Source organism: Microtus oregoni, unplaced genomic scaffold, assembly GCF_018167655.1.
Source record: "Microtus oregoni isolate MIOR12 unplaced genomic scaffold, Mior012 000005F_ref0000423, whole genome shotgun sequence".
NCBI classification, from domain to species: Eukaryota; Metazoa; Chordata; class Mammalia; order Rodentia; family Cricetidae; genus Microtus; species Microtus oregoni.
In genome coordinates, this window is record NW_024543064.1 from 36,042,270 (window position 1) to 36,114,358 (window position 72,089).

The 72,089-nt window shown below is 42.8% G+C and overlaps 1 protein-coding gene and 1 long non-coding RNA gene across 4 annotated transcripts; both read right to left on the minus strand.

The window, feature by feature from the left end:
* Positions 1-12,598: 12,598 nt before the first annotated feature.
* LOC121448088 (cytochrome P450 4A10-like) lies at positions 12,599-26,651 on the minus strand. 3 transcript variants are annotated; one of them, XM_041651757.1, is made up of 13 exons: positions 26,401-26,651; positions 22,313-22,457; positions 21,580-21,624; positions 21,028-21,155; positions 20,021-20,145; positions 19,509-19,663; positions 18,988-19,094; positions 18,713-18,903; positions 18,484-18,617; positions 16,154-16,218; positions 15,934-16,010; positions 13,280-13,453; positions 12,599-12,812 (listed from the first exon to the last, which is right to left on the minus strand). In XM_041651757.1, exons 1-12 carry the CDS (start codon positions 26,587-26,589, stop codon positions 13,285-13,287), a joined length of 1,530 nt encoding a protein of 509 aa, XP_041507691.1. In that variant the 5' UTR covers positions 26,590-26,651; the 3' UTR covers positions 12,599-12,812; positions 13,280-13,284. The 3 variants fall into 3 exon arrangements, with proteins under 3 accessions (XP_041507691.1, XP_041507690.1, XP_041507689.1); XM_041651756.1 differs by having other exon boundaries at positions 12,599-12,861; XM_041651755.1 differs by having other exon boundaries at positions 12,599-12,850; positions 26,401-26,650.
* Positions 26,652-56,441: 29,790 nt separating this feature from the next.
* LOC121448314 lies at positions 56,442-66,946 on the minus strand. Its single transcript, XR_005974361.1, has 3 exons — positions 66,908-66,946; positions 66,246-66,310; positions 56,442-56,983 (listed from the first exon to the last, which is right to left on the minus strand). It is a non-coding gene; the product is annotated as an uncharacterized LOC121448314 (long non-coding RNA).
* Between the last annotated feature and the right edge of the window lie 5,143 nt (positions 66,947-72,089).

Sequence of the window (72,089 nt, forward strand, 5' to 3'; positions counted from 1 at the left end):
ACATTTACATTCTGAAGAGGCCAATACGGATGCCAAGATTCTGGGGTAATGATACTTACATCAGCACCTGTGTCCAGCAGGCCAGTAATAAAAATGCCATTTACACACACTCTCAGTTTAGGTCTTTGATCATTTATAGAAGTTTGCCAAAACACACGTAACTTATCTTTCTGATCATTATTGCTTGTAACAGTAGGCATGGGGCTTCCTAATTGTCCTGATGAGGCACGTTCTCTGCAGAAACTGGATATGACTGAACCATGTTTGCCATGGGGGCCTGTGAGGCCCCCCTCTCACGTTTCCCGGCTGTATCAGATTGCCTTGTCTATCTCTTGTAGACCTGCATTCATTCGTCCAATGTCTGCCCTTTCCACATCTTCTACATACACCTGAAGGCTGAGTCCTCCTATTTCTGTTATTTCTAGAAGATGCATTATTATTATTAATTCTGAAAGATGCATTATTATTATTATTTCTGAAAATCCGTTGTCTACAATTCCTTTTCATATGACCCATTTTGCCACAATTAAAACATTTGGTATTCTGGTGTCTCCTTTTACCATTGGAAATTGCTTCTTCTACCTATGCTTCAGTGCCATAATCAAATGTATCAACACTGAGTGTATGCAAGACCCATTCTTCCAAAGGCGCTGATCTGAGCTTTAAAGGCCCCAAAATCCTTTTGCATTCCACATTTGCATTTTCATAAGCCAAAGACTCAATCATTATACGTCTTGCTTCTGGGTCAGATATCCCTATTTGTACAGCCTTAGTTAATCTTTGTAAAAAGTCACTAAAGGGTTCTCTCTGACCCTGTTTAACTCTGACAAATGATTCCATTCTCTGTCCTGGGTCTTGTACCCTGTCCCAAGCCCTTAAAGCTGCTGTAGTACACATGGAGAGTGTGTTTTCATCCCAATTAGCTTGTTCCTGAGGATCAGAAAAGGGCCCTTCACCTAGAATTTGATCTAGGGAAATGTCAATTCCCTTCGCTTTTTCCTGCTGTTCTAAGAGTCTAGCCTCTTGCCTGAATAAGCATTTCCATTTCAATTGCGGTCCACTCTCGAGTACAGCAGAGCTCAGCTGGAGCCAGTCTGAGGGGGTTGCTCTGCTTGCCGTGGCCCAAGATCTTAGCATCTCTTTAACAAAAGAGGCTTGCATCCCAAAAGTCATGACAGCCTGTTTTATTTCCTTGAGATCATTCATACGCACAGGCTCCCATGTATCCTCCTTGATGACCCTAGGGTTTTTGGAACCTTCTCTGTTGTTATTACTGGAAAGGCAGGTAGAGCTGTAGGTAGAGCTTTGTGGAAATTGTCCCGGAGAGACTTACCCACAGATGTAGTTAAAATTTGCCTTTCTACCCTTTGCTCTTCTTCATCAGAATTTAGAAATTCCTCAATCTTTTCAATTCTATTCACCATTGCCTTCTGCAATGTCTGAATCTCCTGTCCAGAATTATGTTCCAAAGCCTTCATTGAGGATTCTAAATTATGAAGTTTGTCCGTTAGAGATAACATCTCATCTTTGTATGGCATAAACCGTGCCTTCTTGTATTGACAATCTTTCCATCAATCTGTCATAAGCTTTAGACAAAATCCGATTGTCACATTCAGCAGTTTTGATTCTCTCAGTTAATGTTTCATTTCCTACAGAAAGGGACTGAATCTTATGGTCCAGATCAGCTGTTCCCTCTTCCATAGTAATGACTTTCTCCTTAACATCAGCCTGGAGAACTTCAAACTGATTCTTGAGAAGATTGTTATCAGCCTGGAGAACTTCAAACTGATTCTCGAGAAGATTGTTATCAGTCTGGAGAAGTTCAAACTGATTCTTGAGAAGATTGTTATCAGTCTGGAGAACTTCAAACTGATTCTTGAGAAGATTGTTATCAGCCTGGAGAACTTCAAACTGATTCTTGAGAAGATTGTTATCATTCTCAATTGTTTTTAAGCGTTCAATCTCTGCCTTAAGAATCCTGGATTCATCTCGTAAAGACTTTATCATATTTCTATTATCAAACCATTTGGTGCCAATGAAAACTACGAATCCCAGAAGGATCCATAGATGTGGGGTGATAGACACCTGTTGTAAAATCTCCAACATGGTACAATTAAAAAAACTGTTAAATTCTTGAACAGTAATGTGTTCAGACATTTTATTTATAAAAGAAAAATTTTTTACTTGCAATGATCGGTTCCTGCCAGTGGTGGTTTCTGTGTTTTTGGAGCCTGTCCTAGAACTAGCTCTTGTAGACCAGGCTGGCCTCGAACTCACAGAGATCCGCCTGTCTCTGCCTCCCAAGTGCTGGGATTAAAGGCATGCGCCACCACCGCCTGGCCAAGTCACTTTATATCAGACCAAATCTGACACTGTGGCAGCTTTTGTTGCAAAACCGCAGGTACTTGAGCTTCTGCTAATTCAGGCAGTGGGGTTCCACTGCAAAACTTAGCCAAGGCAGGCAGAATGGGCCTGTGTCGCCGAGTATGTCTCGGACTCGGCACTGGGGCTGGAGTCACGAACTGAAAAACAGCACCCTCGGGTGCTGTGTTAGCTAGCCGGCTACCCGCTTGAGTCGGGGGCAAAGTAGCCTGACGTTGGATGCCAAAATGTAGCGGCGTAAACGAATGCAGACAGATTGTAAAAATATATATAGTTTTAATGTAGAAATAGACTTACAGAACCACCGTTCCCGCTGAGACCAGGAAAGCAGAAGAGAGAGCTCGGAGCATGCTCGCCAAATTTATAGGCAGACATTAGCCCGAGGCGAACACGCCCCTTAAGGGGCAGGACTTATCCCTACATCCAGGTCCTGGATATTATAAACAATGCTGATATGAACATAGTTGAACATTTATCTTTTTAGTATGATTGAGCATCTTATTTTTTTCATACTTTCTCAAGTGATGGACTTTTTGTTTGTTTTTAATAAAGTCTGTATTTTTCCACATCTTTTCAAGTTTCTTTAGAATCATCATTTTATGTTTTTTTAGGAATTCCATTGATTTCTTTCATAACATTTACAGGAAAAATAATTCGTTTTTATGTTAACTGTTTCTTCATTCTTATTGCAGTATATATAGTTGATCACTTGCTTCTGTTGACTTTGTAGGATAGTTTTTTATTCTTTTTTCTTTTTTGTCAAGGGACTTTCTTTTGGAGATGTACCCAAGGTGTCATTAGGGTAGTACCACGGGCTTCAGTTCAAGCATTGTAGTCTCCAAGAAGCTTCTTCACCTACAATATCAACATTGATGACACCAGTGTATGAGCATGTTTCAGTGGCCTAGCTCAAGAGTATTTGTGTTTTTTTTTTTCCTGACAGGTCCTCTTAGGAAGTTAGTTATCCATAGCTGTGAGGACAATGCCTGCTTTTGTGACTCAGCGTGGGTAGGTCACATTTTAGTTTCTGTTGTTTACACCAGGTAGGGTTGATTTGATGAACCCAAACACAAGGCATGACTGACACAGACCTAGAAGAGAGGATGCTAGTCCATTTCTGAGAGCCTCAAGGGACGAGGCTGCTGAAAGATCACAAAGGCACATCATGGGGTACATAGTAGTGAAAAAGGCCATGTATCAGTGTCTGGCAGCTGTGTGAACCAGGACCCTCTGGAAGTTTTTCAACGCAGGGTTTCTCTATGTAGTCCTTGACGTTCTGGAGCTCTCTTTGTAGATCAGGCTGGTCTCATGTAGATCCACTTGCCTGTGCCTCCCGAGTGCTGGCAGTCAAGGTTTACATTACCTTGTCCAATCTCTGCACATGGACCAGAGGAGCCTTTGCTGTTTTTCTGAGCCTCACCTCAGGAAAGTGAAGCTTTGCCGTTTTCCTACAGGTTTGAGACTAGGCTCCTTGACATGGCCTTGCCCGTGTCAACAACACATTCACTCAAGGTTTCATCTATTCAGTGCTTTTTCCACTTCCCACAATCATCTGAGGACCATGCAGGGACTAAGGTACAATAGCAGGCTCAGCTAGGAGACCAGTTAATGTTCATTGGTTGCACACTGTTTCTTCATGGGGACTTTACTCACTGAATTGATCAGGGCTGGCTGCCCAGGTACTCCTAGAGCTTCTGGTGAGAGGAAAGGGCCTTTAAGCTATTTCCTATGGCCTTGGTAGAGCAGGCTACTTTGTGGAAATGTAGGAAGTTGATTGGTGCTGATTGGCTACATTGTGGGATTCTTGGGGAAATGGTGGAGCTCAAGATGGTGTCCTGCAGGAGAAGTCTAAGTGGTGGCTGTGCCCGAGTTAATGCTGTAGTGTGAGATTACCTGAGAGCAGTGCAAACTGGGCTCTGGCTTCTCTAACAGCAAGTGTTTTAGATGCTTGTGTGTTGGACAGGAACTGCTCAATGCATTCACTTTGGCGTGAGCTTAGGTTTGATCTCACGTGAGGAACTACAACAGTAGATATTGTGTCCTCCTTTACTAGGAGATCGTGCCACTCTTTACAAGGACATCTTGGTGTTGGGGGCTCTGTGCAATGTTTGTTACTACCTTTGTGCACTATTCTAGTGGAATAGAGCTTGATTTACTTGTTTTTGGCCCTTGTTATAGAGGGAAACACAGCAGATACATCCAGCCAGCTGTTCTGCTGGTGATTTTCCCCTGAGCACTTACTGTGTGCCAGGCAGGGTGGTAGGGAGTGTGCACATAAGAAGAAAAAGAGACACCAACTTTGGCTTAAAACTACTCAGTATTGTTCACAGATTTTCAGTAAGTATAGTTAGTGTTGTCTGAGGTTTTCTATCCCAACACGTCACACAGCTGTTTAGCCTTAAAGATATCACACAGACATCCACATTAGTTGTAATATGATTGGCCTATTATCTCAGACTTCTTATTAACTCTTATAACTTATATTAGCTCATTATTCTTGTCTATGTTAGCCGTGTGGTTTGGTACCTCTTTTGGTGAGGCAGTCACATCTTGCTTCCTCTGAACCTAGATGACAACTGAAGACTGTGCTTCCCTGTTCCCAGAATTCTCATTGCCCCACCTCTACTTCCTTCCTGGTTACTGGCCAATCAGCATTTATTTAAAGTATAAGCGACAGGGTACAGACCACTGTCCACAGCACTCCCTGTTTTTTAAAAGAAAACAATTACTCTGAATATAATATCTTTTGTTTAGCTTTTCTTCTGACTATTTTCCATAACAACTTGTAACTAACATTCTAATCAAAGAAAAATATCCATAGTCCATTATTTTGGGAATGTGGGTGTAGTTTTTTAGGCTACTTCCTGTTGGTTGGAGGCCTAAAGAAAATTTAGAATTATTATCAAGTCATGACTGGAGTATCCTGTAAGGCTTGATCATCTCAGGTAGCAGTCTTGAATCTGTTCTGGATGTATAATTCAGATATCCGGGCTATATGTTCCCACTGGAGATTTCTCAGGTGGTCTTCCTTGATCAAACCTGATTTTTCTTAACTCAGAATGAATCCACAGTCTCTCATTTCCTGTGGAAACAAAAGCAAAACCTCTTCTCCAAAGTAACATACATTTTGACTTCAATTTTGAAGTCAAGGTATTTTCAAAATACCTATCCTGGATTAATTCATCAGCATTTATAAACAAATATCCTTTTGTAGCTGTTGCACTTTCCTCAACATTCAAACAATTCAAAGAGTACAATATAGCATGTGGTATTCAGATTTCTGTATATTTTTCATCTTTATGTGGCTTTATTTTAACCTTTATTTCTTTTATTTTTTAATTTTTGCATTTTTGAAACAGGGTTTCTCTGTGTATCTTTGTCCTGGCTGTTCTTTTTTGTTTTGTTTTGTTTTGTTTTCAAGACAGGGTTTCTCTGTAGCTTTGGAGCCTGTCCTGGAACTAGCTCTTGTAGACCAGGCTGGCCTCGAACTCACAAAGATCCGCCTGCCTCTGCCTTCCAAGTGCTGGGATTAAAGGCGTGTGCCACCACCACCCGGCTGACCAGGCTATTCTTGAACTCATAGAGATCTGCCTGCCTCTGCTTCCCAATTGCTGGGATTAAAGGTATGTGCTAGCACACCTTGAACTGACAGAGGTCTGTCTGCCTCTGTCTCTCAAGTGTTGGGATTAAACCTGTGTGCCACCACACCCAACTATTCTCTTTATTCATTTTAAGGACTCTATCCTTTTTTCTTTTTTCTCAAGCCTACATATATTTTTAAACACACTGTAAACCATTTAGAGGTTTTCTTCACCTGAAACTCTCTTTACTATATATGCCTCTTTTTCTGACCACATGAGTCTTTGATTTGCTAAGTGATATGGCTAGGATTAAAACCATGGCTTTGATGGCTGGATCCAGACCATTCCTTAGCTTTCTGAGATTCCTCATGGTGGAGGTACCAGCTGGAGCCATGTTTATTGCCACAACTCTATGGCATTTCAAGGTCTGTGCCACTAAAAATAAGCATGCTGTAGGCTATTTATAAACACCACTTAAGTGATTTGTGGCAGAGTCTCTCAAAAGGGCTAAAGCTGAGTCAGGAAGCCTCTGTGAAATGAGAGCGCTTGCCCATAGCAAACAGAGCCCACCCAAGAAATTGCTGTTATCCATAAGCCATGCTTAACTCTATTATTTTATGTCTAGAATAACTTCCTCTTTCAGGCTTTATGTAGATGCAGTTGTCCACATGTTGGGGACCATTCTGTTGTCTGAGGTGTTCTATCCCAACAAGACCCACAGCTGTTTAGCCCCAAAGAAATCACACAGAGGTCTACATTAGTTATAAACTGATTGGCCTATTAGCTCAGAAGTTAGTTTACCCATGCCCTTATTTTAGTGATGAGAAACTGATAACAGAGAGGTAAAATGATATTGTAAAGAGTAAATCAATCATTGAGAGACCATAGTGGTACTGGTCAAATCCCTATTGGACTACAAGACTCCCTCCCCAGAAGATGCTGTCATGCTCCCAAGTGTTTTCTCCTTTGCCTTTCCTAACAACAAGGGATTTCTCAACCCATAGGGCTACAGGTCCTTTCTTTCTCTCCTAAATCCCATGCTATGTCAAAAACTAGAGCAAAGGGGAATACAACAATTTACAGTCCCATCTCACTGAATAATTTCATGACTACTCTTTGTATCCACATTGTGCTCTTCCCCTCTGACCTTGGACTCTTGGATGGTGACCTTTTCTCTCTTTTGCTCAAGAACCTATATTTCACCCCTAAAATGAGGGAATAGATGAAAGAGTTTTGGAGTTCAAACCAAACCAGACTCTCAGTTACAGTTGTCTTTTTTCTTTAAAATTATTAATGAGCCTTTGAAAATTTTATATAATGTAATTTGATTATGTTCATTCCTTCTCCCAATTCCTCCCAGATCTGTACTCCACTTTCCTAGTACTCCTCTCTGTGTCTTCTTCCAACACACCAAACCTGTCAAGTTCAATTTGTGCTGTCCATATACTTCTGGTGTGTGGCCATTCACCGCAGCATGGTTGATCTACCAGGATTTGATCCTGTTCTCTACATCTTTGCCAGAATTTGTTGTCAATTGTTTTCTTGATCTTAGCCATTCTGTCTGGCATTAGATGAGTCTCAAAGTTAGCATTTCTCTAATTGCTCAGAATGTGGAACACTCTTAAAAGACATTTTTCTGAAGTTTTAGTTCTACTTTTGAGAACTCACTTTTGAGATCCATAGCATATTCCTAAATTATTTTTTAGAGTATAATTACATCATTTCTCCCCTTTCTTTCCTTTTCTTTGTCCTTTCCATAAATCCCTGTTCTCTCTTTCCTCTTTTCCTTCATTTGTGATAACACACCCATACATACTGCATTTATATTTGTATGCATGTATGTTTGTATCCATGAAACCTCAACAATATAGTTACCCAAACAAGACCTGCATAATCACAGCACCAATCAATATGTCAACATGAATGTGGAAAATGCCACAAGAATTCATCACTAGCTGAAGTGCTTGAGGCTTTGTGTGCAGAACCCTGGGCTCAAGAACCAGCCTCACAGAGTATGAGTAAACCTTCCTCTGTGCCCACACCTCCACTTTCTCTTCTGTAAAGTTGGGACAATTGTGTAAAGAGAGTACAAAGTTCATTTTTTTCTCCTGGATCTCAGGGTGGTTATCTCGATTCAACTTCCTATGGATTAAAGTAGCAAGAACGATTATTTTGTCTTCCAAAAGAATATAACATGGGATTCCTTTGAAGCAGCTATTTTGACAGTTGGACTTTCTTTTTGATCATTAGTGCAGTAGAACCCAGGCATGGCTAATCACAGTTGCTGTATTGTTCTTGGTGAAGGGGTTCTTTTAACTTGAAATTTATCTTCTGTTAAAACCATATCAAACCATTCTACTATGGCACTACTTAACAAGTACTTTATAACTATGAGCATAAAAATGAAAACAGAGTGGGAAAGATGTTTTTCATAGTTGTTGTCAGAATTAAAAAGAGAGAACGATCGTCAGGGTTTTCACGCACCCTGTGCCGACTCTGACTGCACCCTGGACAACTCCAGGAGATGATTCACGCAGACTATGATGCAGCACATGTGCACTCTGTGCTGAGGCTTCATAAAAATGGTCAGACCTGAGCCTGACATGCAGTAGGCATCAAATGAAGGTTATCTCATTATTATTCATAGCATAATAACTTCCTGAGAGCTAGTTGATTGACAGTCAAAGGCTACAATAAACAGCTGCTGTCTATATGACTTCGCGGTTGCCTGCGTTCACTGTTCTTGTTTCCACTCCACAGATGTCTGAGTTAGACACTGTTCTCAGTACCTGGCTCCTGGAGTGTTGATCATTATGTTTAAAATACTGTGAATGTGATCAAGAGCCCAGTGTCACTGTCAGTGCACAGACAGAGGCTAGTGTCCCAGATAGGGGACATCAGGGAATTCAGGCCTAATGTGGAGTGAGCATGGATACCTCATAACCCCTTGTCATCAGCCTCTTTTCTGCTCACAGGCAGCCTGATCTCTATGCACACCTATGCCCTCCACAGGAACAGTGCTCTGGCCTGACCCAGAGGTACTGCATCTCTGGGCTTGGAGAGCAGACAGAGTGTGGGCTGAGGGGTTTCCTCTGCCAGGATTTGATATTTAAGAAAATCCTATCTTGTAGGTCTTAGACCCATTGCACTTTCCTCTAAGGATGTGACAGGTCTCCACCACTTTGCCTATATGCCTTTTTCTGCAGGGGCCCAGGTAGGGAGAGGGACGACATTCTCAGGCCCTCAAGACTGAGAGTGCAAAATTAAAGTCCATCACTGGGGAGACACCGTTATGGAGTGCTGTATGACAATGGGGACTTTTGACATTTTCTTATTCCTGAGAAATGGGTGGGGTAGTGTTCCATTATGTGAGAAAGTGCAAGCCAAAACTCCCCATGGGACAATACCCAGTGGGGCCCTCACCATGATTCTGAGATTTGCTCTTTAATCCCAGGTTAACAAATCAATCATTTATTATACTGAATTCAAAAATAGTTACTATGCCTTTTGAGGGTCTCTAAGAACACTGGGTAGCCAACAGCTTGATGCCTCTTTTTGCTCCTTGCTGCAGGGACTGCATTGGGCAGCAGTTTGCCCTGAACGAGATGAAGGTGGTCACAGCCCTGTGTTTGCTGTGCTTTGAATTCTCTCTGGATCTCTCAGAGCTGTTCATCAATATTCCCCAGCTGGTCCTCTGCTCTAAAAATGGCATCCACCTCCACCCGAAGTCATTGGTTTCTGGGAAACAGGTCTTTGGGGATCACGGCTTGGACAGCACAGGCTGTGGCTTTTCCTGGGAGGTTGCTCTCCTAGATTGAATGTGGAGTCGTCATGGATCCCAGATTTTGGGGGCTTAAAGATGTGAAAGCATTGGGACTGACAGTCTCATGGAAGGCAGTCCCTTGTAAACACATGTGTCTAATGACTCAATGCCTTGACTCTGGAGCTCATGTCTTTATGTCACAAAAAATTGTAGAACATCTGGCTGTCTCAAGAAACTTAATTTCTTTCTCATAACTCTATGACTTTCTAAAGCAAACAAACAAAAATTCAGAACCATACATTCCAGGCCTTGGGAAACCTTAGTGAAGACAATGGCAGTGTTGCCTTGAGATCTGTGGAGGAGGGATGTGAAGGAGGGATGGCTGTATAGAATGTGGCCCTTCTTTGACATGCAAGTCTTTATCTGCTTCTATGTGTGTTTGGAACATAAATAAAAATTGATTAAATCTGTACAAATAAAGACTAATTGTAAAAGCAAACTCCCTCCACCAAAGTGACAGAACATGTGCAGTGTCTCTACTGGTGTGACGACTTCCTTGGGACGTCTCTGTGGCACCTTTGTCCTTCCTAACAGTGGTGTCTCATAGTCACACAGTGCTCTGGCCTTCACAGTATTGCTAGGGAAGGTGCTGCAGTAGCATTAAGGTGAGATCCTGGGCGAAAGGGAACTCTTTTCCATAAGACATGACTGTGCAAAGAAGGACTTTTGGGGTGGAGGTCAGGGTGGGGCCCATGTGATAACTGAGTGTCTTTCCCTGGCAGTCCCTGCAGCAGCAGCTTGTTGGCTGTGGGTACCAATATCTCCAGGATTCAAGGTCTAAGGTCGGTAGGAGGTTCCAATCCAGGAGTTAACCCCAGTGGGGCAGAGGTCAGGGTGGGGCCCACATGATGACTGATTAGTATTTCCCTGGGAGTTCAAGGTCTAAGTTCAGTAAGAGGTTCCAATCAAGGAATTAGCCCCATAGGGAAGGGACAGCACTAGAAACTAGGATCACAGGCAGGAGCTAGGAGTTCTGTTCCTAGGACTTGGTGAAGTTTCTAGGGCAACTGTACTCAACAGGGATGCAGGTGGGTTTTTTGGATGACCCATTCACAGTATTAGCCTAAGACCCTCAGAAAATACAGACTTTTTACATTACTATTCATAACAGTAGCAATATTACAGGTATAAAGTTGCAAATTACAGCTATGAAGTAGCAGTGAAAATAATTTTATGATGGGGTCACCACAACATGAGGAACTGTATTAAAGGGTTGCAACATTAGGAAGGTTGAGAACCACTGCTCTAGGATGTCCTGGATTATGTGGCATATACTTTCTCCCTACCAAAGATTCTTTCCCTCTTGGGATAAGTTTACATATCGGCAGATTTTCCTCAGGACATTTGTTAACTACTGTTAAGCCCCATCAAGACCTAGATATCCCTGTAAACTCGAAGCTGCATGCAAAGTTCCCATATCACTGTGCCTGTTTGTTATGAGCCCTAAACTAACTTGCCTTTTGTCCTAGCACCAGATAGACCTCTCTGAACAAATGTAGTAAGGATTCAGAAGTTGTCACTCAGTGATGATTCTACAGTCATAATCACCATGTGCCTCTGGGTGGCACCTGAATCTAAATTATATTATTTCCGATCGTAGGTGTTTTGGCCATTGTGATGTAAGGACAGGTTGGAGGCATCCCTTCTCTGATAAGAGAAAGCTCTGACTGCATTTTAATATTAAGGTAAGGTTCCTTAGGGACATTAATCTAGGAGGAACTTTATGAGGCTTCCTGACTCTGATGTCTTTGTTCAAAACTCCATCATTAATGTCAGCTCTTCTTTAGTGTAGGAATCAATTGGAATAAAGCCGAGACCTATGAATCTGATATGTGCACGTGTGTGTCTGTGTGCGCGTGCGTGTGTGTGTTTGTGTGTGTGTGTGCATTGGGACCTCCTGGGTGACAGAGCTTGGACACTGGAACTGATGTCCATTATAGGTGACCAGAGATTCATCCTTCTGACTTTTACAAACCCACCTGAGGCTCCCCTGTTCTTGGGCATACAATGCCCATGTGTGGGTTGAATGTGTTGTGGGTGTGCATAGATGCTTACATGAGCAGGACTTTGTGTGCATCATGAGGGGAACTGCTCATGACAGTGACCTGAGTAAAAGTCTTGCCTGTTTCTCCCAGGCAGTAGAATCACTTTCTGGCCACACATTTCATCCCATTTGGAATCCTGTGGTTAGAGTGCGTGTCATTGGCTGGGTACCCAGCATTCTGTTCTGTGCTCTCAGTTTCCTTTGTTCTTTCAGAATGGCCAGCATGAGACTTTCTGGATTACTTGAAAGTTCTGTGCAGGACACCTTTGGGTATGTTCCTGCCCAGATCTCTCCTTGGTCAGGTACTGAGTATCCTGTATGAACTCTTCTACCCTTCCTCAGAACCACTCTGCACTAGCCCAGCAAACTGGAAGGTTAGGAACTAGGAAGGAAGTCCTGGTTATAGACAGTGGCTTCAGGAGAAGTCTTTGTAAGAAGAAGGACATGGCCTACCAGGGAAATCTGTCCATGGCATCATGGATTCTGATCCGGGAGCAGTTTGAACATGGGTTCATGACAAACACTGTGTGTGACACTGGGAACATTATTGTTCAGAAAAGAAAAGATGGAGAAACTTGTGTGAAGGACAGTCAGGTAGAGAGAGACTATTCAGGACAGATGTAGACAAAGCGACCAGATGACAGTCATGTAAAGACTATGCCAGGCTTCACAATGATGTTCAAACCTTAAGTTTGGAACCCATGAATGTTTTCTCATGATCCAAAAGGGCTTTACTTGTTGGACTGAGAAAAACATATAAAGCTGGAATATTTGTCTTGGATTTTATTAGTGGGCTTGATTATATCACAAGAGTCTTTATAAAAGGGAAGAAAATTAAAGGAGAGGGATTCAGAGGATGCTGTCTTTCAAGCAGGGTGAGAGTCCAGTGCTGAGGAATGATGGTTTATACTGGAAAGAAGAGAAAGACAAGTCTCCGTAGAACTCTCCAGAAGAAGGTTCTTCATACTAACAACTTGGTTTTCTGTAAGGGACACCCATTCCAGTTTCTGAGATCCAGAGCTGTAAGATAACTTTCAATTATTTTATACCACCAATGTTGTGACAGTTGATTAATTGTGCAATGAGGAAGTTATGTAGGGAAAAAATAAGATGACAGGAAGATAAGAGGCTAAGAGAGGAGGCTGGAGGAGAGAGAAGATATGGAGCAGATGTGGGTAGTATTAGACCGAAAGACAAATAGGGAATCTAGAGGAAGGAGAGAGAGATAAACAGACAGACAGACAGCGAGACAGACAGCAAGACAGACAGCGAGACAGACAGACAGACAGAGACAGAGAGAGACAGAGACAGAGACAGAGAGGAATCAGGAAGCATGGGAGCAAACCGGAGAGAAAGCTGAGCAGATAGAAAGCCAGATGGTGACGGGAACAGATGACATGAAGATGGGATGTCAGGCAGCATGCTCATAGAGTCTGTCCTTGTCCCTACCAGGTTTAGTGGATCTTCTTGAGATGCAGGTAGATCCCATTCTTAGGTTTTAACACAATTTGCAGTAAGGGGATGGGCACCCTGGTGGGATCTGGCAGCAGCTCAAAGCGGAGCAGGGTCAGGGCCACAACCACCTTCAGCTCATTCATAGCAAATTGTTTCCCAATGCAGTTCCTGGGTCAGAAAGAAACAATGAAATTCAATGACCTCTGACCTGAGCAGGGAGAGGTCCCTGAAATAGCCCAGAACAGCATTCAGGGGCTATCTTTACAGATCCCGTCTAACCTCTGTCATGTCAGGTCATGCCTACATCTTCCCCAGGCTGTGGCTCTCCTGACTTTTGGTTCAGCCTCTATATATTTCAGGGTTACTTTGAAGTCTGTTCTTTTAGAGTTATGAAGTCTGTTAGGCCAGTATTCTAAGCTCAAACTTCTGAGTTCTTTATGAAGTTAATCACTGCTTAGTTTATTCCAGCCAGGTGGATCTCGGGCATGATTTCCAAGGAGTGCAGTCAGATTTCAGTAGCAAAGTTTCTAAGGAGGACTGTGTTGGAGATCTTCAATCTGCTGTCCCATCTGGCTCCTACTTAGGGTACCTCTGCCTCCTTCATCAGCATCTGTAACCATCTAACTGTACTTCAGAAATGTCCCTTGTTCCTGCTTCAGTTTTCTTTCCTGGACTTCCCTGGTCTCCCTGACTCCACCTCCGCAATGATCCTCTGTACCTCTATCAGGCAGGACTATATTCAGATGCCTAGCTGCAGCCACACCCTTGACTGGCTGGTGCCCTCATCTATTTTCTGCCATCACACTTCCTACTTCGGATCAAGTTGCTGATGTGTTGACAATGTCTCCTCCCCCTCAAGCTGCATAGCACCAAAGCTCAGGTCAATGAGCAGCTCCTCTCATTTCTTTGTGACTCTCCGTGTACTTCTGGGGCATCCATGGCCCCATCAGTGTTATGTTTAATGACATGCCACAGTCAGGGCATGGGATGATGTTAGAAACACCACATTTCTCAAACTGCTCAATGAATAAATGAAAAAATTGAGGAAGAACTTATTTTGACTACAGATATATTTGTCTTTGTGGAATAACGTTTTGAGTTGGAGGAAGGGGTAGGAGAATATCATTCATTCTCATGTTTTTATCTAATATAGAACCTGGCACATAAGAATGCTTTAGTAATTTATTTTACATTTAAAATAATCATTTTTATTTGACTTCAAAATGTCATTCACTTGAATTTAAGGAATAAAAATGGAATTAAATACAATGGAAATTACAAAGAATATGACCAAAGTAACGTGTAGTGACCTGTACTTTTTGAGGCCCGGGGGATCATGAACTCCAGGCAAGCCTGAGCCTGTCTCAGAAAACGCCAGCAGCAACATGCTTCATTACAACTTAAGCTGAGTTACCCAAGACTCTCTGTCTTCTAGCGTCAGTGATATGATTTGCTGTGAGTTGCAGGGGGAACATTCAACCTCAAGTACATCAATGCTAGACAGCCTATGTTGGAAGAACAACTGGCTTGTAGCCTGCTCTGTGAAATCTGATTTGCCGCCTGAAGAATTCATGAATTCTGAGCCTATGAAGTACAGGCTCAGAAAAACTTGCTTCTGCTTTGTCTTTTAAAGCTAACATGGGATGTAGAAAAAGACAAGATCTCCTGAGTAAATTGGGAGTATGAGGACCTTGGGGGAGGGTTGAAAGGGGGAGGGAAGAGGCAGGGAGAGAAGCAGAGAAAAATGCAGAGCTTAATAAAAATAGATAAAAAAAAATAAGAAATTTTATAAAAGCTAACAGTGAGTCAGGTCCCATGGGAGACTTGAAGTTTTACTAGAAGCCATCGGAAAGCCTTCAACTGGTTCAGTAACTATTTCAAGAGTGTTTTATATTTCACTCACCAGTAATCTTAATAATCTTATGTGCTTTATATAAAACAGAGGGTTTTATCAGAAACATTTTATTTCCCTCCACTTTAATGCTTTTTGTCTGCAGACAGATCACACAGTCACAAAGTGTGACTTTAAGGTATATATATTATCTGTCAAAGTTTGAACAATTTGGGCAATTACAAGAGGAATGTGCACATTGGCACTGATTCTCTGATTGAGTAGAAGAGACTGCACAGGTGGAAGCCATGGACGTGGAATAAACTTTTCCATAAAAGACTTTTTGTAACACTTCAAGTCTCTGACTGGACAGTTGTTCAGGGCTGACATCCAAGCAAAGTTATCACTTTCCACAGTGATTCTCAGGAAGGATGCTTGGCCTGACTGAGGTATGGAAAAAAGCATGACACATAAGAACCCTGAAACTTGAAAATCTGGATGCTGAAGTTAAAATCATAGGATAAAAACATCAAATTACAGTCTTGCTCCTAACATATGATAACATTTGCAAGTCTGTGTCATCAACTGACAGAAAAATTTGGCTGGCTAATGGGAAGTGCAATGGGTCAAGGTCTTCACAGTGTCTCCTGCAATGCTACCCTCCTTATGCATACTGACACCTTTTCAAGAATCTTTTTCCCCATATCCACCAATAGAATACACCTGGAGATGTCATTATGCATGAGGTCAAAAACGTTAAGATATGCTGCAAATACCTTGCAGAGTGAATTCTATCAATATACACAGGATGCCTCACCTTGCTCCTCCTGAGAAGGGCAGGAATGAATGGCTGTGTCGGGGAGAATCTGGTGCAAACCTGGAAGGGTCAAACACCTGCAGAGAGAAGGCACGTTTGTCAGGGCAAGTAGAAGTGAAACTTCTGCCTTCATCCCACCAGGGGAGAAGATGTTAGAGGTGGGAACAGCAGGTTTTGGTCAAGAGGGATCTCCCCCCGACCCACCTGTAGAATCTCCTACCTCTGGGTTTGGCCACAACTTTGGGTTGTGGTGCAGTGCATAAATGGAGAGGATGACTGGGATACCTGTGGGGCAGAAAGGAATAGGGGAGATGGTGGGTTATACCCAGAATGTCAACCTTGGTTCCCGAGGCAGTAGGGGACACGCCTGCACAAAAGGTCTTGCTAATAAGCATCATCACTATGGGTAGATGTGGGTGACCTGGAAATGAACTTGAGGTACAAATGAGGAGTATACAAATGGAGTTAAAAAAGAGAAGGAAGAAAGATATGAACCTGTGTTTTGGGAGAGAATCAGTTTAGAATTTATATTTGATGAAGGATTTCTGCAAAGATACCCAATATGGTTCCCCCTTTGTTTTAGTGTGGCTTTTCAGGTGAGTTAATGAAAGATTTCTGCAAAGATGCCCAAGAATTCAGTCCCCAATATGGTTCCCCCGTTGTTTTAGTGTGGCTTTTCAGGTGAGTTTATAATGTTTCAGAGAGGGGTTATAGCTCATCAGCAAAGTGGCACGTGGTCTAAATAAGATTGTGAGAGAATGAGGTGTGAGACAAAGGGTGATCTCCTGACATTGCAAAGGGTTGGTCTAGTATATGGTCATCAGTTCATCTCTGCCATCAACCTGAGTGCTTCTCAGGAACTGAACCATATATGACATATGGCATCTTCTTCTTTTGCTTTGACCCGGGAGAAAAACATATCCCTAGCCTCTGTCTGATTCTTTATTTTTTTGGTATATCCCGGCAAATAACATTTGAGAGATAAAGTCAAAATACCATATTCAAAGGTTTCTTTGAGAAGAATTTTCCAAGGATTGAGTAATTATGTGTATTTGTTTATTTGTCTGTTCTGTGCATGTATAAACGCAGAACAATCAGTGAAAAAAGACTGAAGGAAAACTCTATTCAATATTTGATTTAAGAATTACAGTTGCTAGTTGGGCACCAGGTCATTTTCTCTGTGCTTGATGACATAAGTAAGTTGTGTGTTCAGCAATATGGTCTTACCATTAGATGATAGAGAGCCACCAATTGCCTTAGAAGGGTCTGTAGCTACATTGTATATTGATTTATACATAAATATTTATATAAACATATAAATAGCCATTCTTTATAGATAAAATTTCTGCAAATTGTATCATTTACAGAGGATGATAAAAGATGTGCATTTGGGATGGGGAGTCAGATAAACTGGAAAAGTGTGTGTTGTCCAAGCATGGGGACCTATATTTGATTTGCAGAAACCATATGAAAAGCTGTGTGTAGTGGCGCATATTTGTCCTTGAATGCTGGTGAGGTGGGGACCGGCACCCACTGGACATCCAGCCTAGCCTAATAGGTGAGTTATAGATCAGGGAGAGATGTAGTAATAAGAGCAGCGGGGCTGCGTTCCCAGCACCCTGGCCACCTGCCCGGCTAGCTTATGCCCCGAAATAATTACACGGACACTGTATTCTTTTAATCACTGCTTGACCCATTTCTATCTAGCCTCTTCTAGGCTAATTCTCACATATTAATTTAGCCCATTTCTAATCATCTGTGTAGCGCCCCTAGGTGCGCTTACCAGGAAGATTCTAGCCTATGTCCATCCTGGGTCGGAGCTTCATTGCTTGCATTTGCCTGGGAGCTGGGAGCATGGCGTCCCTCTGAGGCATCTGCTCCTGAGAGGAGAGCTGTGGAGTCTGAGCTCACTTCCTCTTCCTCCCAGCGTTCTGTTCTGTTTACTCCTCCCACCTATCTTCTAACCAATGAGGGCCAAGCAGTTTCTTTTTACTTAACCAATGACCTTCCTCCATCAGAGAAACCTTCTGACCTCAAAAATATCAAGGTGAATGGTCTGTGAAGAATGAAATAAATGACCTTTGGTTTCCACTTGTACGTGCAAACTCGCACGTGTGTTCCCAGCTGCAACATGAAAGCACACACATGTGACAGTGAGGACATATGAGGGATAAAATTGACTATGAAATTACATAGTGTTGTTGTCATCTGGAATGAGTCTAGAGTATAAGAATCAAAGAATATCAGTGTTCCCAAACTGGAATGGATGCATCATGATAAGGACGTGGATTCAAAAGGAGTGATATCTGATAAATAATCAATGCTTACAATTATTCATGCAAAGCAGCAGAATTGGAGATCACTTAACTTTATAGGAGATCATTTATGCTTATGTCCCACATTAGAAAATATACTTTATGAGTAAGAGGAACTTATCTAATCAAAGGAAATGGACACCAAGCAGGATTCAGGACTGTTGAAACACACAGACTTCTGATCCTCTCTTACCTCTGGAATGAGTTTAGGTGAACAGACATTGGAAACTCATACCTTTGGGTAGAGAGCGCCCATCAGGGAAGGTGACAGGTGTGTTGAGCTCTCGACTCACACCTGGTACAGGTGGGTAGAGCCTCATGGCCTCCTTGATGCACATGGTGGTATAGGGCATCTGGTCCAGGTGATCCCTGAAACAAGGTCCATCCTGATGTTCAGATAGACTGGAGACCAGTGGCTCCTCCCTACCCAAAGAACAGGATTCTTCCATTTTTTGAATTCTTACCAAGTGATGGAGGATCCATCCCCCAGGAGGCTCTGAACTTCTTCCCTGCATCTCTGTTGGTGTTCAGGGTGTGTGGCCAGAGCATAGAAGATCCAGGAGAGTCCGCTGGCTGTGGTGTCATGGCCCTCGAACATGAATGTGTCCACCTCAGCACGGATGTCCTTGTCAGACAAGCTATCCCCATTCTCCTTCTGAGGGAGGCAACAGGTGTCATCAGAGCTGTGCTTGTTCCTTGCTGTGTGCTCCCAGGCAGACTCTCTGTGATACACACTCACTCTGGCAAACAAGAGGATGTCCAGAAAATCCAAACGTCTCTTCTTCTTGACCTTCTCCAGCTCTCCCTCATCCTGCAGCTGATTCTTTCTCATCTTGATCACTCCATCTGTTCCAGAACATGGGTTATCACATAGACCCTAGAGCTACAGTAAGCCCATGTAGCACCATGTGTCTCCTTGCCTAAAGCTATGTGCTATGCATGGATCAGCAAGTAAAGAGTGGGCAGGTTTAGAAGACCAGTACCATCTGATGCAGACAAGATCTCGTCTCAGGACTATGGGCTAATAAAACTCTTCTTGAGATGCTGAGTTGGATCTCACCTTTACCAGTATGATTACACATGCACAGTCCCTGGAATTTTGACATCCCAACTAAAACATTTCCAGTTTAAGAATATCTCCATGTGTGTGACCCAGGCACTATAGGGGCACAGAAGGACCTAGATCTGCCTCAGAAGTCTTCAACAGCCCCTTTGCGCTAGTCCTGGGAAACGAGGGGAGACAAGAGCTACAGACTGAACCTGTATGATCGTGGGCAAGTTGACAGGCACGGTCGGCCAAGCGGCCATTGGAGGACAGACTGTAGATGGTGTCATTCTGATGAAAGATGTTTCTCACACGAGAATAAAATAGTTTGTTCAGGTCTGCAATGGCCTGGATGTAGGTCTTGTAATTTCTGAGGAAATGGATACAGAATAAATTAGACTGTGAAGAGGTCTGACCTGCAGATAGATGGACTCTGAGAAGAGATATCCTGTATGGTTGAGATAGATGGCATTGGTGCACACATTAATTCTGCTTTATAACCCTTGTAATCAAGACTACAGAAGGTGGCATGAATATGTAGGCATCCACCTCAGTGATCTGTGGTTGGGTCAGGGTTGGAGTGTGTCAGGAATTGATCTGAAATGGGCACAGACTCTTGATTTTTTTGTGGAAGCAAGTATACATGCTGCCTCACCTCCTGCATGACAGATAAGGTCATCTCAGTAGGTGAGACCAAAGGCCATGTAGTTCAATGGTTGTAACTCACCCATCTACCTGGACACTACCCTTGTGGTTGAAGGCACACTTCATGATGGTGTCAAGGGTCATCAAGGAGATGTGTTGAAAGATCTCTATAGAGGAGTCCTGTGCAGCCAGCTGTTCCCATTTGTCCTGCAGTGGGAGGGAAACATTGACCTAATATCCACAGAAGACTTGTGCTCATATACTGTATAATTTCCATATATTTTCAGATATGTGTTCTCTATGTCTTTAAATTTAGATAACATAAAGATGTTTTATCTGACAAATGATGCTGTTTTCGGGGTAAAGATGATATGTCCATTTATGGAGAGCTGACCCATCCTGAGACAATGACAGGACTTCCGTGTATTGAGCATAAAAAAGCCTAGGAAGCCACTATTAGCCCTTTTAAAGGGGCTGCGTGTGACTTCAGTTACTATGTATTCATCAAAATCTTGTGGAGAACAACTGAGTCAGAATCCAGATTCTGGTTGAAAGTTTGTGGTATGGCATGTTTGGCTATGTAAGTGTGAGTCTGATGTCCATTTCCCTGAGCTATCACTCAAGTTCATGCAGAGGTACTGAGACACAGAGAAACACTGGCTCGGTATCGTTCTAGGAAGTTCCTCTGAACTACACGTTCTTCACGTTCTTGAGGATGTGAAAAGGTAACTGGAGTCTCTATCTAGCATGATGCTCTTTGCCTTGGGCAAAGTATGGCCATATTCTGGTACCTGGACTATGTCTGTTCTACCTATGTTGCAAGAACCTGTATTTATACTAGAACATGCATGTGGAGCTTGTTGGTGTACACTCTGAGTAGGTGAAGAGAGACTCAGAGAGAGAGAAAGAGATTGAGAGAGAGAAAGATGAGAGAGGGGAGTGTGAGGAATAATAGGAGGAGGAAGAGGAAAAGGAGAAGGAGGAGGAGTAGAAGAAGCAACTGTTTTAGTACTAGCAGAAGCAGGTGCTGATGTAGAATGCACAGCAGGGCTGAGGGGAGTAGAGGAAAAGAAAATCAAATGAACTCACAAGCATCAACAGGACAGAGTCAGCCATGGTTTTCACGTAGGGCTTCAGAATGTCATAGTGGAAGGCTGGGGTCAGCATGCGCCGGTGCTGGAACCACGGCTGTCCATTCAGCAAGAGCAAACCATAGCCTGGGCCAGAGATGGGTGTGTGTGTGAGAGAGATGGAATCAGAGAGCCCATTAGATAAACTGTGTGTGTATTGGGGGTAGAGGGCTGTGTGGAGTGGAACTGATGATGAGAGCTAAGAATGGTAGAGTCCAGAAACTGAAATTTATAGCTTGAGGGACTGGTATACAGACTGTGTGATTACATCTGTGAGATAAAATTCGCAAAAGAATTTTGGGATGGGGGAGGTAGCAGTATGAATGATTAGTTAGGACTGTTTGGAACAGTGAAGGGTCAGAAGTCTAGTTTCTACTTCACTTGGGCCAGGGAGAGGAGGGCTAGATCAAGGCACTGGTAGCCTGTCCATTTTGTTCTCTGTGAAACAGAGTCACAGATCTTGGATGCTCTAACTGGGGCCAGACCACATTCTCCATGCAGACACACATACCAATCCAAGGAGCCAGCAATCTGTATGCTCCATGTGCCTTTGGATCTGAAACAGAAACAAGAAATGGGATAAGTCAGGCAGCTCTGAGGCAGCTGTGGTGGAAGGCACGGATCTGCGATCTTTTAAGAGCTGTCTGTTGGCAGACTGTCCTGTGTCACTGTCCATTTCCTCTTTCTCCTTCTAGCTTTGTCCTGACAGTCAGGCTTAGGAAGGCAGGATTCATCTAGAACTAACTGAACTCCTCCGGAGCACGGATGGTGTATTGGTGAGGAGCAGGCCATGTGCCCATACTCAAAGAAAAGAACAGGTGTGACTACGGGGTGTGTGTGTGTGTGTGTGTGTGTGTGTGTGTGTGTGTGTGTGACAGTAGATCATGAGTTAGTTATCCAGTAACTCTAGGCAGGTAATAATTGAGATTTCAAACTCAAACCATAATGCTTTTGAGGTGTATTTTTCAGTTCTGGAACAATTTATATGACTTATCATCTTTGATTAAATAGCAAATTATTTGATTATAATTTGGTTAAATAGCAAAGAAAGATAAAGACTTTTGGCTAAAGGCTGGAAATTTAAGTTCTGAGTCCTGTTGACCACATTCTGGGTTGTTGTCTGGGAGGATGGAAGGTAGAGTATGTAGGGCAGTGGCATGATGCCACAGTTTTGTGGAATTCGACAGCCATGGACTAGTTACAAAGAGAATGGCACAAATTTCGTCAGAATGATATATGCTCACCTGACCGGCCCAGAATCACCTTCATGTAGTCAGGGTCATAGACAGTAAGATAAGCCTGGCTCCCCCAGAGCCAGCGAGGAAAGGCACTTGGGAAGTTCTCCACAGTCTTCATAATCACCTGTAGCTCCTGATCACCCTCGAACTGCTGTTGAGGGAAAAATAAAGAGGTGGGTCTCTGGTGTAGGATTTCCTTCAGTTTGTGTGTTGCTTTCATTGGATAATGACTATAAAAACTGCCTTGACCTAGTTGATAGCATAGAACTTAGGTAGTCGGAGTAGATAGAACTGAATGCTGGGAAGGGCAGAGTGGCAGATGCCATGGATCTCCTGCCTAAGATGGACGCTGGTTAGAATCTTGCCAGTAACCCAGTCATATGGCGATACACAGATTAATAGAAATGGATTAAATTAAGATGTAAGAATTAGCCAATAAGAAGTTAGAGCTAATGGGCCAGGCAGTGTTTAAATGAATACAGTTTCTGTGTTATTATTTTGGGTTTAAGATAGCCAGAAGGTATAGCCATTCTGACAGGTTAAGATGATATCTCAAAGTTGTTTTGATTTGCAGTTCCCTGATTGCTAAGGAAGTTGAGCACGACCTTAAGTGTCTTTTGGCCATTTGAACTTCTTCTGTTGAGAATCTCTGTTCAGTTCAGTGCCCCATTTTTTAATTGGGTTGATTAGCATTTTAAAGTCTAGTTTCTTGAGTTCTCTATATATTTTGGAGATCAGACCTTTGTCTGTTGTGGGGTTGGTGAAGATCTTCTCCCAGTCATTAGGTTGCCTTTGTGTCTCTTGGGAATATACCCAAGAGATGCCCTATCATATGACAAAAGCATTTGTTCAACTATGTTCATAGCAGTATTATTTGTAATAGCCAGAACCTGGAAACAACCTAGATGCCCTTCAATGGAAGAATGGATGAAGAAAGTATGGAATATATACACATTAGAGTACTACGCTGCGGTAAAAAACAATGACTTCTCGAATTTTGCATGCAAATGGATGGAAATAGAAAACACTATCCTGAGTGAGGTATCCCAGACCCAAAAAGATGAACATGGGATGTACTCACTCATAATTGGTTTCTAGCCATAAATAAGGGCCACGGAGTCTACAATAGGTGAATCTAAAGAAGCTAAGTAAGAAGGTGAACCCAAGGAAAAACATATAGTTATCCTCTTGGCTAAGGGAAGTAGACAAAATTGCCGGGGAGAAAATTGGGATCTTGGGGGTGGGGTGGGATGGGGATAAGGGGAGATGGGGAGAGAAAAGTTAGAAGGGAAGGAGGGGGGGCCTTGGGGAAACAGGAGGATTGGGATAAAGGAAGGTTGGACAGGGGAGCACGGAACCACAATTCTTAGTTAAGGGAGCCACTTTAGGGTTGGCAAGAGACCTGACCCTAGAGGGGCTCCCAGGTGTTCCCCAGTTAGTTCCTTGGGCAGCTGAGGATAGGGAACCTGAAATGACCCTATCCTAGAGCAATACTGACGAATATCTTGCATATCACCATAGATGTAGTAATAGGGACGGCGGGGCTGCATCCCCAGCACCCGGCCGCCCCTACAGCTAGCTTTACCCAAAATAATTACACAGACACTGTATTCTTTTAAGCACTGCTTGGCCCTTTAGCTCTAGCACTTACAGGCTAATTCTCACATCCCGATCTGAAGTAATAAGGGCGGCGGTGGGACACCCCGGCCGCCTGCCCAGCTAGCTTATGCCCCGAAATAATTACACGGACACTGTATTCCTCCAAACACTGCCTGGCCCATTCTCTTCTAGGCTAATTCTCACATATTAATTTAGCCCACCTCTAATCATCTGTATGTAGCACCCCAAGGTGCGCTTACCGGGGAGATTCCAGCCTAGTCCATCCTGGGTCGGAGCTTCATCCCGGGAGGGGAGCAGACGCCTCAGAGACGCCATGCCCCGCTCCCGGGATGAAGCTCCGACCCAGGATGGACTAGGCTAGAATCTTCCCGGTAAGACCGGTTCTCACAGATTATTAGAGATGGGTTGATCGGGATGTGAGAATTAGCCTGTAAGTGCTAGAGCTAAAGGGCCAAGCAGTGCTTAAAAGAATACAGTGTCTGTGTAATTATTTTGGGTAAAGCTAGCTGTAGGGGCGGCCGGGTGCTGGGGATGCAGCCCCGCCGTCCCTATTACTACACATAGAACCTTCATCTGGCGATGGATGGAGATAGAGACAGAGACCCACACTGGAGCACTGGACTGAGCTCCCAAGGTCCCAATGAGGAGCAGAAGGAGGGAGAACATGAGCAAAGAAGTCGGGACCACGAGGGGTGCACCCACCCACTGAGACAGTGGAGCTGATCTAATGGGAGCTCACCAAGGCCAGCTGGACTGTGACTGAAAAAGCATGGGATAAAACTGGACTCTCTGAACATGGCGAACAATGAGGGCTGATGAGACGCCAAGGACAATGGCACGGGGTTTTGATCCTGCTTAATGTGCTGGCTTTGTGGGAGCATAGCCAGTTTGGATGTTCACCTTCCTAGATATGGACGGAGGGGGGAGGACCTAGGACTTACCACAGGGCAGAAAACCCTGAGGGCTCTTTGGACTGGAGAGGGAGGGGGAAAGGAGTGGGGGGAGGGGGAGAAGGGTGGGAGGAGGGGGAGGGAAATGGGAGGCTGGGAGGAGGTGGAAACTTGTTTTTTTTTCCTTCTCCTTTTCTCAATAAAAAAAATTACAAAAAAAATATTCATGATTAAAAATAAATTGACTTTAGATCCAGAAAAAAAAAAAGATAGCCAGGAGGCCAGGATGACAAGCAGCCCTGTCCTCCTGTTATAGGTAGGACTCTAGTTAGGTTTTTGGCTGGAGACAAGAACAGAACAAGCACAGGAACATAGTTCTACAGATGCAGCCAGGATTTGAAACAGTTTGATGGACTATCTGTGCTATCACTCAGAGGATACACTACATTGGGGATCGGTCCTGAGCTGGTTGACAGTGCTGTTGGGTGGATCCTCAGCTCTGGATGCAAGTACCACATCCCAGCGTTCTTCTAAGGCTTCTATTGCACAATCCTTTGTTGAATGCTTCTTCATGTATCCTCCTACTTGGCTCTGGGACATATTTCCTGTGTTGCAGTGCAAGGAGTTGATACCTTCCATTCATAATACACAGGGTGCTGCACCATCTCCTTCCTGAGAGATCTTAGACACATGTGCCCGGGTCTTCACCTGAGCACTGTGGTGTGTTTGTCCAAATAGATAACAGCACAGGGTGTGTGGAAGGAGAATAGAGAACTAAACAGACCCCGAGGAAATTCTGACATCAGTGCCCTCATGTGAGGAAATTACACAGCCTTACTCCTTTCTGTTCCATGATTCAGGATTTTTGTCATAATCCATCCATCCTGAAAATTCCCTTGTGGTGGTGGGGAATCATCTGGATCAGCTACCCACTCATCCCAGCAGTGTGAACTCTTCCCTGCCTGACAGCTCCTGAGATGGTGCCATTGCCACACCAAGAACCCCACAGGACCAGGCTTCCATCTCACTGACTTCTGTGTTCCCAGCAAGCCCTGAGCTGGGAGAGAATAACCGTGAACGACTATGCAAGGAACCTCCTAGAATGTGTTTGAGAACAGCAGAGGGTGTTGAAGAAGAAGAGACTAGGTAGGCTCAAACACAGCCTTCATGTGCAGGGCTCTCAGTACAGAGATGGCTAGAGACAGACAGGTTGAACCACACTAATTCTGGAATGTATCTCAACCTGAGCTCTGTATGAAGTACTTGGACTTCTTATACAGAAGGTTTTGTCCTGTCAATTTGATGGCTAGTGTGTGAGATCTCCATCCTCCCTGTACCTCCATCCTCCCTGTACCTCCATCCTCCCTGTACCTCCATCCTCCCTGTACCTCCATCCTCCCTGTACCTCCATCCTCCCTGTACCTCCATCCTCCCTGTACCTCCATCCTCCCTGTACCTCCATCCTCCCTGTACCTCCACCCTCTCTGCATCACCATACTCACTGCACCGCCATCCTCCCTGCACCTACATCCTCTCTGTACCTCCATCCTCCCTGGTCTTCCTCCCACCCTTCCCTTTTCATACCTTGTGTCCAAAGAACCAGTGAAAGGGTAGAGATGGGAACTGCTGGAAAGCCTTGAGTAGCCATTGCCTGCGCAGGTAGAAGTGGACCGCTTTGAGCAGCAGCAGAAGCAAGCCGAGCACGGAGGCCACTTGCAGGAAGGCAGAGATGCTGCCTGCAAATCTGGTGGGGCTCTGAGCAGAGATACTCATGGTGTAGTCAGTCCTGTGTCACAGAGTGCCCTCACTCTTATGAATCCTTCTACTTCCTCTATAAATCCTTTAAGTACTGCCTGTTTATCAGTGGGAGGGAGAAAGGTTAAGGCAGACAGAGGTTGCTCTCACAGTGCAGTTGGTCAGTTAAGGTGAATGATTTACCTTGAGAGGCAGAGAAATGATTTGTCAGTTGCTGGTGGCTAAGGGCCAGACCTGTGCCCACTTTCTTCTCTTTGTGTTAGTCAAATCATTTATTTGTTCTCTATTTTATTTTTTTCACTGCATCTTTCTGTATACATTAATAAGGTACAGTCTGATATTTCAACATATGGATACTGTACATATTAGGTAGGCACAGTAATTATCATTTTCTTCAATATTTATCCATTTATTTTTTAATTTTTTCATCTAAATCTTTATTTAAAAAATAAAAATTAGTTGCCCAAAGAGGACCCCAAGAAAGACATACATGGATCTATATTGGAAGGAGAAAAAGACAAGATCTCCTGAGTAAATTGCGAGGATGGGGATCAAGGGAGTGATAGAAGGGGAGAAGTGAGGAAGGGGCAAACAGAGAAAATGTATAGAGCAATAAAAACAATAAATAAATAGAAAACAAAGTTCTCGTATAAAAATATCTGCTGAAATAGTATATGACTTGAGGTCTCCATAAAGTTCCTCTTTCCCCAGGTTTCATGTCTTAATTCTGTGTCTTTACTTATTGCTCTTGAGAGTTCCTTGAGTTCCCACAGCAAACCCAGCACCTACATAGCTTCTTCTGAAACTAATTTAGGTGGATTGTGAGTGGTTGGCTAGTTCAGACTGCAGAGCATCTAGGCACTGCTGCCCTTCTTCCTCTAGGCCTCATGGGCAGTCCATGCCTTGTGATGCCAAAGGCTCTGGTGAATGTCTTCCATCATTTCTGGGCCATTCATCTGCTGTGTGAAAGTGATTGAGCATCCTAAATCGATGGATCTTCCAGCTCCAGGTTCTTTTGACTGGATAAATTTGTGCATTACCTCAGGGGATTTTTCCGTGAACATGTCAACACACAAATGCATGCATGCACACATGCATGAGCACACACATAGTTTTTTTTTTTGCTATGTTAGCCATTATATCTTCCATGGTCACCATTTTTCCATAAATAGCCTTGACAAAAGTACCCTCTTCCAGAGTGGAGGTGCAAGAATTTAGAAATATAGTAAAGAATACAAAGACGCGAACAAAAATAATAAAACGCAGAAACATATAGGATAGTATCAGGAGGAAATTTCAGTGAGTACTGAAAATTCACCTGTGTTTTATTTTCCAACAGCTTAATATACCCAACCTCTTGGCTAAGGGAAGTAGACAAAATTACCAGGGAGAAAATTGGAATCTTGGGGGTGGGGTGGGATGTGGGTAAGGGGAGATGGGGAGAGAAAAGTTAGAAGGGAAGGAGGGGGGGCCTTGGGGAAACAGAAGGATTGGGATAAAGGAAGGTTGGACAGGGGAGCATGGAACCACAATTCTTAGTTAAGGGAGCCACCTTAGGGTTGGCAAGAGACTTGAACCTAGAGTGGCTCCCAGGAGCCCAAGGCAATGTCCCCAGTTAGTTCCTTGGGCAGCTGAGGATAGGGAACCTGAAATGACCCTATCCTATATTAATACTGACGAATATCTTGCATATCACCATAGAACCTTCATCTGGTGATGGATGGAGATAGAGACAGAGACCCACACTGGAGCACTGGACTGAGCTCCCAAGGTCCCAATGAGGAGCAGAAGGAGGGAGAACATGAGCAAAGAAGTCGGGACCACGAGGGGTGCACCCACCCACTGAGACAGTGGAGCTGATCTAATGGGAGCTCACCAAGGCCAGCTGGACTGTGACTGAAAAAGCATGGGATAAAACTGGACTCTCTGAACATGGCGAACAATGAGGGCTGATGAGACGCCAAGGACAATGGCACAGGGTTTTGATCCTGCTTAATGTGCTGGCTTTGTGGGAGCATAGCCAGTTTGGATGTTCACCTTCCTAGATATGGACGGAGGGGGGAGGACCTAGGACTTACCACAGGGCAGAAAACCCTGAGGGCTCTTTGGACTGGAGAGGGAGGGGGAAAGGAGTGGGGGGAGGGGGAGAAGGGTGGGAGGAGGGGGAGAAGGGTGGGAGGAGGGGGAGGGAAATGGGAGGCTGGGAGGAGGTGGAAACTTGTTTTTTTTTCTCCTTTTCTCAATAAAAAAAAATAGACAAAAAATAAACAAAAAAAAAGTAGTAGTAGAACAAAAGGACGGCATTAACATACAAATTGAAAGTCATGGGGTACATTCATCCCTCAGGCCCTAGACCAATCTCTCCATAGGCAAACCACTCCTTGGTGGAATCCCAAGTTATTTCCATAAAGGGAACTGGAACTTAGTTGGGTCCCTTAGATTCAACTTTTTGTTTTAGGTGGGAACCAACTACTTTCCTTTTTTTACAAGGTCTGACCTTGTCACACCTGTGGACAATAGCCAATAGCCTTGCGAGAGCAGAACTCTGATTTACAACTAGGTGGGACCTTTGTTTGAGTTTGAAGCAGGCTAACCTTGAACGAACTAAAAGCAGGTCCCAAACTCTCTGACCTTTGGCCCCTTTGGGCCTCAACAATCATTGATGTTTATGGTTTTATTATTTCTACTGCTTCAGTTAGGTCTGAGTTCATTCCTGTGGGGTAATAGACAACATGAACCTGGTTTTCCTTGACATCATGTTTTTCTGATTGTTAACTCTTCCTGAAAATTTTTCTGTCATAATGACCCAGGGAGCCAGGCTAGGCAGGGTCATGGGTGCCTTTTCAGCACCATGAACTTCAGATCTTCCTTCCTCATCCCTGTCTTGTGTTGTTTTTCTGGAACCAGTGGGTTTCTTTCCATTTTTCCACACCATCTTATGAAGTTTTGTGGACAGCATATAGTTGAATTTGACTTTATTTATTTATTTTATTTTATTGATATTTATTGAGCTCTACATTTTCCTCTGCTCCTGTCCCTGCCTCTCCCCCCCCCCCCTTCCTCAACCATCTCCCCAAGGTCCCCATGCTCACAGTTTACTCAGGAGATCTTATCTTTTTCTACTTTCTACTTCCCATGTGTTATGGTTTTGGTCCCTGGTCCCTTTAAGAGACAAGCCATGCCCACTCCCTCCCCCATCCACTGAGGCAGGCTGATCTTCAGCTTCCAGCCTGAGCTGGCTCTATTTTCCATCTTCCTCTTGGAGAGGCAGCTTCGCTTCTGCCTCTCTCCCCACTTCTCTGCTTCCCCCTTCTGTCTCTCCTCTTCTCCTCCTTTTCTCTCTCTCTCTCTCTCTCTCCCCATTCTCCCTTCCCCCTTCATAACCCCCTGAATAAATATTCAACCTCACTCTGCAAGTCGTGTCTATCCATGTTTCCATCTTCTGCCCGCCTGCCATGTGTCTCCCTGCCTGGGACCAGCCATTGCTCGGGGACCAGCAGCCATCTCTGCCTGGGATTGGCTGTTCTCAGAGCCTGCTGCCTACTGCCACATGGCCTGCCACCACCGCTTGGGCCACTGCTCTGGGACCGGCAGCCGTCTCTGCCTGGGACTGGCTGCTCCTAGGGCCCATTGTCTGCCACCACATGGCCTGCCACCACCATTTGCGACCTACAGCATTTCTGCTGCCTACTGCCACAGGGATCTTGCAACATTTTTTTAAAAAAATATAAAACCATGTAGATTATAACTATGTAAGGCTCTCATAGTGTCCGCATTGTTGTCTAAGTTCTCTGGGATTGTGTTTTGTAGGCTGGCTTTCTTTGCTTTATGTTTAAAAACCACCTATGAGTGAGTTCATGTGATAATTGTCTTTCTGTGTCTGGGTTACCTCACTCAAAAATGATGTTTTCTACCTCCATTCCTTCTCCTGCAAAATTCAAACTGTTGTTATTTTTTTCTGCTGTGTTCTTCAAGACCCAGTAATACCACTTTTGGGTATATATCCAAAGGCTGCTCAATCAAGCCACAAAAACATGTGCTCAACTATGTTCATAGCAGCTTTGTTTGTTATAGCCAGATCCTGGAAACAACCTAAATGCTCCTTGATCAAAGAATGGATAGGAAAAATGTGGTACATTTACACAATGGAGTACTACACAGCAGAATTTGGCTTTTTTTTTTTTGGTCTTATTTATTTATTTATTTATTAAAGATTTCTGCCTCCTCCCTGGCACCGCCTCCCATTTCTCTCCCCCTCCCCCAATCAAGTCCCCCTCCCTCCCCAGCCCGAAGAGCAATCAGGTTTCCCTGCCCTGTGGAAAGACCAAGGACCACCCACCTCCATCCAGGTTTAGTAAGGTGAGCATCCAAACTGCCTAGGCTCCCACAAAGCCAGTACGTGCAGTAGGATCAAAAACCCATTGCCGAGGCACTTTGTTTATGAGCTACCCAACCAGCACGGAGATCTGATCTGGGCACCAGGAGAACCATCTCTGGGGTGAGTGAGTTTCTGACCCACGGCAGTAGCACGGGACAAGGAACTACTTCTTGCAGGGCCTATACTCCTGCATACTGCCTCTCTCTTCCTATCTCACCCAGTGTGCATTCAGAACCCTCCCCACTTCTGCCTCCCTGCCATCTTTGGTCACATAACATCACCCAGCTCAGCCTGTCTGGGCACTGGGATTGAATCTGTAGGGCAGCCGGGTGGGCAGGAATTCCTTTGTTTCAATAGCCTGCCTGCAGCAAGCAAGGTAGGCGCTTTGTTTATGAGCTACCCAACCAACATGGAGATCTGATCTGGGAACCAGGAGAGCCATCACTGGGGCACCTAAAGAGCCATCACAGGAGAGTGCCATCACTGGGAAGGTACATCAGTGGTCAAGGAGACCTGATCCTGTAAAAGAAGGTCCTTAGGGGAGCATTCGGAGGAAGAGATGGGCAGGCAGGCGCCAATGCAAGAATTCGCCCAACAATCTGAAAAACAACATGAAACCACCAAAACCCAGCGACCTCACAACAGGAGGACATGAACGCCTTAATCAAGAAGAAGTAGAAAAAATGGACTTTATGAAAGTGATTGGCGTCCTTAAACAACATACAAAAAATGCCCTTATAGAAATGGATGAGAAGTATAACAAAAAGTTTGAAGAATTGAATAAAGCAGTGAATGATACCCTAGGAAACCAGGAAAAACAATCAAACAGATAATGGAAACAGTTCAAGACTTGAAAATTGAATTGGAGACAAGGAAGAAAACACAAACAGAGGGCCGGCTGGTCATGGAAAATCTAGGTAAATGCATAGAGACTACAGAAACAAGCATAACCAGCAGAATACAAGAGATAGAAGAAAGGATCTCAGATTCTGAAGATAACATAGAGAAAATAAACGCACTGATCAAAGATAACAGCAAGTCCAACAAACTCTCATCACAAAACATTCAGGAAATCTGGGACACAATAAAAAGACCAAATCTAAGAATAATAGGAGTAGAAGAAGGAGAAGAAGTGCAGCTCAATGGTCCAGAAAATATATTTAATAAAATTATAGAAGAAAACTTTCCCAACCTAAAGAAAGATGTACCTATGAAGGTTCAAGAAGCATACAGAACACTGAATAGGCTGGATCAAAAAAAAAATCCCCTTGCCATAAAATAATCAAAACACAAAGCATACAGAATAAAAAAAGAATATTCGAGCTGCAAAGGAAAAGGGCCAAGTTACTTATAAAGGTAAACTTATCACACTTACACCTGACTTCTCTATGGAAACCATGAAAGCCAGAAGGTCCTGGATAGATGTTCTGCAGAAACTAAGAGACCATGGATGCAAGCCCAGACTACTATACCCAGCCAAGCTTTCGTTCACTATAAATAGAAAAAATAAAATTTTCCAAGATAAAAACAAATTTTTGGCATCCTTAAACAGCATACAAAAAATGCAATTATAGAAAAGGATGAGAAGTATAACAGAAAGTTATAAAAAAAATTAAACAATATTTAGCCACAAATCCAGCCTTACAGAAAGTAATAGAAGGAAAATCACTAACCAAGGAATCCAACAACGACCACAATGACCCAGACATCTAGAGACCCTTCACCAACACAACTCAAAGAAGGGAAACACACAAACTCTACTACTAAAAAAGTGACCGGAGTTAACAACCACGGGTCATTAATATCACTTAATGTCAATGGACTCAACTCACCTATAAAAAGGCACAGGCTAAGAGATTGGATACGAAAACAGGATCCAACATTCTGCTGTTTACAAGAAACACACCTCAACCACAAAGACAGGCACCTACTCAGAGTAAAGAGCTGGGAAAAGGCTTATCAAGCAAATGTACCTAAGAAACAAGCACGTGTGGCCATACTAATCTCTAACAAAGTTGACTTCAAACTTAAATCAATCAGAAGAGATGGAGAGGGACATTTTATACTCATAACAGGAACAATTCATCAGGATGAAGTCTCAATCCTGAATATCTATGCCCCTAATATAAAAGCACCCACGTACGTAAAAGAAACATTACTAAAACTCAAGGCTGCCATCAAACTGCACACACTAATAGTAGGAGACTTCAACACTCCTCTCTCACCAATGGAGAGGTCAATCAGACAGAAACCTAACAGAGAAATAAGAGAATTTATGGGGGGAATGAATCAAATGGACTTAACAGACATCTATAGAACATTCCACCCAAATAGGAAAGAATATACCTTCTTCTCTGCAGCTCATGGAACCTTCTCGAAAATTGACCACATACTCAGTAACAAAGCAAACATCCACAGTTACAAAAAAATATTAGTAACCACCTGTGTCTTATCAGATCACCATGGATTAAAGTTAGAATTCAACAACAATGCTACCCCCAGAAAGCCTACAAACTCGTGGAATCTGAACAGTCAACTACTGACCCACACCTGGATCAAAGAAGAAATAAAGAAAGAAATTAAAGTCTTCCTGGAATTCAATGAAAATAAAGAAACAACATACTCAAACCCATGGAACACTATGAAAGCAGTCCTAAGAGGAAAGTTCATAGCACTAAGTGCCCACCTAAAGAAAACAGAGAAAGCACACATTGGAGACTTAACAGCCCACCTGAAAGCTCTAGAAAAAAAGAAGCAGACTCACCTAGGAGGAGTAGAAGACTGGATATAATCAAACTGAGGGCTGAAATTAATAAAATAGAAACCCAGAAAACAATCCAAAGAATCAATGAAACAAAAAGCTGGTTCCTGGAGAAAATCCACAAGATTGATAAACCCCTATCCAACTAATCAAACGGCAGAGAGAGAATATGCAAATTAATAAGATCAGAAATGAAAAGGGGGACATAACCACAGACACAGAGGAAATTCAGAGAATCATTAGATCTTACTACAAAAGCCTATATGCCACAAAATTGGAAAATGTAAAAGAAATGGACACTTTTTGAGATAAATACCATATACCAAAGTTAAACCAGGACCAGGTGAACAATCTAAATAGACCTGTTAGTCATGAAGAATTAGAAACTGTTATCAAAAACCTCCCTACCAAAAAAAAGCCCAGGACCAGATGGTTTCAATGCAGAATTCTACCAGAACTTCCAAGAAGACCTAATACCTATACTCCTTAATGTATTTCACAATATAAAAACAGAAGAGTCATTGCAAAATTCCTTTTATTAAGCCACAGTTACTCTGATACCAAAACCACACAAAGACTCAACCAAGAAGGAGAATTACAGGCCAATCTCACTCATGAACATCGATGCAAAAATCCTCAACAAAATACTGGCAAACCGAATCCAAGAATACATTAGAAAAATTATCCATAAGATCAAGTAGCCTTCATCCCAGAGATGCAGGGCTGGTTCAACATTCGAAAATCTATCAATGTAATCCAGCATATAAATAAACTGAAAGGAAAAAACCATATGATCATTTCATTAGATGCTGAAAAAGCATTCGACAAAATTCAACATCCCTTTATGATAAAAGTCTTGAAGAGATTAGGGATACAATGGTCATACCTAAATATAATAAAAGCTATATACAACAAGCCGACAGCTAACATCAAATTAAATGGAGAGAAACTCATAGCCATCCCACTAAAATCAGGAACACAACAGGGCTGTCCACTCTCTCCATACCTCTTCAACATAGTGCTTGAAGTTTTAGCAATAGCAATAAGACAACATAAGGTGATCAAGGGGATTTGTATTGGAAAGGAAGAAGTTAAACTTTCGTTATTTGCAGATGATATGATAGTGTACATGAGCGACCCCAAAAACTCCACCAAAGAACTCCTACATCTGATAAACACCTTTAGTAATGTGGCAGGATTCAAGATCAACTCCAAAAAAATCAGTCGCCCTCTTATACACAAAGGATATGGAAGCAGAGAGGGAAATCAGAGAAGCATCACCTTTCACTATAGCCACAAACAGCATAAAATATCTTGGGGTAACTCTAACCAAGGAAGTGAAAGATCTATTTGACAAGAACTTTAAGGCATTGAAAAAAGAAATTGAGGAGGATACCAGAAAATGGAAGAATCTCCCTTGCTCTTGGATTGGGAGGATCAACATAGTAAAAATGGCAATTCTACCAAAGGCAATTTATAGATTCAATGCAAACCCCATCAAGGTCCCATCAAAATTCTCCACAGATCTTGAGAGGACAATAATCAACTTTATATGGAAAAACAAAAAACCCAAGATAGCCAAAACAATCTTATACAATAAAGGAACTTCTGGAGGCATTACCATCCCTGACTTCAAACTCTATTACAGTGCTACAGTAATGAAAACAGTGTGGTATTGGCATAAAAAGAGAGAAGTCGACCAATGGAATCGTATAGAAGACCCGGATTTTAACCCACAAACCTATGAACACCTTATTTTCGATAAAGGAGCTAAAAGCATACAATGGAAGAAAGAAAGCATCTTCAACAAATGGTGTTGGCACAACTGGATGTCAACCTGTAGAAGAATGAAAATAGACCCATATCTATCACCATGCACAAAACTCAAGTTCAAATGGATCTAAGACCTCAATATCAATCTGAACACACTGAACCTGATAGAAGAGAAAGTGGGAAGTACACTACAACAGATGGGCACAGGAGATCGCTTCCTATGTATAACCCCAGCAGCACAGACATTAAGGGAAACAGGAATAAATGGGACCTCCTGAAACTGAGAAGCTTCTGTAAAGCAAAGGACACTGTCACCAAAACAAAAAGGCAACCTACTGACTGGGAGAAGATAGTCACCAACCCCGCAACAGACAAAGGTCTGATCTCCAATATATATAAAGAACTCAAGAAACTAGACTTTAAAATGCTAATTAACCCAATTAAAAATGGGGCACGGAACTGAACAGAGAATTCTCAACAGAAGAAGTTCAAATGGCCAAAAGACACTTAAGATCATGCTCTACATCCTTAGCAATCAGGGAAATGCAAATCAAAACAACTTTGAGATATCATCTTACACCTGTCAGAATGGCTAAAATCAAAAACTCCAATGATACCCTTTGCTTGAGAGGTTGTGGAGGAAGGGGTACCCTCATCCATTGCTGGTGGGAATGCAAACTTGTGCAACCACTTTGGAAAGCAGTGTGGCAGTTTCTCAGGAAATTCGGGATCAACCTACCCCTGGACCCAGCAATACCACTCTTCGGAATATACCCAAGAGATACCCAATCATATGACAAAAGCATTTGTTCAACTATGTTCATAGCAGCATTATTTGTTATAGCCAGAACCTGGAAATAACCTACATGTCCTTCAATAGAAGAATGGTAAAAAACAATGACTTCTCGAATTTTGCATGCAAATGGATAGAAATAGAAAACACTATCCTGAGTGATGTATCCCAGACCCCAAAAGAGGAACATGGGATGTACTCACTCATAATTGGTTTCTAGCCACAAATAATGGTCATTGAGTCTATAATCTGTTATCCTAAAGAAGCTAAATAAGAAGGTGAACCCAGGGGCTGGAGAGATGGCTCAGTGGTTAAGAGCATTGTGTGCTCTTCCAAGAGGACCCGAGTTCGATTCCCAGCAACCACATGGTGGCTCACAACCATCTGTAATGAAGTCTGGTGTCCTCTTCTGGCCTACAGACATAAATTCAATCAGAATAGTGTGTCCATAATAAATAAATAAATAAATAAATAAATAAATAAATATTTTTTTTAAAAAAAAGATGACCCCAAAGAAAAACATATAGTTGTTATCCTGGGTATGGGAAGTAGACAAGATTGCCGGGCAAAAAAATGGGAACTTGGGCAAGGGGTGGGACAGGGGTAAGGGAAGATGGGGAGAGAAAAGGGAGAAGGGGAGAATGGGGGGAACTTGGGGAAACGGAATGATTGTGAGAACGGAAGGTTGGATAGAGGAGCAGGGAATCACATAACTTAATTAAGGGAACCATCTTAGGGTTGGCAAGAGACTTGAACCTAGAGGGACTCCCAGATGCCCAGGGCGATGTCTCCAGTTAGCTCCTTGGGCAACTGAGTATAGGGAACCTGAAATGACCCTATTCTATAGCCATACTGATGAATATCTTGCATATCACCATAGAACCTTCATCTGGCGATGGATGGAGATAGAGACAGAGACCCACACTGGAGCACTGGACTGAGCTCCCAAGGTCCCAATGAGGAGCAGAAGGAGGGAGAACATGAGCAAGGAAGTCAGGACCACGAGGGATGCACCCACCCATGGAGACAGTGGGGCTGATCTATTGGGAGCTCACCAAGGCCAGCTGGACTGTGACTGAAAAAGCATGGGATAAAACCGTACTCTTTGAACATGGCGAACAATGAGGGCTGATGAGAAGCCAAAGACTATGGCACTGGGTTTTGATCCTACTTCATGTTTTGGCTTTGTGGGAGCCTAGCCAGTATGGATGTTCACCTTCCTAGACCTGGATGGAGTGGGGAGGACCTTGGACTTTCCACAGGGCAGGGAACCCTGACTGCTCTTTGGACTGGAGAGGGAGGGGGAGAGGAGTGGGGGGAGGAGGAGAAGAGTGGGACTAGGGGGAGGGAAATGGGAGGTAGGGAGGAGGTGGGAATTTCTTTTTTTTTTCTTTCAATAAAAAAAAAGGCTCTTCCTATCCCACTCAGCTTACATCCAGATCCCCACACCCCCTGTCTCCCTCCCTCCTTTGGGGCATAGCGCCTCCCTGCCCAGCCTGCTAGGGCGCTGGGACCGAATCTGAACCAGGAGGACATAGGGGTGGCCGGTAGCTCCTTTGTTCCCATAGCCTGCCCGCAGCGAGCGGGGTGGGCCCTTTGTTCGCAAGCTAACCAAGCAGCGCAGAGTTTTGATCTGGGCACCGAGTGAAACATCATTGTGGTGAGTGAGTGCTGCGGCAGCTGGGATCATACCTCAGCCCGCCCACACTTCCTGGCCATCCTACAGGGGCTATACTGCCCAAACTGCCTCTCTCTTCCTATGCCACTCAGCTTACATCCAGATACCCACACCCCCTGTCTCCCTCCCTCCTTTGGGGCATAGCGCCTCCCTGCCCAGCCTGCTAGGGTGCTGGGACAGAACCCGAACCAGGAGGATATAGGGGTGGCCGGTAGCTCCTTTGTTCCCATAGCCTGCCCGCAGTGAGCAGGGTGGGCCCTTTGTTCGCGAGCTAACCAAACAGCGTGGAGTTTCGTTCTGGGCACCGAGTGAAACATCATTGTGGAGAAACATCTCTGGGGAGTGACATCACTGGGAAGGTACATCAGTGGGCAAGAAGACCTGATCCTATAAAAGAAGATCCAAAGGGGAGTATTGGGAGGAAGAGATGGGCAGACGCCAATGCAGGAATTCTCCCAACAATCTGAAAAACAACACGAAACCACCAGAAGCCAGTGACCCCACAACAGGAGGACATGAATACCTTAATCAAGAAGAAGTAGAAAAAACTGACTTCATGAAAGTGATTGACACCCTTAAACAGCATATAAAAAACGCCCTTATAGAAATGGATGAGAAGTATAATAGAAAGTTCGAGGAATTGAGTAAATCAGTGAATGATACCCTAGGAAACCAAGGAAAAACAATCAAGCAGATAAAGGAAACAGTTCATGACTTGAAAACTGAAATGGAGGCAAAGAAGAAAACACAAACAGAGGGCCGACTGGACATGGAAAATCTAGGTAAACGAATAGAGACTACAGAATCAAGTATAACCAGCAGAATACAAGAGATAGAAGAAAGAATCTAAGATTCTGAGGATAACATAGAGAAAATAAACACTCTGATCAAAGAAAACAGCAAGTCCAACAAACTCTCATCACAAAACATTCAGGAAATATGGGACACAATAAAAAGACCAAACCTAAGAATAATTGGAGTAGAAGAAGGAGAAGAAGTGCAGCTCAACAGTACAGAAAATATACTTAATAAAATTATAGAAGAAAACTTCCCCAACCTGAAGACAGATGTACCAATGAAGGTTCAAGAAGCATACAGAACACCAAATAGGCTGGATCAAAAGAAAACATCCCCTCGCCATATAATAATCAAAACACAAAATATACAGAATAAAGAAAGAATATTAAGAGCCGCAAAGGAAAAAGGCCAAGTTACTTATAAAGGTAAACCTATCAGACTTACACCTGACTTCTCTATGGAAACCATGAAAGCCAGAAGGTCCTGGATAGATGTTCTCCAAAAACTAAGAGACCACGGATGCAAGCCCAGACTACTATATCCAGCCAAACTTTCATTCACTATAAATGGAGAAAACAAAATTTTCCAGGATAAAAACAAATTTAAACAATACGTAGCCACAAATCCAGCCTTACAGAAAATAATAGAAGGAAAATCACTAACCAAGGAGTCCAACAATGACCACAATAACTCAGACATCTAGAGACTCTTCACCAGCGCATATCAAAGAAGGAAAACACACAAACCCTACTACTTAAAAAGTGACCGGAGTTAACAACCACTGGTCATTAATATCACTTAATATCAATGGGCTCAACTCACCTATAAAAAGGCACAGGCTAAGAGATTGGATACGAAAACAGGATCCAACATTCTGCTGTCTACAAGAAACACACCTCAACCACAAAGACAGGCACCTACTCAGAGTAAAGGGCTGGGAAAAGGCTTATCAAGCAAATGGACCTAAGAAACAAGCAGGTGTGGCCATACTAATTTCTAACAAAGTTGACTTCAAACTTAAATCAATCAGAAGAGATGGAGAGGGACATTTTATACTCATAACAGGAACAATTCATCAGGATGAAGTCTCAATCCTGAATATCTATACCCCTAATATAAAAGCACCCACGTACGTAAAAGAAACATTACTAAAACTCAAGGCAGCCATCAAACTGCACACACTAATAGTAGGAGACTTCAACACTCCTCTCTCACCAATGGAGAGGTCAATCAGACAGAAACCTAACAGAGAAATTAGAGAATTAATGGAGGTAATGAAGCAAATGGACTTAACAGACATCTATAGATTATTCCACCCAAAGAGGAAAGAATATACCTTCTTCTCTGCAGCTCATGGAACCTTCTCGAAAATTGACCACATACTTGGTAACAAAGCGAACTTACACAGTTACAAAAAAATATTAGTAACCACCTGTGTCTTATCAGATCACCATGGATTAAAGTTAGAATTCAACAACAATGCTACCCCCAGAAAGCCTACAAATTCATGGAAACTGAACAGTCAACTACTGAACCATACCTGGATTAAGGAAGAAATAAAGAAAGAAATTAAAGTCTTCCTTGAATTCAATGAAAATAAAGAAACAACATACTCGAACTTATGGGACACTATGAAAGCAGTCCTGAGAGGAAAGTTCATAGCACTAAGTGCCCACCTAAAGAAAACAGAGAAAGCACATATTGGAGACTTAATAGCCCACTTGAAAGCTCTAGAAAAAAAGAAGCAGACTCACCTAGGAGGAGTAGAAGACTGGAAATAATCAAATTGAGGGCTGAAATCAACAAAATAGAAACACAGAAAACAATCCAAAGAATCAATGAAACAAAAAGCTGGTTCCTGGAGAAAATCAACAACATAGATAAACACCTATCCAAACTAATCAAACGAAAGAGAGAGAACACGCAAATTAATAAGATCAGAAATGAAAAGGGGGACATAACCACAGACACAGAGGAAATTCAGAGAGTCATTAGATCTTACTACAAAAGCCTATATGCCACAAAACTGGAAAATGTAAAAGAAATGGACGCTTTTTTAGATAAATACCATATACCAAAACTAAACCAGGACCAGGTGAACAATCTAAACAGACCTGTAAGTCGCGAAGAATTAGAAGCTGTTATCAAAAACCTCCCTACCAAAAAAAGCCCAGGACCAGATGGTTTCAATGCAGAATTCTACCAGAACTTCCAAGAAGACCTAATACCTATACTCCTTAATGTATTCCACAATATAGAAACAGAAGGGTCATTACCAAATTCCTTTTATGAAGCCACAATTACTCTGATACCAAAACCACTCAAAGACTCAACCAGGAAAAAGAACTACAGGCCAATCTCACTCATGAATATCGACGCAAAAATCCTCAACAAAATACTGGCAAATCGAATCCAAGAACACATCCGAAAAATTATCCATTATGATCAAGTAGGCTTCATTCCTCAGAGGCAGGGCTGGTTCAACATTCGAAAATCTATCAATGTAATCCAGCATATAAATAAACTGAAAGAAACCCCGCAACAGACAAAGGTCTGATCTCCAAAATATATAGAGAACTCAAGAAACTAGACTTTAAAATGCTAATCAACCCAATTAAAAAATGGGGCACTGAACTGAACAGAGAATTCTCAACAGAAGAAGTTCAAATGGCCAAAAGACACTTAAGGTCGTGCTCAACTTCCTTAGCAATCAGGGAAATGCAAATCAAAACAACTTTGAGATATCATCTTACACCTGTCAGAATGGCTAAACTCAAAAACACCAAGGATAACCTTTGCTGGAGAGGCTGTGGAAGAACGGGTACCCTCATCCATTGCTGGTGGGAATGCAATCTTGTGCAACCACTGTGGAAGTCAGTGTTTCGGTTTCTCAGGAAATTCGGGATCAACTTACCCCTGGACCCAGCAATACCACTCTTGGGAATATACCCAAGAGATGCTCTATCAAATGACAAAAGCATTTGTTCAACTATGTTCATAGCAGTATTATTTGTAATAGCCAGAACCTGGAAACAACCTAGATGCCCTTCAATGGAAGAATGGATGAAGAAAGTATGGAATATATACATGCTAGAGTACTACGCTGCGGTAAAAAACAATGACTTCTCGAATTTTGCATGCAAATGGATGGAAATAGAAAACACTATCCTGAGTGAGGTGTCCCAGACCCAAAAAGATGAATATGGGATGTACTCACTCATAATTGGTTTCTAGCCATAAATAAGGACCACGGAGTCTACAATAGGTGAACCTAAAGAAGCTAAGGAAGAAGGTGAACCGAAGGAAAAACATATAGTTGTCCTCTTCGCTAAGGGAAGTAGACCAAATTTCCGGGGAGAAAATTGGGATCTTGGGGGTGGGGTGGGATGGGGGTAAGGGGAGATGGGGAGAGAAAAGGTAGAAGGGAAGGAGGGGGGACCTGGGAAACGGGAGAATTGGGATAAAGGAAAGGTGGATAGGGGAGCACGGAACCACAATTCTTAGTTAAGGGAGCCACTTTAGGGTGGGCAAGCGACTTGACCCTAGAGGGGCTCCCTAGTGCCCAAGATGAGGTTCCCAGTTAGTTCCTTGGGCAGCTGAGGATTGGGAACCTGAAATGACCCTATCCTAGAGCAATACTGACGAATATCTTGCGTATCATCATAGAATCCTCATCTGGTGATGGATAGAGATAGAGACAGAGACTCACACAGGAGCACTGGACTGAGCTCCCAAGGTCCCAAGGAGGAGCAGAAGGAGGGAGAACATGAGCAAAGAATTCGGGACCACGAGGCGTGCATCCACCCACTGAGACAGTGGAGCTGATCTACGGGGAGCTCTCCAAGGCCAGCTGGACTGTGACCGAAAAAGCATGGGATAAAACCGGACTCTCTGAACATGGCAAACAATGAGGGCTGATGAGACACCAAGGACAATGGCAGGGGGTTTTGATCCTACTTAATGTGCTGGCTTTGTGGGAGCCTAGCCAGTTTGGATGTTCACCTTCCTAGATATGGATGGAGAGGACCTAGGACTTACCACAGGGCAGGGAACCCGGACTGCTCTGTGGACTGGAGAGGGAGGGGGAGAGGAGTGGGGGGAGGGGGAGAAGGGTGGGAGGAGGGGGAGAAGGGTGGGAGGAGGGGAAGGGAAATGGGAGGCTGGGAGGAGGTGGAAACTTGTTTTTTGTTTATGTTTTTTTTCTTCTTTTCGCAATAAAAAAGAAAAAAGAAATACAAACAAAGAAAGCATTTTTAAAAAAGCCCCAAACTGGTAGAAAAAAAAAAAAAACATTGCCATTGTTCTTAAAATCTATTCAGCCAACACAATTCTTTTAATTGGAAATTTTAATCTTTTTCTGAAAAGTTTCTGTTCTGGACTCTAACGCTAGTCTACTACAACCTTGCTTGTATGTGACTTGGCTTAGATCTTTTTTTTTTAGAATTTCTTGCCTTGGATTTTTGAAAGCTTGAATATAGCTTAACTTTGACAAGACTATATCAGTTTAATCTAAACGGAGTCTTTTGAATTTATTATACTTAAATACCAATGTATTTCTCAACCTTTGGAAGGATTTAAGCTATTATTTAACTAGACTTATTTATTTATCTAATTTTTATTTGTATGTGTGTGGCACATGCATGTCATTATGTGTGTGTAGGTCAGAACACAACTTACAGGGTCAGTTCTCTCCTATTAGATGGGTTCCCGAGATGAAACTCATGCCATCAACGTGGAAGCAGGAATCTCTTAACAACTAAGCGACCTCACCAGCCCCCACAAAGGAGGTTTCTTTTCATTTTGTAACTCCTACAATGCATATATTTTTATCTATAGAATTTTGTTCAGCTTATATTCTTTATTCTTTGTCTTTTTCCTATTTCTTCCTCTCTCTGTCTGTCTCTCTTTCTCTCTCTCTCTCTCTTTCCTAGTTCGGTTATTTTAAAATCCTGTCTCCAAGCTCTGAATTCTTCCTTCTGCATGATGTAATCTGCTATTGAAACTCTCAGTAGTATTTTTATTTCATTTCTTGAGTCCTCTGTGGTGTTTTTTGGTTATTTTTCTTCCCTTTTTATTTAAAAAATAATTTTCATTTTACATACCAACCCCAATTCTCCTTCTTCCCTTCTCTCTCTATCCCACCTGTCTCCCATCTCACCCCCCCCATCTACTCCTCAGAGCGGGTAAGGCCTCACTTGGGGAGTCAAGAAGTCTGGCATACCCAGTTAAGGCTGGACCAAGCCCCCCCCCCCCATATCCAGACTGTTTGGTTCTTTTTATGATCTGCATTTCTTTTTATAGTTTCCCATTCAAGTGATGGATTTTTTTTTTGGTTTGTTTTTAATAAAGTCTGTATTCTTCCACATATTTTGAAGTTTCCTTAGAATGATATTATGTGTTTTTTCTTAAGGTATTCCATTTATTTCTTTTGTTACAATTACTGGAAAAACAATCTTTATTATGTTAACGGTGTCTTCATTGTCATTGGTGTGTGTGTGGTTGATCACTTCCCTCTGCTGCTTTGGTTAGAGAGTGTTGTTTTTTTCTTCCAGAGACTCTTTTCTGTAAAGGTACCCAGGGTATCAGTAGGGTAGCAACACTGGTTTTAGTTCTAGAATTATGGTCTCCATGATGCTTCTTCACTTACTATATCAATATTGAGGATACCTGTGTGTGTGTGTGTGTGTGTGTGTGTGTGTGTGTGTGTTTCAGTAGTCTACCCACAGGTATTTGCGGGCTCTTCCTGATGACAGATCCTCTTAGGAAGTTAGCCTCTGCATAGCTGTGAAGACAAAGCATGTTCTTGTGTCTGAAGATGGGTAGGTTACAATTTATTTTCTGTTGTTTACACCAGCTAGGGTTGGTTTATTGAACACATGAAAGCAAGGCATGATAGCACAGCACTGGAAAGGAGGATGCTAGCTAGTTTCTGAGAGCCTCAAGGGACGAGGCTGCTGAAAGACCACAAAGGCACATCATTGTGTGTATAGTAGTGAAAAAAGCCATGTATCAGTGTCTGGAGGCTGTGTGCACCAGGACCCTCTGGAGGTTTTTCGGGACAGGGTTTCTCTGTGTAGTCCTTGATGTTCTGGAGCCCTCTTTGTAGACCAGGCTGGTCTCATGTAGATCCACTTGCCTGTGCCTCCCGAGTGCTGGCAGTCAAGGTTTACATTACCTTGTCCAATCTCTGTAAGTTCTGATCAGACAACACAGCAAGCCTGGCAGCAGGAATGTGGTACTCTTCATTGTCTGTGCTGTCCGTGCATGGCTCCAGGGACAGACCTGACTGGGGTGTTGAGGGAATGAAGAAATGACAAACACATATACAGAGACACAGACACACAGGCATAGCTGGGATTCAGTGGACTGGGGTCTCTGGTGGAGAAGCTGAAGTTCCCTTCACAAGCTCAGTGTGTTTGTTTATATGAACAGAGAGGCAGGGTTTTTCACAATACTCAATCGGGAGTGGGGGGCAGGTTTAATTAATCACGGTAGTCAAAGATTCTTTAGGTGAGCTTTCTTCATGCTCTCCAGGGGGAGAAAGACATGATGGATGCTTTCTGCACACACTACCAATATCTGTACATGAACCAGAGGAGGCTTTGCTGTTCCTCTGGAACCCACCTCAGGAAAGTGAAGCTTTGCCATTTTCCTACAGCTTTGAGGCCAGGCTCCTTGATATGGCCTTGCCCGTGTCAACAACACACATTCACTCAAGGTTTCATCTATTCAGGGCTTTTTCCACTCCCCACAATTGTCTGAGGACCACGCAGGGCTAAGGTACAATAGCAGACTCAGTTAGGAGAACAGCTAATGTTCATTGGTTGCACACTGTTTCTTCATGGGGACTTACTCGCTGAATTGATCAGGGCTGGCTGCCCAGGTACTCCTAGGGATTCTGGTGGGAGGAAAGGGCCTCTAAGCTGTTTCCTATGGACTTGGTAGAGCAGGCTGCTTTGTGGAAATTTAGGAATTGATTGGTGCGGATTGGCTACATTGTGGGAATCTGGAGAAAGGGTGGAGCTCAAGATGGTGTCCTGCAGGAGAGGGCTGAGTGGTTGCTGTGCCCGAGTTAATGCTGTAGTGTGAGATTACCTGAGAGCGCTGCAAACTGGGCTCTGGCTTCTCTAACAGCAAGTGTTTTAGATGCTTGTGTGTTGGACAGGAAGTGCTCAATGCATTCACTTTGACGTGAAGCTTAGGTTTGATCTCATGTGAGGAACTATAACAGTAGATATTGTGTCCACCTTTACTAGGACTTTGTGTCCCTCTTTGCAAGAGCATCTTGGGTCTGTGGGCTCTGTGAGATGTTTGTTTCTATCCTCATGCACGATACCAGTTGAACAGAGCTTGATTCACTTGGCTTTGGCCCTTGTTATAGAGGGAAACACGACAGATACATCTAGTCAGCTGTTTTGCTCGTGATTTCCCACTGAGCACTTACTGTGTGCCAGGCAAGGTGGTAGGGAGTGTGCACATAACAGAGAGAGACACCAACCTTGGCTTGAAAGAACTCAGTATTGTTCACAGATTTTCAAGAAGTATGGTGACTTTACCCCTGCCCCTGCCCTTATTTTAGTGATGAGAAACTGTAAACAGAGAGGCAAAGTGATATTGTAAAAAGGAAATCAATCACTGAGAGTCAATGGTGATGTCACCTTCCCTATCGGAATACAAGACTCCCTCCCGAGAAGCTGCTGACATGCTCCCAAGTGTTTTCTCCTTTATCTTCCCTAACAATAAGGGATTGATTTCTCAACCCACAGTACTAAAGGTCCTTTCTCTCTCTCTTAAATCCTATGCCCTGTCAAAACTAGAGCAAAGGGGAATGCAACAATTTACCCTCCCATCTCACTGAACTTTATCCTAGTTTCATGATTGCTCTTGGTATCTACATGGTGCTCTTCCCCTCTGACCTCAGACTCTTGGATGGTGACCTTTTCACTGTTTTGCTCAAGAACCTATCTTTTTTACCCCTAAAATGAGGCAATAGATTGAAAAAGTTTTGGAGTTTGAACCTGACACTCGTTGCAGTTGGGTCTTTTTTCTTAAAAATTATTTACGAGTTCTTTGAGAATTTTATATAATGTAATTTGATCATATTCATCCCCTCTCCAAGTTCCTCCCAAATCTGTGCCCCACTTCCCCAAAACTCTTCTCACCACCCCAATCCTGTCAAGTTCCATTCATGCTGCCTGTGTACTCCTGGGTGTGTGCCCATTCACTGCAGCAGGTTGACTTACCAGGGTTTGACCCTGTTCTCTACATCTTTGCCAGAATTTGTTGCCAGTTGTTTTCTTGATCTTAGGCATTCTGTCTGGCATTAGATGAGTCTCAAAGTTAGCATTTCCCTAATTGCTCAGAATGTGGAAGACTCTTAAAAGACATTTTCTGGAAGTTTTATTTCTGCTTTTGAGACCTCACTTTTGAGATCCATAGCCTATTCCTAAATTATATTTTAGAGTATAATTACATCATTTCTCCCTTTCGTTCCTTTTCTTTGTCCTTTCCATAAATCCCCGTTCTCTCTTTCTAAGTCTTTTCCTCTTTTCCTTCATTTGTTATAACACACCCATACATACTGCATTCATATTTATATGCATGTATGTTTGATCCTAAATACATCAATTATAACTAATCAGTCCATATAATGTCACATGTGTGGATTTTGGGGGCTGACTATTTGGAATTTATTTTTTAGCTGATGTGCTCTCTCTTGTCCTCAGCATTCCTTAGTGGCCTGTAGTTCAGTGTATAGGGCTGAGTTCTCATGCGCGTTTCCTCTCCACATTACCAAGTTTTTTTTTTTTTGTTTTTGTTATCCTTGGAAGAGGACTTTCTACTATCAATTATCTAAACCAATGTAATTTCTATCTGTATTGTAAATACTCATCCTTATAACCATAGACAAATTTTACTCCCATCTCTTAGCAAATCTTCTTCTTCCTTCTCCACCTTGCCTCCTTTTCCTTCTTTTGTTTTTCTCTTTCATTCGCTTCTCCTCCTCCTTCTTCTGTTGTTTTTCCTTTCCTTCTCATCATCTTCTTCTCCAACAGACAGATACTCTGCTAAAATTCAGAGAATAAGTGATTATGGGGTTCTTAGCCCCCATTAGCACATCTACAACTGAACCTACAAACCTAAGTCTTAGGGAACATCATAGAAGTGGTCATGGAGAAAAGAGTGTAAGAGTCAGAAGACCAGATGCCTGCTGTTAGGGAACGTCTTCTAGATATAGCAGGAGAGTTGTATCCATGAACCCTCAACAATACAGTTACCCAAACAAGACCTGCATAATCACAACACTAGTCAATATGTCAACATGAATGTGGAAAATGCCACAAGAATTCATCACTAGCTGAAGTGCTTGAGGCTTTGTTTGCAGAACCCTGGGCTCAAGAACCAGCCTCACAGAGTATGAGTAAACCTTCCTCTGTGCCCACACCTCCACTTTCTCTTCTGTAAAGTAGGGCTACTTGTGTAAAGAGAGTATAAAAATTCATTTTTTTCTCTGGATTTCAGGGTGGTTATGTTGATTCATCTTTCTATGGATTGAAGTAGCAAGAACTATTATTTTGTCTTCCAAAAGAATCCAACATGGTATTCCTTTGAAGCAGCAATTTTAATAGTTGAGCTTTCTCTTTGACTGTTTGTGAACTAGAACCCAGGCATGGCTAATCAGTGGGTATAGTTGCTTTATTGTTCTTGTAGAAGGAGTTCTTTTAACTTGAAATATTTCTTTTTCTTCTTTTAAAACCATATTAAGCCGGGCGGTGGTGGTGCACGCCTTTAATCCCAGCACCCGGGAGGCAGAGGCAGGCGGATCTCTGTGAGTTCGAGACCAGCCTGGTCTACAAGAGCTAGTTCCAGGACAGGCTCCAAAACCACAGAGAAACCCTGTCTCGAAAAAACCAAAAAAAAAAAAATGAAGAAGAAGAAACCATATTAAATAATTCTACTATGGCACTACTTAACAAGTACATTGTAACTATGAGCATAAAAATGAAAACAGAGTGGGAAAGATGTTTTTCATAGTTGTTGTCAGAATTAAAAAGAGAGAACGATCGTCAGGGTTTTCACGCACCCTGTGCCGACTCTGACTGCACCCTGGACAACTCCAGGAGATGATTCACGTAGACTAGGATGCAGCACATGCGCACTCTGTGCTGAGGCTTCATAAAAATGGTCAGACCTGAGCCTGACATGCAGTAGGCATCAAATGAAGGTTATCTCATTATTATTCATAGCATAATAACTTCCTGAGAGCTAGTTGATTGACAGTCAAAGGCTACAATAAACAGCTGCTGTCTATATGACTTTGCGGTTGCCTGCGTTCACTGTTCTTGTTTCCACTCCACAGATGTCTGAGTTAGACACTGTTCTCAGTACCTGGCTCCTGGAGTGTTGATCATTATATTTAAAATACTTTGAATGTGACCAGTGTCAGTGCCAGCTCAGTGCCACTATCAGTGTGCAGACAGCAGCTAGTGTCCCAGATAGGGGACATCAGGGGATTCAGGCCTAATGTGGAGATGAGCCTGGCTGCCTCATGACCCCTTGTCATCAGCCTCTTCCCTGCTCACAGGCAGCCTGATATCTTTGCACATCCATGCCCTCAACAGGAACAATGCTGTGTGGCCTGACCCAGAGGTACTGCATCTCTGGTCTTGGAGGGCAAACAGGGTGTGGGCTGAGGGGTTTCCTCTGCCAGGATTTAATAAAGTCCTATCTTGTAGGTCTTTGATCCATTGTGTTTTTCTCCTGAGAATGTGACAGGACGCTACCCCTTTGCCTACATGCCTTTTTCTGCAGGCCCCAGGAAGGGAGAGGAGCAACATTCCCAGGCCCTCAAGGCTGAGAGTGCAAAATTAAAGGCCATACTGGGGAGACACCGTTATGGAGTGCTCTGTGACAATGGGGGCTTTGGGTAGTTTTTCTTCTTCCTGGAAAATTAGTGGGGTAGTGTTCCATTCTGTGAAAGAGTGCAAACTCCCAATGGGACTGAAAGACCCCCGGAGTGGGGAGATTCTCACTCAAGTCTCGGGATAACACGATCCCCCAGGAACTCACAGGAGACCTCCTTGCTGCAATCACACGGGGTTTATTGACAGTACAGAAAACAGTGCACTGGGGTCTAAATTCATTTCCCAGGCAGGGGTAGAGAGTTTGATCCCTAGTAGCTGGGAGAAAGGATATTACAGGGAAGAAACCATCCAAAAGGTGTAGGCAGTGCGTCATTGGAAAATTCTGAAAATACCAGTGATCATTTAAAAATTCCCAATAAACCAGTGATAATCACAAGGGGCAAACTCCCTGTTTCTCAAGACTATAATCTAACTTTATCTTCAGCTAGTTCCTGAATCAGAGTCACTGAACCGGTTAATCTAGATTTTTGATTCATCTTTCCCTGCTTAGATTTTTGGCTCTATTTTTTCTGCTAAAGGGGTCTGGATTTATCCGGGTCTTTTAGGACAATTCCCAGTGGGTCCCTTCACCATGCTCCTAAGATTTGCTCTTTAATCCTAGGCTAACAAATAAATCATTCACTATAATGAATTCAAAAATAGTTATGATTTTTTTTGTGGGTCTCTAAGAACACTAGGTAGGCAACAGCTCGATGCCTCTTTGTGCTGCTTGCTGCAGGATCTGCACTGGGCAGCAGTTTGCCTTGGGCAAGATGAAGGTGGTCACAGCCCTGTGTTTGCTGTGCTTTGAATTCTCTCTGGATCCCTCAGAGCTGTCCATCAATATTCCCCAGCTGGTCCTCTGCTCTAAAAATGGCACCCACCTCCACCTGAACTCACCGGTCTCTGGGAAACAGGCCTTTGGAGATCACCGCTTGGACAGCACAGGCTGTGGCTTTTCCTGGGAGGTTGCCCTCCTAGATTGAGTGTGGAGTCATCATGGATCCCTGATTTTGGGGGACTTATAGATGTGAAAGCTCTGGGACTGACAGTCTCATGTCAGTCCCTTGTAAACTCGTGTGTCTAATGACTCAATGCCTGGACTCTGGAGCTCATTTCTTTATTCTACAAACATTTTTTGAACATCTAGCTGTCTCTGAAAACTTCATTTCTTTCTCATAACTCTGTGTTTTTCTAAAACAAACAAGCAAAAATTCAGAACCATACATTCCAGGCCTTGAAAAACCTTAGTGAAGACAATGGCAGTGTTATCTTGAGATCTGTGGAGGAGGGATGTGAAGGAGGGGTGGCTGGATAGAATGTGGTCCTTCATTGTTGTGCATGTCTTTAACTGCCTCTGTGTGTATTTGAAATATAATGAAAAAAAGAAAAGTTGATTCAGCTAAATTTGTACAAAATAAAGAATAATTGTAAAAGCAAACTCCCACCACCAATGTGACAGAACATGAGCGTTGTCTCTATTGGTGTGACGACTTCCTTGGGACATCTCTGTGGGATTCTTGTCCTTCCTAACAGTGGTGTCTCATAGTCACACAGTGCTCTGGCCTTCACAGTATTGCTAGGGAAGGTGCTGCAGTAGCATTAAGGTGAGATCCTGGGAGAAAGGGAACTCTTTTCCACAAGACATAACTGTACAAAGAAGGACTTTTGGGGTGGAGGTCAGGGTGGGGCCCATGTGATAACTGAGTGTCTTTCCCTGGCAGTCCCTGCAACAGCAGCTTGTTGGCTGTGGGTACCAATATCTCCAGGATTCAAGGTCTAAGGTCGGTAGGAGGTTCCAATCCAGGAGTTAACCCCAGTGGGGCAGAGGTCAGGGTGGGGCCCACATGATGACTGATTAGTATTTCCCTGGGAGTTCAAGGTCTAAGTTCAGTAAGAGGTTCCAATCAAGGAATTAGCCCCATAGGGAAGGGACAGCACTAGAAACTAGGATCACAGGCAGGAGCTAGGAGTTCTGTTCCTAGGACTTGGTGAAGTTTCTAGGGCAACTGTACTCAGCAGGGATGCAGGTGGGTTTTTTGGATGACCCATTCACGGTATTAGCCTACGACCCTCAGAAAACACAGATTATTTTATATTACTATTCATAACAGTAGCAATATTACAGGTATAAAGTTGTAAAATTACAGCTATGAAGTAGCAGTGAAAATAATTTTATGATGGGGTCACCACAACATGAGGAACTGTATTGAAGTGTTACAACATTGGGAAGGTTGAGAACCTCTGCTCTAGGATGTCCTGGATTATATGGCATATACTTTCTCCCTACCAAAGATTCTTTCCCTCTTGTAAGAAGGTTACATCTTGACAGATCTTCCTCAGGATTCCTGTTAACAACTGTTAATCCCCGTCAAGACCTAGATATTCTTATATACTTGAAGCTTAATGAGAAGTTCCCATGTTACTGTGCCTGTTGGTTATGAGCCCTAAGGCAGCTGCCTTGCTTTTTGTCCTAGCACCAGATAGACCTCTCTGAACAAATGTAGTAAAGATTCAGAAGTTATCACTCAGTGCCGATTCTGCAGTCATAACCATTATGTGCCTCTGGGTGGCACCTGAATCTAAATTATATTATTTTAGATCATAGGTGTTTTAGCCATTGTGAGGTCAGGACAGGATGGAGGCATGCCTTCTCTGATAAGAGAAAGCTCTGACTGCATTTTAATACTAAGGTAAGGATCCTGAGGGACATTGATCTAGGAGGAACTTTAGCGGAGGCTTCCTGACTCTGATGTCTTTTGTTCAAAACTCCATCATTAATGTCAGGTCTCCTTTATTGTAGGAATCAATTGGAATAAAGCCAAGACCTCTGAATCTGATATGTGCACACGTGCGTGTGTGTTTTGGGACCTCCTGGGTGAGTTGAGTGGATGCTGGAACTAGTGGCCATCACGGATGACCACAGATTCATCTTTCTGACTTTTCCTTTTTTAAAAAAAATATGGTTTATTTAACTTTATTTTATGTGTGTTGGTGTGAATGTGTCAGATCCCCAGCAACTGGATCTTCAGACAGTTGTGAGCTGTCATGTGAGTGCTGGGAATTGAACCCGGGTTCTCTGGAATAGCAGTCAGTGCTCTTAACCACTGAGCCATCTGTCCAGCCCCCATCTTTCTGACTTTTCAAACACACCCGAGGCTCCCTATTCTTGGGCATGCAACGTGTGGGTGGAATGTGCTGTGGCTGTGTAGAGAGCACTTGCATGAATGTCACTTTGCATGCATCATGCAAGGGAATGCTCAGGACTGTGAACTCAGCCATCCCATTTGGAATCCTGTGCTTAGTGTGTGTGTCCTCGGCTGGGTACCCAGCATTCTGTTCTGTGCTCTCACTTTCCTTTGTTCTCTCAGCATGGCCAGCATGAGACTTTCTGTACTGCTTGGTCATTCTGAGTACAAAGATTTGGGCTCATGTTCCTGCCCAGATCTCCCCTTGGTCAGGTACTGAATATTCAGTCCGGTCTCTCCTGCAGTTTCTCAGAACTGGCCTGCTATAGCCTAGAAAAGTGGTAGGTTGGGAAAGAGGTCCTGGTTGCAGACAGTAGATTCCAGGAAAGCCCATTCTAAGAAACAGAACATGGTATAGCAGGTAAATCTGTCCATGGCATCACAGATCCTGATACTCGAGCAGTTTGAATATGGAAACATGGCAAACATTGTGTATGACACTGGGAACTTTATTGTCCACAATGGGGAGGAAGGAGAAACTTGTGTGAAGACAGTCAGGTAGAGAGAGACTATGCAGGAGAGATGTAGAGAAACTGAAAAGGTGGCAGTCATGTAAAGACTATGCCAGGCTTCACAATGGCTTCACAATGATGTTCAAGCCCTAAGTTTGGAGCCCGTGAATTTTCCTCATGAATGTTCAAAAGGGATTGAGAAATATAGTAAGCTGGTAAAATTATTTTGGATTTTTTTAGTGGGCTTGATGATGTCACAAAAGTCTTTGTAAAAAGGAAAGACATTAGAAGAGAGTATTTGGGGAAATGCTGGCTTTAAAGCAGGGTGACAGTCCAGTGACATGGAATGATGGCTTATACTGAAAGGGGGAGGAGAAGGACTCTCCAGAGAACTCTCCAGAAAGTTGGTCTCACCAACAACTGGTTTTCTGCAAGTGACACCCATTTCAGACTTCTGAGATCCAGAACTGTAAGATAATGACATTCAGTTATTTCAGACCACCAAGGTTGTGACAATTGGTTATTGGTGTAATGAAGAATCATGTAGGGAAAATAAGACAACAGAAAGGTAAGAGGCAGGAGAGGAGGAGAGAGAAAGAGGGAGGGAGAGAGAGAGAGACAGACAGACACAGAGAGAGAGAAGACAGAGAGGGAGAAGGCCAGGAGGCATGGGAGCAAAGGGGTGAGGAAAGATGATCAGATAGAAAGTCTATGGTGACAGGAACAGATGACATGAAGACAGGATGTCAGGCAGCATGCTCATAGAATCTGTCCTTGTCCCTACCAGATTTAGGTGAGATTCTTGAGATGCAGGTAGGGGGGAAACACAAGTCATATTGAGGGGGTGGGCACCCTGGTACAATCTGGCAGCAGCTCAAACCAGAGTGGGGTCAGGGCTACAAACCACCTTCTGCTCATTCATAGCAAATTATTTTCCAGTGCAGTTCCTGGGTCAAAAAGGGACAATGAAACTCAATGACTTCTGACCTGAGCAGAGAGGGGTCCCTGAAACAGTCCAGAACAGCATTCAGGGGCTACCTTCACAGGTCCAATCTAACCTCTGTCATTACAAGTCATGCCTACATCTTCCCCAGGCTGTGGCTCTCCTGACTTTTGATTCAGTCTCTGCGTATTTCAAGGCTACTTTGACCCTTCATAACTTCAAAAGAGTTATGAAGTCTGTTAGGCCAGTATTCTAAGGATTAGAGCTCAAACTAGTAAATTGTTTACGAAGTTAATCATTGCTTAGTTTATTCCATCCAGGTGGATCTCGGGCATGGCTTCCAAGGAGTGGAGTCAGATTTCAGTAGCAAAATTTCTAAGGGGGACTGTGTAGTGAATCTTCAATTGGCTTCTCCTCTGGCTCCTATTTAGGGTACCTCTGCCTCCTTAATCAGCACCTGTAGCCATCTAACTGTATTTCAGAAATGTCCCTTGTTCCTGCTTCAGTTTTCTTTCCTGGATTTCCCTGGTCTCCCTGACTCCACCTCCAAAATGATCCTCTGTACCTCCATCAGATGCCTAGCTACAGCCATACCCTTGACTGGCTGGTGCCCTCATCTCTTTTCTGCCCATCTCACCTTCTACTTCAGATCAAGTTTTCGATGTCCTTGAAAATGTCTCCTCCCCACTCAGGCTCCACATTCCGAAAGGTCAGGAATGAGCAGCTGGCTCTCATTCATTTACATGTTCTCATATGTTAGGGGCAGGACTGTAATTTGATTTTTTTATCCTGTGAATTTAACTTTAGCATCCAGCTTTTCAAGTTTCAGGGTTCTTATGTGTCATGCCTTTTTTCCATACCTCAGTAAGGCCAAGCATCCTTCCTGAGAATCACTGTGGAAAGTGATAAGTTTGTTGGATGTCAGTCCTGGACAACTGTCCAGTCAGAGACTTGAGGTGTTACAGAAAGTCTTTTAAGGGAAAAGTTTATTCCATGTCCATAGCTTCCACCTGTGTAATCTCTCCCACTCAATCAGAGAATCAATGCCAATGTGCACATTCCTCTTGTAATTGCTGAATGCCAAACTTGAAAGATTATATATATATATATATATATATATATATATATATATATATATATCTTAAAGTCACACTTTGAGGCTGTGTGGTCTGTCTGCAGACAAAAAGCCTTAAAGTGGAGGAGAATAAAACGTTTCTGAGAAAATCCTCTGTTTTATACAAAGCACATAGGATTATTAAGATTACTGGTGAGTGAAATATAAAACATTCTTGAAATAGTTACTGAACCAGTTGAAGGCTTTCCGATGGCTTCTACTAAAATTCTCAAGTCTCCCATGGGACCTGACTCACTGTTAGCTTTTTAAAAATGTCTTAATTTTTTATCAATTTTTATTGAGCTCTACATTTTTCTCTGCTCCTCTCCCTGCCTCTCCCCTCCCCTTCAACCCTCCCCCATGGTCCCCATACTCCCAATTTACTCAGGAGATCTTGTCTTTTTCTGCTTTCCATGTTAGCTTTAAAAGACAAAGCAGAAGCAAGTTTTTCTGAGCCTGTACTTCATAGGCTCAGAATTCATGAATTCCTCAGGTGGAAAATCAGATTTCACAGAGCAGGCTACAAGCCAGTTGTTCTTCCAACATAGGCTGTCTAGCACTGATGTACTTGAGGTTGAATGCTCCTCCCCACAACTCACAGCAAATCATGTCACTGATGCAGAAGACAGAGAGTCTTGGGTAACTCGGCTTAAGTTGTAATGAAACATGCTGCTTTTGAGACAGTCTTAGGCTTGCCGGGAGTTCATGATTCCCCAGCCTCAAAAAGTACATGCCACTACACGTTACTTTGGTCATATTCTTTGTAATTTCCATTGTATTTAATTCCATTTTTATTCCTTAAGTTCAAGTGAATTATATTTTGGTGCCAAGTAAAAATGGCTGTTTTAAATTTAAAATAAGTTACTAAAGCATTCTTATGTGCCAGGCTCTATATTAGATAAAAGCATGAGAATGAATGATATTCTCCTACCCCTTCCTCCAACTCAAAACGTTATTCCACAAAGACAAATATATCTGTAGTCAAAATAAGTTCTTCCTCAATTTTTTCATTTATTCATTGAGCAGTTTGAGAAATGTGGTGTTTCTAACATCATCCCATGCCCTGACTGTGGCATGTCATTAAACATAACACTGATGGGGCCATGGATGCCCCAGAAGTACACGGAGAGTCACAAAGAAATGAGAGGAGCTGCTCATTGACCTGAGCTTTGGTGCTATGCAGCTTGAGGGGGAGGAGACATTGTCAACACATCAGCAACTTGATCCGAAGTAGGAAGTGTGATGGCAGAAAATAGATGAGGGCACCAGCCAGTCAAGGGTGTGGCTGCAGCTAGGCATCTGAATATAGTCCTGCCTGATAGAGGTACAGAGGATCATTGCGGAGGTGGAGTCAGGGAGACCAGGGAAGTCCAGGAAAGAAAACTGAAGCAGGAACAAGGGACATTTCTGAAGTATAGTTAGATGGTTACAGATGCCAATGAAGGAGGCAGAGGTACCCTAAGTAGGAGCCAGATGGGACAGCAGATTGAAGATCTCCAACACAGTCCTCCTTAGAAACTTTGCTACTGAAATCTGACTCCACTCCTTGGAAGCCATGCCCGAGATCCACCTGGATGGAATAAAGTAAGCAATGATTAACTTAGTAAATAATTCACAATTTTGAGCTCTAATGCTTAGAATACTGGCCTAACAGACTTCATAACTCTAAAAGAACTAGGGTCAAAGTAGCCCTGAAATATATAGAGGCTGAATCAAAAGTCAGGAGAGCCACAGCCTGGGGAAGATGTAGGCATGACCTGACATTTCAGAGGTTAGACTGGATCTGTAAAGATAGCCCCTGAATGCTGTTCTGGGCTATTTCAGGGACCTCTCCCTGCTCAGGTCAGAGGTCATTGAGTTTCATTGTCCCTTTCTGACCCAGGAACTGCACTGGAAAACAATTTGCTACGAATGAGCAGAAGGTGGTTTGTAGCCCTGACCCCACTCTGGTTTGAGCTGCTGCCAGATTGTACCAGGGTGCCCATCCCCTCAATATGACTTGTGTTAAAACCCAAAAATGGGATCTACCTGCATCTCAAGAAGATTCACTAAATCTGGTAGGGACAGGACAGACTCAATGAGCATGCTGCCTGACATCCCATCTTCATGTCATCTGTTCCTGTCACCATCTGGCGTTCTATCTGCTCAGCTTTCCTCTTCTCCGGTTTGCTCCCGTGCTTCCTGCACCCCCCCCCCCCCGTTTATGTGTGTGTGTACCTCTATCCCTGACTCTATTACTATCTGTTTGTCTGTCTGTTTATCTATCTCTCTTCAACTCTCTATTCTTCCTCTAGATTCTCTATTGTCTTTCTGTTTAATACTACTCGCTTCTAATCCCTAGTCTTCTCTGTCTTCTAACCTCCTCTCTTTGCCTCTTATCTTTCTGCCATCTTATTTTTTTCCCTCCATGACTTTCTCATTACACAATTAATCAACTGACACAACATTGGTGGTCTGAAATAATTGGAAGTTATCTTACAGCTCTGGATTTCAGAAGTCTGAAATGGGTGTCCCTTCCAGAAAACCAAGTTGTTAGTATGATGAACCTTCTTCTGGAGAGTTCTATGGAGACTGCAGCACCTTCCCTAGCAAAACTGTGAAGGACAGAGCACTGTGTGACTATGAGACACCACTGTTAGAAAGGACAAGGGTCCCACAGAAATGTCCCAAGGAAGATGTCACACCAGTAGAGACACTGCTCATGTTCTGTCACTTTGGTTGTGGGAGTTTGTTTTTATAATTATTCTTAATTTGTACAGATTTAATTAATTTTTATGTATATTCATTATATTCCAGATCACACAGAAGCAGATAAAGACATGCACATTAATGAAGGGCCACTTTCTATCTAAGCCATCCCCCCTTTGCATCCCTCCTCCACAGATCTCAAGGCAACATTGCCATTGTCTTCACTAAGGTTTTTCAAGGCCTGGAATGTGTGGTTCTGATTGTTTGTTTGTTTGTTTGTTTGTTTTAGAAAGACATAGAGTTACAAGAAAGATGTGCAGCTTCTTGTGACAGCCAGATGTTCAAAAAATGTTTGTGGAGTGAAGAAATGAGCTCCAGAGTCAAGGCATTGAGTCATTAGACAAACGTGTTTACAAGGGACTGCCTTCCATGAGACTGTCAGCCCTAATGCTTTCACATCTTTAAGCCCCCCAAAATCTGGGATCCATGATGACACCACACTCAATCTAAAAGGGAAGGTCCCAGGAAAAGCCACAGCCTGTGCTATCCAAGCTGTTTTATCCAAACCTATTTCCCAGATCCCAGTGACTTGAGGAGGAGGTGGATGACATTTTTGGAGTGCAGAACCAGCTGGGGAAGTTTGATGGGCTTTGAGGGATCCAGAGAAAATTCAAAGCACAGCAAACAAAGGGCTGTGACCACCTGCATCTTGCTCATGGCGAACTGCTGCCCAATGCAGATCCTGCAGCAAGCAGCAAAACAAGGCATCAAGCTGTTGGCTACCAAGTGTTCTTAGAGGCCCACAAAACCAGCAGTAAGTATTTGTGGGTACAGAATGAATGATTGATTTGTTGGTATGGGCTTAAAATGCAAATCTTAGGAGCATGGTAAAGGGTCCCACTGGGGGAGTTTCTGACCCCGCGGCACCAGCCTGGGACAGGGAACTCAGGGGTTCCTCAGCCCCCTATCCTTCCTGGGCTCTCTGCAGGGCCTCTACTCCCTGCATGCTGCCTCTTTCTTCCTATCCCACCCAGCTTGCATCCAGAACCCTCCCCACTTCGGCCTCCCTGCCTTCTTTCGGCACATAACATCACCCAGCCCAGCCTGTCTGGGCACTGGGTCCGAATCCTCAGGGCAACCAAGCGGGCGGGAGTTCCTTTGTTTCTATAGCCTGCCTGCACCAAGCAAGGTAGGCACTTTGTTTGCGAGCTACCCAACCAGCACGGAGACCTGATCTGGATGCCAGGAGAGCCAGCATTGGGGAAAGCCATCATTGGGCACGGAGATCTGATCTCGGCACCAGGAGAGCCAACACTAGGGAGAGCCATCACTGGGAAGGTACATCAGTAGGCAAGGAGACCTGATCAGGTAAAAGAAGATCCATAAGGGAGCAGTTGGAAGAAGAGATGGACAGACACCAATGCAAGAATTCACCCAACAATCTGAAAAGCAACATGAAGCCACCAGAAACCAGCGACCTCACAACAGGAGGATATGAACACCTTAATCAAAAAGAAGTAGAAAAGATTGACTTCATGAAAGTGATTGACACCCTTAAACAGCATGTAAAGAATGCCCTAATAGAAATGGATGAGAAATATAACAGAAAGTTTGAAGAATTGAATAAATCAGTGAATGATACCCTAGAAAATCAAGGAAAAACAATCAAACAGATAATGGAAACAGTTCAAGACTTGAAAACTGAAATGGAGGCAAAGAAGAAAACACAAACAGAGGGCCGGCTGGTCATGGAAAATTTAAGTAAACAAACAGAGTCTACAGAAACAAGCATAACCAACAGAATACAAGAGATAGAAGAAAGAATCTCAGATTCTGAAGATACCATAGAGAAAATAAACACACTGATTAAAGAAAACAGCAAGTCCAACAAACTCTCATCACAAAACATTCAGGAAATCTGGGACACAATAAAAAGACCAAACCTAAGAATAAAAGGAGTAGAAGAAGGAGAAGAAGTGCAGCTCAATGGTCCAGAAAATATATTTAATAAAATTATAGAAGAAAACTTTCCCAACCTAAAGAAAGATATACCTATGAAGGTTCAAGAAGCATACAGAACACCGAATAGGCTGGATCAAAAAAAAAAAGCATCCCCTCGCCATATAATAATCAAAACACAAAGCATACAGAATAAGGAAAGAATTTTAAGAGCTGCAAAGGAAAAAGGCCAAGTTACTTATAAAGGTAAACCTATCACACTTACACCTGACTTCTCCATGGAAACCATGAAAGCCAGAAGGTCCTGGATAGATGTACTGCAGAAACTGAGAGACCATGGATGCAAGCCAAGATTACTATACCAAGCCAAGCTTTCGTTCACTAAAAATGGAGAAAATAAAATTTTCCAGGATAAAAACAAATTTAAACAATACGCAGCCACAGATCCAGCCTTACAGAAAGTAATAGAAGGAAAATCACTAACCAAGGAGTCCAACAATGACCACAATAACTCAGACATCTAGAGACCCTTCACCAACACAACTCAAAGAAGAGAAACACACAAACTCTACTACTAAAAAAGTGACCGGAGTTAACAACCACTGGACATTAATATCACTTAATGTCAATGGGCTCAACTCACCTATAAAAAGGCACAGGCTAAGAGATTGGATACGAAAACAGGATCCAACATTCTGCTGTTTACAAGAAACACACCTCAACCACAAAGACAGGCACCTACTCAGAGTAAAGGGCTGGGAAAAGGCTTATCAAGCAAATGGACCTAAGAAACAAGCACGTGTGGCCATACTAATCTCTAACAAAGTTGACTTCAAACTTAAATCAATCAGAAGAGATGGAGAGGGGCATTTTATACTCATAACAGGAACAGTTCATCAGGATGAAGTCTCAATCCTGAACATCTATGCCCCTAATATAAAAGCACCCACGTACATAAAAGAAACATTGCTAAAACTCAAGGCAGCCATCAAACCGCACACAATAATAGTAGGAGACTTCAACACTCCTCTCTCACCAATGGAGAGGTCAATCAGACAGAAACCTAACAGAGAAATAAGAGAATTAATGGGGGTAATGAATCAAATGGACTTAACAGACATCTATAGAACATTCCACCCAAATAGGAAAGAATATGCCTTCTTCTCTGCAGCTCATGGAACCTTCTCGAAAATCGATAACATAGTCAGTAACAAAGCAAACATCCACAGTTACAAAAAAATGTTAGTAAACACCTGTGTCTTATCAGATCACCATGGATTAAAGTTAGAATTCAACAACAATGCTACCCCCAGAAAGCCTACAAATTCATGGAAACTGAACAGTCAACTACTGAACCACACCTGGATTAAGGAAGAAATTAAGAAAGAAATTAAAGTCTTCCTGGAATTCAATGAAAATAAAGAAACAACATACTCAAACTTATGGGACACTATGAAAGCAGTCCTGAGAGGAAAGTTCATAGCACTAAGTGCCCACTTAAAGAAAACAGAGAAAGCACACATTGGAGACTTAACAGCCCACCTGAAAGCTCTAGAAAAAAAAGAAGCAGACTCACCTAGGAGGAGTAGAAAACTGGAAATAATCAAACTGAGGGCTGAAATCAACAAAATAGAAACACAGAAAACAATCCAAAGAATCAATGAAACAAAAAGCTGGTTCCTGGAGAAAATCAACAAGATTGATAAACCCCTATCCAAAGTAATCAAACGGCAGAGAGAGAATTTGCAAATTAATAAGATCAGAAATGAAAAGGGGACATAACCACAGACACAGAGGAAATTCAGAGAATCATTAGATCTTACTACAAAAGACTGTATGCCACAAAACTGGAAAATGTAAAGGAAATGGACACTTTTTTAGATAAATACCATATACCAAAGTTAAACCAGGACCAGGTGAACAATCTAAATAGTCCTGTTAGTCACGAAGAATTAGAAGCGGTTATCAAAAACCTCCCTACCAAAAAAAGCCCAGGACCAGATGGTTTCAATGCAGAAGACTACCAGAGCTTCCAAGAAGACTTAATACCTATACTCCTTAATGTATTTCACAATATAGAAACAGAAGAGGCATTGCGAAATTCCTTTTATGAAGCTACAGTTACTCTGATACCAAAACCGCACAAAGACTCAACCAAGAAAGAGAATTATAGGCCAATCTCACTCATGAACATCAACGCAAAAATCCTCAACAAAATACTGGCAAACCGAATTCAAGAACTCATTAGAAAAATTATCCATTATGATCTAGTGGCTTCATCCCAGAGATGCAGGGCTGGTTCAACATTCGAAAATCTATCCATGTAATCCATCATATAAATAAACTGAAAGAAGAAAACCATATGATCATTTCATTAGATGCTGAAAAAGCATTTGACAAAATTCAACATCCCTTTATGATAAAAGTGTTGGAGAGATTAGGGATACAAGGGTCATACCTAAATATAATAAAAACTATATACAGCAAGCCAACAGCTAACATCAAATTAAATGGAGAGAAACTCAAAGCCATCCCACTAAACTCAGGAACATGACAAGGCTGTCCACTCTCTCCATACCTCTTGAATATAGTGCTTGAAGTTTTAGCAATAGCAATAAGACAACATAAGGTGATCAATGGGATTCGAATTGGAAAGGAAGAAGTGAAACTTTCGTTATTTGCAAATGATATGATAGTCTACATACGCGACCCCCAAAACTCCACCAAAGAACTTTTACAGCTGATAAACACCTTTAGTAATGTGGCAGGATACAAGATCAACTCCAAAACATCAGTCGCCCTCTTATACACAAAGGATATGGAAGCAGAGAGGGGAAATCAGAGAAGCATCACCTTTCACGATAGCCACAAACAGCATAAAATATCTTGGGGTAACTCTAACCAAGGAAGTGAAAGATCTATTTGACAAGAACTTTAAGGCATTGAAAAAAGAAATTGAGGAGGATACCAGAAAATGGAAGGACCTCCCTTGTTCTTGGATTGGGAGGATCAACATGGTAAAAATGGCAATTCTACCAAAGGCAATTTATAGATTCAATGCAATCCCCATCAAGGCCCCATCAAAATTCTCCACAGATCTTGAGAGGACAACAATCTACCTTATATGGAAAAACAAAAAACCCAGGATAGCCAAAACAATCTTATACAATAAAGGAACTTCTGGAGGCATTACCATTTCTGACTTCAAACTCTATTACAGAGCTACAGTGATGAAAACAGTGTGGTACTGGCATAAAAACAGAGAAGTCGACCAATGGAATCATACAGAAGACCCGGATTTTAACCCATAAACCTATGAACACCTCATTTTTGATAAAGGAGCTAAAAGTATACAATGGAAGAAAGAAAGCATCTTCAACAAATGGTGCTGGCATAATGATGTCAACCTGTAGAAGAATGAAAATAGACCCATATCTATCACCATGCACAAAACTCAAGTCCAAATGGATTAAAGACCTCAATATCAGTCAGAACACATTGAACCTGATAGAATAGAAAGTGGGAAATACCCTACAACAGATAAGCACAGGAGATCGCTTCCTATGTATAACCCCAGCAGCACAGACATTAAGGGCAACATTGAATAAATGGGACCTCCTGAAACTGAGAAGCTTCTGTAAAGCAAAGGACACTGTCACTAAGACAAAAAGGCAACCTACTGACTGGGAGAAGATCGTCACCAACCCCGCAACAGACAAAGGTCTGATCTCCAAAATATATAGAGAACTCAGGAAACTAGACTTTAAAATGTTAATTAACCCAATTAAAAAAAGGGGCACTGAACTGAACAGAGAATTCTTAACAGAAGAAGTTCAAATGGCCAAAAGACACTTAAGGTCATGCTCAACCTCCTTAGCGATCAGGGAAATGCAAATCAAAACAACTTTGAGATATCATCTTACACCTGTCAGAATGGCTAAAATCAAAAACTGGTCCAATGATACCCTTTGCTGGAGAGGCTGTGGAGGAAGGGGCACCCTCATCCATTGCTGGTGGGAATGCAATCTGGTGCAACCACTTTGGAAATCAGTGTTTAGGTTTCTCAGGAAATTCAGGATCAACCTACCCCTGGACCCAGCAATACCATTCCTGGGAATATACCCAAGAGATGCCCTATCATATGAAAAGAGCATTTGTTCAACTATGTTCATAGCAGTAGTATTTATAATAGCCTGAACCTGGAAACAACCTAGATGCCCTTCAATGGAAGAATGGATGAAGAATGTGTGGAATATATACACATTAGAGTACTACGCTGTGGTAAAAAACAATGACTTCTCGAATTTTGCATGTAAATGGATGGAAATAGAAAACACTATACTGAATGAGGTAACCCAGACCCAAAAAGATGAACATGGGATGTACTCACTCATAATTGGTTTCTAGCCATAAATAAGGGTTACTGAGTCTACAATTGGTGAACCTAAAGAAGCTAAGTAAGAAGGTGAACCCAAGGAAAAACATATAGTTATCATTTTGGCTATGGGAAGTAGACAAAATTGCCGGGGAGAAAATTGGGATCTTGGGGGTGGAGTGGGATGGGCGTAAGAGGAGATGGGGAGAGAAAAGGGAGAAGGGGAGGATGGGGGGGGGGAACTTGGGGGAAAAGGATGATTGGGATAAAGGAAGGTTGGATAGGGGAGCACAGAAGCACAATTCTTAGTTAAAGGAGCCACCTTAGGGTTGGCAAGAGACTTTTTGTTTAGATTAGATAGGGCACGAAGCTCTTGAAATTATTTGCAACCAAGTTACTAGTCTATGAAAGTATTTTCATGTATTATGGGATCCTAGTTTGAATCGTGATTTGAGTATTATAAAAAGAGTACTGGCTTTGCGATAAAGTATGCAGCTGTATCTCCCACTCTGCATCCCCTGTGTTCTGATTTCTGCGGCGCTACCTAGGGTCATCCATAACAGAGGAAGTTGGGGAAGGGTCCCCAACAAGCATTGTTTAGGCCATGGTTCAAAAACCTGTACTCCACGAAATTGGAAAACTTAAAGGAAACAGACAATTTTCTGGATGAATAACACTTACCAATATTTAATCAAGACCAGATAAGCAAATTAAATAGACCTACAACTGTTAAGAAATAGAAACATTCAGCAAAAGTCTCCTAACCAAAAAAAGCCCAGGGCCAGATGGTTTCAGCTCAAAATTCTACAAGATTTTCAAGAAAGATCTAATACCAATATTCCTCAAATTTTTCCACACAATAGAAACAGAAGAAACATTGCCAAACTATTTTTATGAGGTTACAGTTACCCTGATACCAAAACCACATAAAGACTTTACTAAGAAAGAGAATTACAGATCAATCTCCCTCATGTATCGAATCCAAGAACACATCAAAAAAAAAAAATCATCCAGTGGAAAATCAAGTCGGCTTCATCCCAGAGATGCAGGGATGGTTCAACACATTGCACAGGAGACCACTTTCTAAATATAACCCCAGTAGAACAGACACTGAGAGAAGCAATCAATAAATGAAATTTTACTATGTTAAAGTTAAACCCCCCCCCCACACTTTTTTTTTTTTGGTTTTTCGAGACAGGGTTTCTCTGTGGTTTTGGAGCCTGTCCTGGAACTAGCTCTTGTAGACCAGGCTGGTCTCGAACTCACAGAAATCCGCCTGCCTCTGCCTCCCGAGTGCTGGGATTAAAGGCGTGCGCCACCACCGCCTGGCTAAAACCCCCCTTTTTATTTAGACAGAAAAGGGGTGATGATGTGGGATCCCCTCTGAATCCTATGAATATGTTTTATTACCATTGGTTATTAAAGAAGCTGTTTCGGGGAATGGCTTAGTAGAAAGTCAGGCAGGAAATCTGAACAGAGATACAGAGAGAGAGTGGGTGGAGCCAAAGTGATGCCATGTAGCTGCAGGAGAAAGACACCAGCCACCAGCCAGAACCTTACTGGTAGACCACAGCCTCATGACAAAACACAGATTAAAAGAAATAATCATTTTAAGATGTAAGAGTTAGTTAACAAGAAGAAGTTAAACTCTAGGCCAAATGGTGTTGTAATTAATATAGTTTCTGTGTTATTATTTGGTTCTAGGCAGCCAAGAAACAAACAAGCAGTTTCTGTCTACTATTACCAAATCCTGGCAGAGGTAGCCCCACAGCCCACACCCTGTCTGCCTTCCAAAGCCACAGTTGAGTACCTCTGGGTCAGGCCTCACAGCGCTGTTCCTGTTGAGGGCATAGATGTGCATAGAGATCAGGGTGCCTGTGAGCAGAAAAGAGGCTGATGACAAGAGGTCACGAGGCAGCCAGACTCACCTCCACATTAGGCCTGAATTCCCTGATGTCCCCTATCTGGGACACTAGCCGCTGTTGGTGCACTGACAGTGACACTGAGATCTTGGTCACATTCAAAGTATTTTAACCACCATAATCAACAGCTCCAGTAGCCAGGTACTGAGAACAGTGTCTAACCCAGACACCTGTGGAACAGAAACAAGAACAGTGAACCCAGGCCACCACGAAGTCATATAGGCAGCAGCTACTTACTGTAGCCTTTTGACTGTCTATTGCCTGACTCTCAGAATGTTATTATGCTGTTAATAATAAGAGATACCATTTATTAGGTGCCTACTACATGTCAGGCTAGGGTCTGACCATTTTTATGAAGCCACAACACAGAGCAGATGTAGTAAGGATGGCCCTCTTGTTCATCCTTGCCACCTGGCTTGCTTAGCTCCAAAATAACCACACAGAAATTGTATGAATTAAATTACTACTCTAACCTCTGATTGCCTAACTCTCACATATTGATTCAACCCATTTCTATTAATTTGTATATTGCCACGTGGCAGTGGCTTACAGGAAAAATTTCAGCATGTCTGACTCTGGTGGCTCCATGGTGTTTCTCTCTGACTGTGCTTTCTTCCTCCCAGAATTCAGTCCCATCTTTCCCACCTACCTCCGTTCTGCCCTATCAAACCAAGGCAGTTTCTTTATTCATTAACCAATGAAAGCAACACACAAGCATCTAAAACACTTGCTCTTAGAGAAGCCAGAGCCCAGTTTGCAGTGCTCTCAGGTAATCTCACACTACAGCATTAACTCAGGCACAGCCATCACTCAGCCCTCTCCTGCAGGACACTATCTTGCGCTCCACCCTTTCTCCAGATTCCCACAATGTAGCCAATCAGCACCAATCAATTTCCTAAATTCCACAAAGCAACCTGCCCTACCAAGGCCTTAGGAAACAGCTTAGAGGCTCTTTCCTCCCATCAGAAGCCCTAGGAGTACCTGGGCAGCCAGCCGCGATCAATTCAGTGAGTAAAGTCCCCATGGAGAAACAGTGTGCAACCAATGAACATTGACTGGTCTCCTAGCTGAGTCTGCTATTGTACCTTAGCCCCTGCATGGTCCTCAGACGATTGTGAGGAGTGGAAAAGACCCAAATAGATGAAGCTTGAGTGAATGTGTGTTGCTGACACGGGCAAGGCCATGTCAGGGAGCCTGGCCTCAAAGCTGTAGGAAAATGGCAAAGCTTCACTTTCCTGAGGTGAATCTCAGAGGAACAGCAAAGCCTCCTCTGGTTCATGTACAGATATTGGTAGTGTGTGCAGAAAGCATCTATTGTGTCTTTCTCCCCCTGGAGAGCATGAAGAAAGCTCACCTAAAGAATCTTTGACTACCGTGATTAATTAAACCTGCCCCCCACTCCCGATTGAGTATTGTGAAAAACCCTGCCTCTCTGTTCATATAAACAAACACACTGAGCTTGTGAAGGGGAACTTCAGCTTCTCCACCAGAGACCCCAGTCCACTGAATTCCAGCTATACCTGTGTGTCTGTGTCTCTGTGTATGTGTTTGTCATTTCTTCATTCCCTCAACACCCCAGTCAGGTCTGTCCCTGGAGCCATGCACGGACAGCACAGACAATGAAGAGTACCACATTCCTGCTGCCAGGCTTTCTGTGTTGTCTGATCAGAACTTACAGAGATTGGACAAGGTAATGTAAACCTTGACTGCCAGCACTCGGGAGGCACAGGCAAGTGGATCTACATGAGACCAGCCTGGTCTACAAAGAGAGCTCCAGAGCATCAAGGACTACACAGAGAAACCCTGTCCTGAAAACCCTCCCGAGGGTCCTGGTACACACAGCTGTCACAAAGCTGTGGCCTTTTTTACCACTATGCACCTAATGATGTGCCTTTGTGATCTTTCAGCAGCCTCGTCCCTTGAGGCTCTCAAAAATGGACTAGCATCCTTCCTTCCAGGGCTGTGTCATTCATGCCTTGCTTTTTTGGGTTCATCAAATCTGCCCTACCTGGTGTAAACAACAGAAACTAAAATGTGAGCTACCCACGCTGAGTCACAAAAGCAGGCATTGTCCTCACAGCTATGGATAACTAACTTCCTAAGGGGACCTGTCAGGAAAAAAAAAAACACAAATACTTGTGGGCTAGTCCACTGAAACACGCACATACACAGGTGTCATCAATGTTGATATTGTAGGTGAAGAAGCTTCTTGGAGACTACAATGCTTGAACTGAAGCCCATATTAATACCCTAATGTCACCCTGGTACATCTCCAGAAGAAAGTCTGTTGACAAAAAAGAAAAAAGAAAAAAAAAACTATCCTATGAAGGCAACAGAGGCAAATGATCAACCACACACATTGCAATTAGAATAAAGAAACAACTAACATAATAAAGAATATCTTTCCAGTAAGTGTTACAAAAGAAATCAATGGAATTCCTAAGAAAAAACATAAAATGATGATTCTAAGGAAACTTGAAAAGATGTGGAAGAATAGAGACTTTATTAAAAAAATAAACAAAAAATCCTTCAATTGAGAAAATATAAAAAGAATTAAATATGCTTAATCATACTACAAAGATATATGTTCAACTATGTTCAAGCAGCATTATTTTTAATAGCCAGAACCTGGAAATAGCCTAGATGCCCCTCAACTGAAAATGGATAAAGAAAATGTGGCACATTTACACGTTAGAGTACTACTGAAAGTTAAAAAACAAAAAACAAAAACAAAAAAACAATGACATCTTGAATTTTGAATGCAAATTGATGAAACTAGAAAACACCATCCAAAGAAGGTAACCCAGATGCAAAAAAGATTAATATGGTATGTACTCACTCATAAGTGGATACTAGCTATAAACAAAGGATACTGAATCTATAGTTCATGATCCTAGATAAACTAAGTAACAAAGAGCCCTAAAAAAAAAAGAGAAAAAACCCTGGTAAATCAACCTGCTGCAGTGAATGGCCACACAGCCAGAAGTACATGGACAGCACAAACTGAACTTGACAGGTTTCGGGTAGGAGAAGAAGACACAGAGAGGAGTATTAGGGAAGTGGGGCACAGAACTGGGAGGAATTGGGAGAGGGGATGAATATGATCCAATTACATTATATAAAATTCTCATGTGGCACATACACACATTAGAATTCTACTCAGCAGTAAAAAGCAATGACATCTTGAATTTTGCATGCAAATGGATGGAAATAGAAAATACTTTACTGAGTGAGATAACCCAGACCCAAAAAAGATGAATATGGTATATACTCACTCACTAGGGAATTCTAGCCATAAACAAAGGTCATTGAGCCTATAGTTCGTGATCCTAGAGAAGCTAAATAATAAGGTGAACCCAAAGAAAAACATATATAAATCCTCCTGGAAACTGGAAGTAGATAAGATCACCAGGCAAAAGTTGGGAACATGGGGTTGGGGAGAAGGGGAGAGAGGGAGAGAGAAGGGAGAAGGGGAGGATTGGGGAGAGCTTGGGGGAGTGGGTTGGTTGAGATGGAGGAAGGGTGGATATGGGAACAGGGAAGAAGATATCTTAATTAAGGGAGCCACGTTAGGGTTGGCAAGAGACTTGGCTCTAGAGGGGTTCCCAGGTGTCCAAGGGGATGTCCCCAGCTAGGTCCATGGGCAGCAGAAGAGAGGGTGCCTGAACTGACCTTGTCCATAGCCTCACTGATGAACATCTTGAATATCACCATAGAACCTTCATCAGGCGATGGATGGAGATAGAGACAGAGACCTACAACGGAGCACTGGACTGAGGTCCCAAGATCCAGATGAAGAGCAGAAGGAGGGAGAAGCTGAGCAAGGAAGTCAGGACTGCAAGGGGCTGGTCCACCCACTGAGACGGTGTGCCTGATCTAATGCGAGCTCACCAAGACCAGCTGGACTGGGACTGAACGAGCTTGTGGTCAAACCAGATTCTCTGAATGTAGCTGACAATGGGGGCTGACTGAGAAGCCAATGATAATGGCACTGGGATTTTATTCTACTGCATGTACTGGCTTTTTGGGAGCCTAGTCTGTTTGGATGCTCACCTTCCTAGACCTGGATGGAGGGGGAAGGGCCTTGGACTTCCCACAGGGCAGGGAACCCTGACTTCTCTTAGGACTGGAGAGGGAGGGGGATGAGGAGTGGGGGGAATGGGAAAGAAATGGGAGGAGGGGAGGAGGTGGAAATAAATAAATAATAAAAAAGAAAGAAAGAAAGAAGAAAGAAAAAAAGACACAACTGTAACTGAGAGTCAAGTTCAAACTCCAAAACTTTTTCATCTATTCCCTCATTTTAGGGGTAAAAGAATAGGTTCTGAGGCAAAAGAGGCAAAAGGTCACCATCCAAGAATCCGAAGTCAGAGGGGAAGAGCACCATGTAGATACCAAGAGCAGTCATGAAACTAGGATAAAGTTCAGTGAGATGGGAGGGTAAATTGTTGCATTCCCCTTTGCTCTAGTTTTTAACAGAGCATGGGATTTAGGACAGAAAGAAAGGACCTTTGGTCCTGTGGGTTGAGAAATATATCCCTTGTTATTAGGGAAGGCAGAGGAGAAAACATTTGGGAGCATGTCAGGAGCTTCTGGGGAGGGAGTCTTGTAGTCCAATAGGGAAGGTGACCTCACCATAGACTCTCAGTGATTGGTTTTCTTTTTACAGTAACATGTTGCCTCTCTGCTATCAGTTTCTCATCACTAAAATAAGGACAAGGGTAATTTAACCATACTTACTGAACATCTGATAAACAATACCGAGTTCTTTTAAGCCAAGATTGGTGTCTCTTTTTCTTGTTATGTGTGCACTCCCTACCACTCTGCCTGGCACACAGTTAAGTGTTCAGGTGAAAGTCACCAGCAAAACAGCTGACTGTCTGTATCTGTGTGTTTCCCTCTATAACATGGATTTTAGTTTGAAGTCTGTTTTGTTAGATATTAGGATAGCTACACCAGCTTGTTTAAAAGGAGATCAAGGGAATACAAATTGGAAAGAAAGAAGTCAAACGTTTGCTATTTGCAGATGACATGATAGTACACATAAGTGACCCCAAAACTGTATCAGAGAACACCTACATCTGATAAATAAACTTCAGTAATGTAGTAGGGTACAAGATCAACTAAAAAAAAATAAGTAGCCCTCCTATATACAAATGATAAAGATGCTGAGAAAGAAATCAGAGAAATATCAACCTTCATAATAGCCACAAATAGCATAAAACATTTTGTCATAACACTAACTAAAGAAGTGAGAGACCTATTCAAGAGGAATGGTGTCTTTGAAGAAAGAAATTGAATAATATACCAGAAAATGAAAAGATCCCCCATACTCTTGGATAGATAGGATCATATTAAAAATGACAATCCTACCAAAAACCATCTATAGATTCAATGCAATCACCATCAAAATCCCAACACAATTCTTCACAGACCTTCACAAAACAATACTCAGCTCTAAATGAAAAAACAAAAATCCAGGATAGCCAAAACAACCCTGTACAATAAAGGGAGTTCCGGGGACATCACCACTTCTGATATAAGTTCTATTATAGAGCTATAGTAATGAAGACAGCTTAGTATTGGCATAAAAACAGACAGGTTGATCAATGGAATCGAATTGAATACCCAGATATTAACTTACACTGATTTTTAACAAAGAGGTTAAAATTTTGCAATGGAAAAAGGAAAGCATCTTCAACAAATGGTACTGGCATAACTAGATGTCAACATGT

What these genes read in the sequence shown, in the direction of transcription:
- LOC121448088 (XM_041651757.1), bottom strand. Translation starts at nt 26,589, where the DNA reads ATGAGTATCTCTGCTCAGAGCCCCACCAGATTTGCAGGCAGCATCTCT. An exon ending in GGTAGTGTCCAGGTAGATGG is followed by an intron (nt 19,664 to 20,020) that starts GTGAGTTACAAC and finishes CCATTTCCTCAG; the next exon opens with AAATTACAAGACCTACATCC. An exon ending in GATGGATCCTCCATCACTTG is followed by an intron (nt 18,618 to 18,712) that starts GTAAGAATTCAA and finishes ACCTTGTTTCAG; the next exon opens with GGATCACCTGGACCAGATGC.